The 72089-nt window shown below is 38.3% G+C and overlaps 2 protein-coding genes across 2 annotated transcripts in view; one reads left to right on the forward strand and one right to left on the reverse strand.

Moving 5' to 3' along the window:
- Window positions 1-8214, forward strand: part of ncapd3 (non-SMC condensin II complex subunit D3) — a 45424-nt gene extending 37210 nt beyond the window's left edge. The window contains exons 30-34 of the mRNA XM_002937980.5: window positions 702-865; window positions 952-1088; window positions 2488-2556; window positions 4481-4619; window positions 5538-8214. Of these exons, the coding sequence (XP_002938026.3) occupies window positions 702-865; window positions 952-1088; window positions 2488-2556; window positions 4481-4619; window positions 5538-5637 (609 nt within the window). The 3' untranslated portion in view covers window positions 5638-8214. The remainder of the gene's footprint in view (window positions 1-701; window positions 866-951; window positions 1089-2487; window positions 2557-4480; window positions 4620-5537) is intronic.
- Window positions 8215-9989: 1775 nt separating this feature from the next.
- Window positions 9990-48543, reverse strand: jam3 (junctional adhesion molecule 3). The gene is made up of 9 exons (XM_004916011.4): window positions 48388-48543; window positions 19489-19554; window positions 18135-18248; window positions 17673-17825; window positions 15876-16078; window positions 13546-13645; window positions 13224-13356; window positions 13062-13116; window positions 9990-12481 (listed from the first exon to the last, which is right to left on the reverse strand). The coding sequence occupies exons 1-9, from the start codon at window positions 48428-48430 to the stop codon at window positions 12446-12448; spliced, it is 903 nt and encodes a 300-aa protein (XP_004916068.1). The 5' UTR covers window positions 48431-48543; the 3' UTR covers window positions 9990-12445.
- Between the last annotated feature and the right edge of the window lie 23546 nt (window positions 48544-72089).

The raw sequence follows: 72089 nt of genomic DNA on the forward strand, positions 1-72089 counted from the left end.
ACAGGTATAGGACCAAAATACTTGGATACTTCTGAATAAGGGATCTTTCTTCTGTAATTTTGATTTCTATACATTGTCTACTAACAAATCATTTAAACATTAAATGAACCCAATAGATTTGTTTTGCCTCCAATAAGGATTATTTTATATCATGGTTAGGTTCAAGTGCAAGGTACTGTTTTATTAGAAAAAGGGAATAATTTTTAAAAATTATAATTATTTGCATATAATGGTGTCTGTAGGAGCCTTCCTGTAATTCAGAGCTTTCTGGATAACAGGTTTCCAGATAACTGATCCCATACCTGTACCAGGAGTTTAGTCACTAACTTTTGTCTGGAAGGACAAAAACTTGCGTGGTATCAGCCAAATAAAGACATTTATTACCATTCAATTTTATATTAAATGTGCATAAACTTCTGTGTCCCAATTTGAGTCTTTATGGAATGTGTTGGAAGCTATGTACCTTTTTCTAGGGCCTATTGCTTTACAATTAGAGACAGATGGTACTATTCTCTTTGCTGCTAATTTGACTGTTTACCTCCTACTGTTTTGGTGTGAGAATTTAAATAGTAATCTCCTGACTTGTTGTTGCAAGATTCCGTTTTTATGGGATGCAAAAAAAGAGCAATTAGCTTGATGATGTTGAGTAAAATGAATGTATTCATTTATCACTAAGGTAAACTTATTTCCAATGCTTTTAGGGTTCTCCTAGAGCTGTCAATGCCATTTCATCTCCCAGGAGTCCTACGGCACCAAAATCTCCCCTTCCTACTAATGCACAAACATCGACTGGAGCTGCACCTTGTACCCCTACAACAACCCCGCCTAGGGTCAGCATACTGAAAGATCAGGGGCCCAGGCCAAGGTAAGGGAACTTAATTATGTAACACTGTTGTTACATAATTACTTAAGTGAAGTGTGTAATTTACACTGCTTTTTAACTGATTCCAGGCAAATGTCGCTCAGTACCCTGGCAATACTTAATTCAGCAAGAAAAGCTGCAGAGGGAAACAAGAAACATCGAAGCAAGAGCATTGGAGCACAACCATCAACTCCTTCGCCAGCAAGCACAACTATCAACAAACAAGGTACAGATAGAAGTAGAAAGAGTAAAAAGCCAATCATATTGATAATAAAAATAAATACAAAGCTAATATTTACATAAATACTCCTGGTTAAAGTGCCACTGACCCTTATTATATTGTTTGTCTCCCTGTGTCATTTCCATATGGAAATTTAAAAAGCCCCTTAGCCTGCAGCATATTGATCCTTAGCCATACATAAAACCAAACACCTGTCAAGGCAGCAGTAATGTCCTGCTATCATAGCCTGCCCAAAGAGATTCCCTGTGTGGAAAATTAGGCAAAAAGAAACATTTGTATTAATCTATCTGCTGTACAAAAGCTGTTAAAATTGTGCTTTTATACATCCATTTACCTACAGTATGCCTTAACATTACTATTCACACTAATAGATAAACATGTGACACTGTTCCTTTGCACTGCATATAACATGATATACTTTATTCTCACATTCATAAGAGTGATATATTTATGAAACTGTATGTATACTGTAGCTATTCATTATATAGTACAGGTACCTGTTATCTAGAATGCTCTGGACCTTGGGTTTTCTGGAAAAGGGATCTTTTTGTAATTTGGATCTCCATAAATTGTATTTTAATTGGGATCAAGTACACGTATTGTTTTATTATTGCAGGGAAGAAGAAAATCATTTTTAATTTTTTGATTAAAATGGGAGATGGCCTTTCGTAATTCTGAGCTTTTTGGATAACTAACTGGTTTCCAGATAACTGATTCAATACCTGTAGTAGGATTGTTAAGAACAAGATGGAATCTAGCCACTGGTGGTTTTCAAAAATAATTCCTATGATTAAATTATTATCAGTATTTGTGACAATGACGTTACACAGAGATTGTATATGCTATACATTATTCCCTGCCCCAGTATTACAAACTAATTTCTTACCTTGAAACAGAGACACTAGTCACTTATGCATGTGCATTTATATGTATGAGTATATGTATATGTATTTATATGTATGCGGTAGTCAATCTGACAGAAAAATTAAGCTGGCACGATAACAGTCAAGGGGCCATCGGAGGGCCCCATACATGGGCAGATAAGGTGCCATATTGGTCTGAAGGATAACAGGTCCTATACCTGAATTAAACACATGTGGTTGTGTTATAGGAGCATGATGCATACTGTTTTTTGCTGTCTTTACTGCCTGACAAACGCTAACCTTCTCCCAGTGAATTAAAAGAATAAAACCTCTACTACCATAGAGCTGACTTCAGGCTTGTGTGGCAGCCCTGTGACATAGCACCATTTTGTTCATGCAAACAAGGACAGATGCTGAAAATGAAAATTAACCTAAAGAACCCGCTTCTGTATTTTTAATTTGCCAACACTTTAGAGAACCCTTTTGTTAATTGTTCTGTAACCAGTTGTCTGTTTCTGTAGTGACGTTCCGTAGTCCAGATCAGCAGTCAAATAGTTCTCTGGTTGGAAGAATGATCAGCACCCCTGATGGTAAGTTTTAGGCTTTTTGCCTGTCAGCAGTTCTAGTATCTATAGTCACCTAGAATTCATGTATAGTCATTATTGCTAATATGCGATAACAGATGCAGCCAAATTCTTCATCCAAGTCTTATTTTTTCTGTTCTAAGTCATGAATCGGACACAATCTGGTCTTTTTCCACTTGTGGAGTTTATTTGTGGCGAGCCTTGCTAAGCAGATTCATCCAGTGGAGAGATCATTGTTACCCTTTGCTCCACAATAAAGGTTTTTAGAGGGGCTCCAATGGGGATCATTTAGTGCTCAGGGCATGTGGGAGGAAACGAGAGAAAAGCCACTATCCGTATATGTACAGAAAAAGCCATCTGACAACCCCACTCAAATAATGATAGTAGTAATCAAAGATAAAAGGTAAATGTCTGCATGGGTTTTCTCCTGGTACTCCTGTTCTTACGACACACCAAAAGTATACTGGCTACTAATGAAAGTGACGAGGACTGAGGTGAGCGACATGGTGTGGTTTCTGCAAAGTTCCTTGCATACATGCTAGCACTATATAAATAAAGGATAATAAATACATTAAAGGTAAAGTAACACTAAAATTTTTTAAGTAAAAAATCTATTCTACCCTGCTCCAATAATTGCCCTATCCTGCAAACCATTTATTATTTTGAATGTTTTATTAGATAATACCTGCTAAAACTTGCCTTCCGGTCATTTGAAATAAGGCGATATGGCGAAGGAAGGAGCGGCATCCACTATGCAACGATCGCTTGATCAAGCCTAGCCTTCCTTCTGAATAGGAAGGAGTATTTTCTAATAAAGCATTCAAAATAATAAATGGTTTGCAGGATAGGGCAATTATTGGAGCAGGGTAGAATAGATTTTAATGTTAGTTTTCCTTTAAAAAGGTGAATGTTATTTAGTTGCCCAGTCAATCGATATCAGTCTAACGGAGAATCTAGAGCACTTTGGAGGTACAAAAGCATTATATGAAAGTACAGTATGGAGTCACTAAAAGATGTGGTTCACCTTAAAATTACTTTGTCTATAATAAACAAACATGATTAATTACCATTTGATTTTTCCTTTTGCTTTGAGTATTTTGCACTTTGTCGTTGCAGCTATCAGACTTGATATTATAACTGATGTCTTGTTTCTAGGACTTAATGACCTAGCAAAAAGGTTTTTTTCAGAATTGAAAATGAACAATAGAGAAAATGAACACAAACATGGACAACATGAGCATAATAAAACTAAGGGGCTACATTCATCAAAGTACGAGTTCGAATCCCAAAATGGGAAAAATTTTGATTAGATACGATAATTTCTGATGATCACAAATATCACGAAAATGCTTACGAAAAAATCGGAATAGTCACAAATTTTTTGCATCGATCGTAAACAGCGGGAAAACCTTTCTGACTTCTGTGCATGATTTTGGAAGCCTCCCATAGGACTTAATGGCACTCTGCAGCTCCAACCTGGCCCAAGGACAGTCACGATACCGAAGCTTGAATGAATCCGAAACTTTCGTACTCGGCGCAACAATACGATTTTGTTGCACAAATTTTGTTGCAAAGTCTGAAAAAGTTGCAGAAAATAGGCACAGTATGACCAAATACAATTTTTTTGTATTTCGTACCTGTCGTACTTTGATAAATGTGCCCCTAAGTGTTTTTAGCGTCTGAGCTTAGTTCACGAGAACCAGATAGCATTTTCCGTTACAGGCTTGAAAGGCAAAATAGGAAGGCTAACAATTTAAAAAGAAAAAAAGATGAATTTGCTTAACATAGGTTCATCTGCATCATACTAAATGGTTGTGTAAATTGAGCCTCCCATGTTACCACTATATAACATTTTTCATTATATTTGTTTTATAAGTAGATATGTATCTACCTGTAAACATTGTGTATCTACCTGCTGTGTTTTTTGCAGTGACCATTGAAAATGTAACATTTGGGGCTGGGGTCAGCTACATTAGTGCAAGCCAAACACCACTTTCTGGGAGCAGGGGAAGCATTGGATCCCAAGACAAGGACAAGGATGTACTGTGCATTATGTCTCCAGACAAACAGTAAGTCATGTTTTTCTTTTCGTTTTTGTAAAAGCACAATTTATAGTATGCAGTAGTGGCAAGAATTTAAAGGCCATGTATAGTCTATTTCACTGGGGGGGGGGGGGGGGGGTGGCATTCTGCGTGTGTTTACTCAGTAAACGTTTGAACAGAGATTGTCGCAAGGGACGCCTTGGACACCACTTGGAAGGTAAGTTAAATGCTGGTGCAGTTTTCTCCCAACAGGACTACAGACCTGGCACCCTCCAGTGAAATAGTGTCCTTCATGGCACTTCTGGGTTTATCACTTTTTGAATCCGATTAAAAAAAAAAACCTGGTCTCCTCAGTTTAGACATGTGCATTCCTTTACGTAGGGGTTTTATTAGCTCAAGTTTGTACTGTCGTTTCGTCATACAAAACATTTCATATAGCAGACCCTTTGTCTACATGAGCAGACTATTAACAACAGGATTCAGGCTCAACCTTCTTTGGGATGAATAGAATGAGGAATTCTTTATTAATACCAAAACAGAAGTGGAATGTAACACTACCTACAGTGAGGAGAACTAGAACTCACACTTTACTAATCACAGGAATTAGCCATTATAAATTATTATAAAAAAAAATAATATTTCTGTTTTAGTTTTAGGATGCTTATTAACTTCTTCAGGTTCTATGTTTATTTCAGAAAGATCAATCTCAGGTAAAGGAGTCCTCCAGTAATTAAATGAATTGAATTCTTTGAAGTCATCATCACTCTGGCATTTGTACTCTTATTATAAAATTATTATAAAACATAGGGCTAAGCTAAGTAGGGACGACAGTGAAGCTTTGTAAGCACTAAATAAGGCAAGGGTTATGCATTGTGTTCTTCTTGCACTACTTCACTTTTCATTCTTGTTTTTATATTGTATTTTTTTGTACTTTTCATTCCACAGGGCCCCCCAGCCCCGAAAATGGAATGTGGAATCTCCAGTCCAGAGAAGAAGCATTCGCCGGCACATTTCTGGAAAAGCACCACTAAAGCCATCTAATTAGATATATTCATGTAAAGCTGTGCCTCTAACTGACAGTGTCAGAAAAATCTGGTCCAAAGTGAAAGCGTTAAGTGTGTGTATATATTTATGTGTGCTATGCTGCTAACGTACCTTTTGCAGCCCTATAATCATCTTGCCTTTCATTTGCTTTGATTTGAAACATTAGCTAATTTTGGAATGGAAAGACTCAGAGCATAGGCCACCAGCTGGCTCTTTCGTATTGTAATCATCTTGTTAAAGCTTTGACATACTAAAAGCCATAAATCTCCAGCGAGCTGCAAATCATCGCCCAGAGCATGGAGGTGACAGGAAGTGAGCTGCAGCATTGGCCCAGGGTCAGAGCAAATGGAGATTTATACATGGCTCGTTGGCTTGCCCATCTTTGCTGACAGATTATGCAAGGTGCAACATGCAGACCTATATTTAAAAAGGTTACAGGAAAATCTTTAACCCTGCTTTTATCCTGTAAGTCATTCTATGGTAATCATACAAACTACATTCTCTTTCTTTAACAAATAAGCTGAAATCAGTAAAGGAGAAGGAAAGCTGAAATCGGAAAAAGAAGGAAATCACTGGGAAGTGTCAAAGGCAACCCCAAGTGACTTTAATTACCTGAAACCCCCGGCCGGTGCTCCTGTGAGTAGAAAACAGCACTGGCAGGGGTTTATGCAAGCTAGAGTTAGACTTTAACAAAAAAAGTTGGCTTTTTCACTCGGCTGCGCATGTGACGGCCCCGGATTGTAATCGAATACCTGGTGCAGTTTACAGGAGCACCAGCCAGGGGTGTGGGGGTAAGCTATTACAATTATTGGGGGGCACCTTTCCTTCTCCTTAAATAATTTAAATTATTTGTAAATGGAATTGCTACAGAAGACTCCACAGAATTCCTTGCATGTTCTGTGAATAATGCAAGGCATTGTGGGAATTGGCAGTCTTGGTTGTACTAGGGCTGACTTTTGCTAAACTGTCTGAGGCAGGACAAGAAATAGCCATTAAAATAGCCAGACCATTGCTGTTTTCTGTAGCAATAACATTAACATAATTGAAGTGGTTTAATTCATGTTATACTGAATTGTTGCTTAGAATTGCAGTTTTATTTATGGTACAGTATTTCATATTTTCTTTCTGGAGCCCCCAGCCAGTGATTCTAATCGCTTCACCTCTGGGGACTAGTATTGTAATTGCTTACCTGATACCCCAGGTGGGGCTCCTGTTTGCTGAAAACTGCACAGCCCTGGGCTACTGCTGCAGGAGTGCCATGTCTTCTTTTTGGATCCTCTCTAGGGCCTGGTCTGGGTATGCAGTACACTTTATTAAAAAATAAAAAGCTAATCTTGGAAGCAAGAAGCCCGCTTTTCAGTCTACTGTGTATGCACACCCAGTCCAAGCTGGTGCAAATAATCTAATTATATGGTTCCTTCTCCTTTTAACACATTCCTTTGTTTTCTAACGATGATAAGTCTCTGATCTTCATATTGATGTGTCCAAAAGAGAACTAAACCCTAAAAATAAATATGGCTTAAAGGCCATATTTTATATACTGAACTTACTGCACCAGCCTAAAGTTTCAGCATCTCAATAGTAATAATCCAGGTCTTTACAGTTGTCACAGGAGTATCTCATCTTGGATTCTGTTAGAAGTCTTAGTGGCACTCATAAATTTAGTGTGTTCTGAGCAGCTGTTGAGAAGATAATTTGTGACAACCCCTAAGCTTAGCAAGTAGAAAGAGATTTGCCTGAAATATAAACTGATTCTACAGGGCTGATTATTGTATGGCATGTATATTGTATGGCCTCTTGTGACAGTTATATTCTATATATCCAGTATTACCTAAGCTCAGGTAAGTAACAGAAGATGGTGGGCTACTGGGGGCATCTTTGGAGGCACAGATCTACAACATTTCTAGTCTACTTGTTTGGTTAGGCTTTAGTTCTCCTTTAAAAATACAGGCGAATACTTAACCCATGTGAATATATGTTTATGTACATACAGAGCAACACTTACTGGTGTTTGTTTTTTATTGTCAAAGGTAATTCAAACATTTTAATATCAATATAACAGCAGTAATATGTACAGAATAAGCATAAAAACATGTTTACATATATATATTCTGTGTTGCTCAGTGGGATAACTGGTTATGACACTTGGCAGTACTGTTCTTAGGAGGCTAGTTGGTAATTGTGAAACAGTAACTCTTGAAATATACTGTGCAAATGGCCGTGTCCCCTTGATCTGCCTCCTGTTTGAAACACAAGCCAAAGATGATATTTTACTGATTTAATGTATATTTGTCAAGGGAATGTATCTGGGAGGTAGGTAATGTATTTATCACTACTGCTACCAAACAAATGTGTAAGTAGTGCTATGCAATCCAGCACTGTTATGAGAGAAATGTTATTGAACGCTTTGGTCAGGAATAGCAGAGTCATTGTTACATTATGGCTAGTGCCCGGCCAGACCTGAAACAGCTGTTAAACAATGTTAATAAAACATAGTAGTCAAAGTTTTAAAAGTGTATTTTTTGCCTTCTGCATTTGTATCTTGCACAGTACCTACCTTTTATATGTCATTAAAACTGAGATGGGCAAACTTAGTGATTTTGACTTTTCTTTCATAGCAGCAGTTTGCTTTTCAAGCACTTGAAGGAAAATGGCCAAGAGATGGAGAGAGATGTTTAGGAATGGATTTCTAATACTTGGAGTGGTGTTATATAATACAGAAGAGCCACAAATAGCCTGTACATTATATCCTTATAAATGGCACTTATATATGTCATCAATTATCTGTGCTTAGTGATTTGTGTCACATGACTTACCGAAACATGAGTATTATAATAAATAATGTACCTCCTGTATAAAAGCACTTTGCCTTTACCTTGTGCCTTTATATGGTCAATTAACTCCTCTGTGACTTATAATAATCTTATATTTTACAACGGAGTACATTATTCACTATATGTATTTATGGAGCATGATTAGTTTCAAGCAGCAGCTCTTAACTTGCAGCAAATGCCATAGAAGTTCTGCTAGTACCAGTTCTAGATAGTTGGTGGAATTCTCAGCTTTATCCTCCCACTGGGCATTCCTCCTCTAGATGAAGCTTTTGCTAGATGATACATTATTTGCTGGCGTTTTTCTACTAATACTGGGAAATGCTGACGTATCAGTTGCAACTGTTTAATCATTGATAAGGTTTACAGAAGCACTGCTGGTTCTAGGTGCTGTAAAGGTAATGATTTTTAAAACCAACTGAAAAAATGCATTGTTTTAGTATTATTTGAAACCCAAAAATATACCAAAATGTTACATTTTGCATTGATTGCAGAGGGAAGGTCCTGTGAAAGCAGCAAGTTGTCACGGTTTGTGGACTCTGCCTCTCTATGAGAGGAGAAAAGCATGCGTATCTAGCAGTGACAACAGTTTCATCACTCTACTGCTGCCCTGAAGCTGCTTTATGATTGGTCCCAATCTGTAAACCCAGTTAGTGCAATAATAACTTCATAACTGCAACATTTTTCTTTCTATACCCATAATAAAATGATTAGAACTGATTTAGCCACAGTTGTAGTCTGGGCTAAGCCATAACTTTACAATTGCAGCTTTGAACATTTCATTAACTGGTGCTAATTTGACCAATAGATCCCTTTGTGTTAAATGTGTGCTTCAACTAAAGGAAGATATAAACTACTGGCAGCAAGTGTTTCTATTTGCTCCTTCTCTGTCTGAAAGTATAACAGAACTCATGTTGCAGCCCTTATTTGCTTACAAAGTAAGTATTATAAACAGTGAAATTCAAAATGAATTAAAAAAAACAAAAAACACATAAATCCTTCTGGCACATTTCATGTTTTTTGGTTTTTTTTTTGTGGTAGCAATCTCTTTATAGTGATGTTGGCATGCTTTTATAAAACCCTTTGGAATTACCATTTCTGTCCACATGTACCTGCATTTCACAAGAGTAAACATGCAGCAGATACATCACTATTTCCTTCTGTCATACTGGCCTGGGACATTATGAAGGCAGCTGTACTACAGGCTACCGGAGGCTCATCATGCCATCCAGCCCAGTGGGACTGGCACAACTGTCTATTCAAACCAAAGAGTTTTCATCCATTTAACTTTTGGACAGAAAGAAGTTCATGTTTTCCTACTAATACTGACCCATTCCTATGGAATTTTTAAGAGGAGCATGTCCGTATCAATTTAAATATGTACCACCTTCCTTTTGCATCTTGCTGATAATGTGTTTTGGGAAAAAGGTTATAAAATGAGAGAAAAAGGGAAACACTTGCAGTTAAATTATTAATTCTAAATAATTATTATAATCTAACCATTACATTGGAACAATGGCTCTTTTTTTTTTTTTTTCCTCCACTGGGTGTAGTTTTGTTTATTTACCCCTCTCTGTCATGAGTTTGTAGAGTGGTCACTACTGAGTACTGATTTTAAATCAGCGTTTTTGGCAACAGTCTATTTTAGGTTTATTGCAAAAAATGAAAACAGAAAATTGCAGCTTGGCCCTACCAGGGAAGAATCCTATGCCATTTACTAAGATTCACATCCAATACATTAAAATGAAAAAACAATATAAGTGGCCCACTTGTCACAAATAAAATATTATTTCTAATAGTGCTTGAAGCAACCATTACACTTTAAACTTCAGTGTAATTTAAGGATAAATAAATGCAGGCTATTTGAAGCAATGACATCCGTACTGTATGCTGCAGCTAAACAAGTACCGGTACATAGAATGATCTAGAATGGAGACTTGGCAGATACAAATCTCCCAAGGTAATGTGTTAAAGCAGTTGTGCTCAGGAGATATGCCTTCGCCTACAGGTATTTGCAAACATGAAGCTGGCATAGATTGACCCCTAGTTGCTGGAGTAATGTCCAGGAAAGGTTACAATGGCTGCATTTAGCTTGGACTTGGGGGAAGAACAAAAGTCTGATGGGCTAAAGAGAGGGCTGAAATTGGTTCTGTGTGTTATAAAGGGCTAGGGGAAGAAAAGGATGTGCTTTTTGTCCTTTAAACCATTTTACTTGTTTAAATTATATCCAAATTATCTGTGGAAAAAATAACTTGTGGCCTATTAAGTTATGTAACATGACTGCAATACAAAAACATTGTAAAAAGCAGTGTAAAATAGCTGGTGTACTTATAAAGCTGTATCTTTCTCCTTAGCTGTGATTTTATACCTTGCACCTTGACTCACAAGATAAACCATTAAAAAGAACTAGTTTCATTTATGATACACAGCATAATCCATTTAAGCAATAGGGATTCAGGCACGAAAATGGCCGATTGCTGTTGGCAGGAATTATACACAGCATCAAGTGGCTGCTGCTTTTAACAGCTGAATTTACATATTTTTTTACACACAGCTTAATATAATGAGCTATTTGAGTGCTACTTTCTACCTCCTTATAAATGTACTTTCAAAATGAAGAAATGAACCTTAAATAAGAGCCAGTGCTCTGCAAACAGGCTACAAAATGAGCCTATGATTAAGTACAAACTGTATGAAACCCTTTAGATGGTGACCTCTTGCAGTTCCAGAGTTTGTTGGCAGATTATGCAATGAGGCTTTATATTACATACAAACACTTCAAGCCACTATGCATAGTTTCTCTCATTCGTTCTCATGCCCCATGTGATGCAGGGAGAGCAATCTGAAACAGTACAGATTGGTGTACTGAGGAGAAGTTAGATAACCACATTCATATTATCTTATAGAACAATAGAATAAAACCATGATACAATGTAATATTGTGTGAAGCGGGCATCAGTGGCAAATACAGCCATTGTAAGGCTTTGTTTAAAATAATTATAGCATTAAATCATGGGACTTTCATTACAAATGTAGCTCTTCAATGGCCAGTAGAACAATTGGTTTGTTCTATATTTACACTTACATGAAAACCGTGTAAGGAAAAAACTTTACAAAAAATCCTGAAAATATCATGACAAAATTGCATTTGTGTCCTTATACTACCTACTTGAGTACACAATAAACAGGGCCAGCCTTTTACCACAATGTACAATTCCTTCAATGCGTAGTAGCCAAAACATCCTTTCACTTGCTGGTTTAAAAGTTGCTCATTTCCTAGTTTATATTGTGATCCCAAAATCCTTTGCTGCTGTTCTTTTGTGCAGAAGAACAAATCCAGATTGGGCAATTTTTGCATAACCAAAACTCGTAACCCACTGAAGCATTAGCAAAGAAAAATATGATAAACGCCAAACTGGATCCACACAAAAAAAAATCTGAAAATAAAATGCCTTGAAAAGGAAATTTCACTGCAGCAAAACACGCGTTCAAGTCCTCAGGTATAACACTGGGGGGGAGGAGTTAAGTCGTGGCAGAGCTGAGCCATATGTGCTTTGGTGTCAGTGTAAAGGAATGGATGTTGAAGAAATGCCAGTTCCAGAAGCCTCTGTGCCATGTGACCAAGGCATAAAGTTCCTATTGCAGTATCTGCTTTCTGAAGGTTCACCGGCATTTCCATTTTGGCAGTGATCTTATTAATACTGTTGATGGAAGATTACAAAGCCAGTACTTAACCATGAAGGCAATAGCTCATTTGTTCAACAGTCATTGTCATCTCTCTCCATAAACCTTAGCAGAGCCAAACGTTCCCAAGTCTGTGTGCACCACATGGCAAGAGCTGTTCTGAGGATGGACTGGTTATATACTTTGGCAATATCTTTAGTTCATATCCTTTTGTACTGTCCTTCAACCTTTGGAGTGCAATTGTTTGGGGGTGGGGGGGAAACGCTCCAGAGTTTCTTGTTATATCACGGCATTTCATATGACAAATGAAGATTTGTGTCTGAAATCACCCTGGGTGAGATTAAAGGCAAACGGTTAGAATGGAAAATAGGAAACTAACACAGGACTTATTTAAATAAATTAAAGGGTAACTGAAGGGAAAACTATTCATGTTTTTTTTGCTATTACAACATGTGTCGGTTGTACCAAATATAAATGTACAATATCTGTCGGTAAATCTCACTGAAACTTCTGCTCCTCAAACAGTGTAGTAGGTTCTCAACTTCTTCTTTAAGTTAATATATAGAAATCAAGGATTCACTGAAAAGCCAAACAGTATAAAGCAGCTTTAACTTTAAACTTTATATTGCTAAGGACTCTGTTACAAGTAGTATAGCAGGACCCTTTAGTGACTTTTAAAGAAGAACTAAACCCTAAAATGGCTAAAATTGCCACATTTAATATACTAAACTTACTGCACCAGCCTAAATACATACACACACACCGTATATTGTGTGTCAGTCCCTAAGCTGCCTGTTTACACACACAATAAAAAGCCAGTTCTACTTGGTATACTGCACATATATGTTGATAGCATCTATGGAAAGGGCTGTAGAAGATATCAGTTCTAAAAAATAATATAAAACCCCACCTCATCATTTGTCCTCATGTAATTGACACCTTCTGGTTTTGCTGGGTTCTTGTAGCTATGAAAAAGAAATGAGCAGATATAAGAATGCAAAGGATTTTTACTAAGCAATACCATAATGTACCATGAAGCCTGTGTACTTTACATATTTAGACTCTCACTTACCTCTGCCCACTGGATCTACTGCTGCTTGTACAGTAGCCTTTACGATATGCACAGCAAATACCTCCTGTGATCAGTGCCAGTACAAGAAGTACAACAAGAATACCTCCTATGATGCCACCAATATTCAAGTCATCTGTGATCAAATAAATAATACATTTAAAATAACGATGTAATACTGGTGAATACAGTCAACCATGCAAACATATAACAAACAAACCCTCCAGTAGCAAAGCATGTGGTATTGAATTTCACTTTTGGTCACTTTGTAAAGCCTTCAAATCTACAGTAATTAGCTAACTAAATCAGATGTTGGATAACTTACAGACTTCCAGCTCTTGTTCCTCACACTTGGCCGAGCCAGCATCATTACTTGCAATGCAATAATAACGTCCCATGTCACCTTTGTTGACTGCAGTAAATGTCTAATAAAACATCAAACATTAGTGGTAAAAAGGCTAATAGGGTGTCCTCTATCAACAGTATTCACTTGCACCACATCAGAATTAAAGTATTTAACCCCTATAAATATCACATAATCATCAAAAGTTTAAAGGCAATATTTATTTCCAAATCTTCCAGTGCCATTAAAATACATCTTAGTATTAAAATCCCATAGTTGTGTTGGGTTGAAAAACCCAACATACTGTTCTTCGACTTCAGCTTATTCTTCCGCTTCTTCTTAGTGCCCCCCATTTTCTAAACGCTACTCCTCCTACAGTTTTAGGGGTACAACACCCAAACTCTCCACACTTCTTCGCCCTATAGCGGAGCAGGTTGCTTGTGCTTTTCTAAGCGATCCCGCCCCCCAAACACCCCAATTTTCCCATTGACTTTGACAGGGAAGACTTTCAAACTGCTGCCACACTTACAGCTTTGAAGATTCACTCCCTAAACTTGAATAACATAATCATGGGGTCACCCCGAATGAAACAGCGACTTTGTTGGATGACCCCAAAGTGGGAAGGGCCAACAACAGCCAATAAAATTTCATCCATTGACTTTCATGGGGAAATTGAAACTGTTGCCAATCTTACAGCTTTAAGGCTACACTCCCCAAACTTGAATCACATAGTCATGGGGTCAGCCTGAATGAAAATATGATGATTGTTGGATGCCCAAAAGTGGGCAGAGCTGTGAACAGCCAATCAGATTTTACCTATTGACTTGGAGGAAATCCAACCTGCTGCCATTCTCACAGTAATAACACCGGGGTCCCCAAACTTTGCAGAGTTAGGCACCAGGTAACTGCGGTTAAAGGTTAGAAAAAGTGGGCGGAGCCACAAACAGTGAATCAAATTTGACCTATTGACTTTTAATGGGGATTAATCAGATTTTAACTATTGATTTTCAAAGAGGAAATTCAACTTGCTGACATTCTCACAGTATTAACACCAGGTCACTAGGGGACTGCATTTTTAGGTTTAAAAAAGTGGGTGGAGCCAACAGCCAATCAGACTAGACCTATTGGTTTTTTTTTTTGGTTAAATTTAAAATGCTGCCTTTCTCACACTATTTATGTCAGGGTTCCCAAATGTTACACAATCAGTGACAGGCTGACTACATATTCAGGGTTAAAACAAGTGGGCAGAGCCAATCCATTTCCACCCATTAAATTTCATTGGTTTATATTTAAACTTTAAACTGATGCCATTATTTAAGTATTAATTCCAGGGTTGTTAAACTTTTCAGAGTTAGTCACTGGGTATTTGCCATTCAAAGTTAGAAAAAAGTGGGCGGAGCCACCAACAGCCAATCGCATTTCACCTATTTACTTTCAATGGTGAAGTGTAAAATGCTGTCAGTCTCACAATTTTTATGCAGTGTTTTTTGCAAAGCTGGTCACTGGGGGACCAGGAAAAGTGGGTTGGGCCACTAACAGCCAATCAGATTTCATCCTTTTATTGGTTTAAATTTAAAATGCTGTCATTCTCACACTATTTATGCCAGGGTGCCCACTGTTTGTCACAGGGTGACTTCAACTCAAGGTTACAAAAAGTGGGCACACCCACCAACCACAATTTACCTATTGACTTTTACTGGTTTAAATTTAAACTGCCGCCGTTCTTTAACTATTAATCCTAGGGTCCCTAAACTTTGCAGCTACCAACCACAAATCAGATTTCACTTGTTGACTTTCAGTGGGGAAATTTAAATTGCTGCCATTCAGACACTATTAAAACCAGGGTCCCCAAACTTTTCACAGTGGTTCTTACTATGTAACTGTGGCCCAAGGTTAGAAAAAGTGGGCGGAGTCAACAAACAATCAGATTTCATTCAGTGACTTCACATTTTTCAACCCAACATGAAGTTTGTTCTCAAACTTCCCTTTCTAGTTTTATTTGAATTTATTTGTGTGTATATATATATATATTATATTTATATATAAAGGCCGCACACACAGGGACTTTGCAATAAGTGAAAAAGTGGTTTGTCCCGGAGGAAGAGCACTGTTAGTTGTTAAATTTTTCACTTATTGCAAACTCCCTGTGTTTGATTTTATGGGATAGGTATTTTAATGAATAAATACTGACTATTTAGATTTTTTGATGATTATGTGATTGGATATTTATAGGGGTTAAGTCCTTTAATTTTAGTGTGGTTCTAATAAAAAAAAAAAAGATCTGACAATTACAAACTATACTAGATACTTACCAGAGTACCTGATTTAGGGTCAAGTGTAAAGGATGAGTTCTGGAATTTCAAAGTTGATTTTGAGTCATCAGGTAGAGCTTCACTGTTGCGGTACCAGCGATACACAGAACTTGGGTAACCCTCATTCTCTTGACAATGAAGTACAGCAGATTTGCCCACTGGGACAGCTTTAGGCACTCTACATTGCGGAATTACTGGCTTCACTGAAATGTAAAAGGCCATGGCGTTTATTAAGAAAAAAACTTGAAACTAAAAATTGGCAGATTAATATATCATATTATTACACTGATAGAGGAAATCCCATGGCATCTTATAAACAGTAAACTAAGGAAAACTATGAAAGGCTGAAAAGAATGGAGCACAGTGCAACATTATCATGAGAAGCAAGGGTGACATAACATATACAGCCAAGCTTCAAATCAGAATGTTTTTGGAAGACTTAAATGTAGCTCAGTCCAATGCTTTCAGTAGATGAGCCATTTACATACTATGCACAAGGTTCACCATCTATGACACATCCAACTTCTATTAGGTTTAAAATAGGGGCCGATTTACTAAAGTGCGATAACGCTTATCGCATGCTTTTTTGCGTTAAAAAGCATGTGATAAATAAGTACTGATTCATCAAAGTCATTTAGCATGCGCTAAGACGCATATCGCATGCACAAAAAAACGCACTAAATTAGCGCAATGCGTTATTTACCTCGCATTGCGTTAATTCTAGAATAGATATAATACTAACGCATTATTCACAAACACATATGAAGCTTAAATACGCTAAATATCGCATTAGTCTGTGCGAAAATTAACACCTACTTGGGGCAGGCAGTACTTAAAGAATTGTGGTTCGTGAGCTTTTGGCAACACAACATGGACTTTGCAGTGGGATTTTTTCAGGTATGTGTTGGCCCTAGAGTGATGCATCCTCCAGTTTTCAGGCAAATGGTAATTTTCAGAAAAGCAATTTTCCAAAAGTAATGGTTACATGCATAAAATCATACGCTAATATCGCACGCGGCAAAATATATCGCACACAGTGGGAAATAATGCACGAGGCAGAAAATAACGCAAGAAAACTCATCGCGAGTTAAATAATGCAAAGAACATCGCGTCTTAATTATGACGCCTGTCCTTTTAGTGAATCGTGTATTAAGTCGCAAAAAATAAGACGCGATAAAATTTTTAACGCATGTTATAAATAGCACTCGTTTTATCGACCTTTAGTGAATCGGCCCCATAGTATCTTATGTATATACTTTGGGTGTGATGATACTACACAGTGCAAAAGAGCCTTGATCCACTTACTAATCAAAGCACTAGAACTTTTCCGATTCTGTGCAATTCAAACTTACACAAAGTAAAAGTACCTGCTAATGCCAATCATAAAGAGAGAGTGCACCATTTAACAGGCCTTCCCAGTGCATTGTTTTTTAATTCCAGGTGCAATATCCCTTTAATGTCCAGAATGTCTTTAAGATCATGTCAATAGGCTCAAATGTAAGGGAATGAATGTGTTTTTCTTGAAAAAAAATGAATGCATCTTTTTGCAAATAATTCCCTGTTTTCGACTCTCCCTGTAAAAAGGTGAACTGACCCCCTGTCACAGTTTTGAATAGTATTGAATAGTCAGCAGCCAACATGTTTTCTTTGCATCATTGGTTAATGTTGTATCCATTTCTAGAATTTTAAAAATGGAAAAGGGGTATTTTCCTAGTTCTGTTAATTCTACAATGTATTCTACAAATAGGTTTACAGCTATAGTCCAGATGAAAGGAGTAAGGTCATGATGCTCTTCACCTTGTACAGTCAAGAAGATGTAAATTTCTGCTATCTTTTTGTCATCACCAAGAGCAGCCACTTCACATCTGTACTTTCCGTTGTCTGTTCGGCTGGTATTTTGAATAAAGAGAGAGCTTTTTGACTGTATGCGAGCTCTGCCTTTTAGGTCACCTGTAACAGGAAAAGGAACAAAATAAATGACTTCTTACTACTACTTATTGTACAGTGCTACGGACTATGCTGGCGCTTTATAAATAAATGTTAATAATAATAAAGGATCAGTACATTAATGTGTTTTGGATAGCGAGTGTTTCAACACCTGGTTTCTATTATAATGGTTCAAGGGTCCAAACCCATAGTGAAGAAAATAATAGGGGACAGACAAATACTGCCTTTAATGTTCCATGTCATTTATTTTAAATTAAAAATGTTTCATGCATAGATCGGGGTAGTATGCAAAAAAATATATACAAAATATACCTTGGATGTGATTTTCAAAGTATACATAATCTGCATCATCATTCTTGATTTTCTTCCATTCAATTCTGGGATCATTTGTTTTAGTGCTGGTAATAATACAGGACAGCTCAACACCTGAGAAGTAGACCAGATAAACACAATTTCATCATCCAACCATGTTTGCTTTCAGAGAATGAGAGTACCAGTTGCTCTTCTTATATTTTGTGTACTTCTAAACAAACTGTATGTGATCTGCCCCTGAGGAAGCGTGGAGGTTACTACACAAAACGCGTAGGACTATTGAGATTTTCTGATCTTTATACGCACTGTGTCAAGTGGATTTTTGTGAGTAGCTTGTATGCGGTATTTCTTATATCTTTTAATAAATTTATTATGCTATATGCGATTTCGTTATTTTTTTATATGATGGTTTTGGCATCCTGCTGATGAATTGGATTCTGCCCTTGCCTTATAGAAATGATTGATTTGGTTTTAATACCTCTTTTAGTTTGGTGAGCAGGTTGGCTCACTGTACGGCGGGTGAAGGTGGATCACTACTGAATCTCACAAGTCACTATTTTAATCACGGTCACTTCAAAGCCTCATGTGCACATTTAGGGGGGTATATACTTAAGGTTGTGGGGTTTTTTATGATTCATTATTTTTTTGCGCAAAAAGAGGATTTTGTGACACTTACTGTTAACTCCTTTTCTCTTGGGACGTCTGTGAGTCCATGGGGTATATTAGCTATGGTCCCTGTGTCCCTTGTGTTGCTCACTAAATTAACAAATTCCTGACTCTCACCCTACTGAGCATTAGTTAAAAAAAATAAATAAAGTCCACTCTCTGGTCGGTCCCTGTATTTATAGTAGCACAAAAGTATGCAGCCCTTTATAGGAATGGAAATTTGTAAACTCGTTAAATGCAAGTAAAGAGACAAATCTGAAAATGTAATATTTAATTTCATAAATAACCCCTGCCATTCCAATGGCATACTAATGTTTTAATGCTTGTACACTATGTTTAGATGGTCCAGTAGGTGGAGTATCAGTAGGAATGGGCAAACCACTGTCCAGTGTACACTCATCCCATCTAGAAACACGGACAAACACAGATGGCTCTATGCAAATGGTGCATGGCACAGAGAGAAACCCTATATCTACTTGAGTTAATGAGAAAGAAGCATTTGTTGGGTAACAGAAAATCATGTTGTGCGTGGATAGGGCTGAACACAACACAACAAATGATAATGCTGCAATAACATAACAATTATTCTGATCATGATATTAGTAACAATATTCATGTATTCGATTAGTGCACACTTTATATCATACGACTCCCACAGAAAATTGCTTCATTAACACTTATTACTCACTCTGATGTTCTTGCACCACAGGATTTTGGTTGCTGGTGCTCAGTTCTACAGCCAGAATACTGCAACCTGCAGAGAAAAACAGATACCATTGAGTGCTTTGCTGTTCTTCTTCATTTTCATTTACAGAGAGACAAATTGCTTTACACTCACCCTGCCCCTAGGTGCCACTCTTTGTGCATAATTACATTACATTTTCCAGCCTGGGATTTGGAGCAGCTCCACAGCAACACCCAAGCTCCCTGTAGCCATGCCAATTATACATACAACTAAATACTTTTTAATTTACATGTGCAAAAGATACATCAAATGTGCCACAGAGATTAACAAAAAAAATAATCTTAAGCAATAAAGCTACCATTCTTTGTGTCAGAGGTACATTATAAGTATGTGCCCTTAAGGTTAAAGTATTTAAACATAACTTACTATAATTTCTCAAGCAAATTCTGATTACTTATTTATTTGTCTTGGAAATACAGTATGCCTCAGTCTTTCTATTCATAAGAATCTGTGAAATACAGATTTATTTATTGGCTCCTATAATGAGAGACACTGCATTGTGCATGTAAAACATGTATTTTTATACTTCCTAGATTTGATTAGAATGGTGCTTATATAGGCACGAAAGCATGTTTGATTATACTTAGCCTTGTGATCCCTCGAGACAGATTATGCTTATTAGGTAAGGCTTTTCTTTAAATGGAAACAGATTGTTAATAGTCTGGCTACAGGCCTCATCAGTATTAAAATGCTTGACTTTGGGACTGTGTGTGAGGTAATGTTCTGTGATACATCATTTGCCACAGTTCCCTTATACAGCAGTACAACAGGTATGATGCAACATTCCTATCAATCACATCCTGGGCTATGTTATGCATCACCTAATAAGAAACTGGACAAGCATGCTACTTTTGTAGTTTGTACATTTTATATTAAGCAGCGTGCACATAAGGGTATAGAATCTATTAGCCACAATTTTGGGACCTGGGGCTTCCAGTTCTGTCATTTAAATATGTCTGCTAAAATCATTAAATAAACCCAATAGGATTGTTTTCTCACCAATATGGATTTATGCAGCTTTGTTACTATTAACTACAAGCTACAGTTTACTGTATATACTCGAGTATAAGCCTAGTTTTTCAGCACCAAAAATGTGCTGAAAAAGTCACCCTGGGCTTATACTTGAGTCGGGTGCCATGGGTCCCTCCAAACTAGCACCCTCTGTCCTTTGTGTGCAAATTAGGCCACCCGCAACCAGACCCTCCAGTGCCCTGGCCCGCTCCCAAATTTTTCTTCATCTACCATCCTCACCTGTCCCATTCTGCACTAGGCATGGCACTTTATATTCTATATAAACAATATAAGGGGGTAGTACTCTTAAGTTATCATTGTTGATACCATATTGTTTTTGTTGACCCTCTTCTCCACTTACAGAGCTAACTTACTGTTTTTCTTTTAAATAAATATTTAAAAACATATACCCCCCACTGATGCCTCAATTAATGTAATTTTATTGGTATTTATTTTGATTATTGAAACTTAGCAGTAGCTGCTGCATTTCCCACCCTAGGCTTATACTCGAGTCAATACGTTTTTCCAGTTTTCTTAGGTAAAATTAGGTACCTCGGCTTATATTCAGATCGGCTTATACTCGAGTATATACAGTAAATATTACAGAAAAAATGATATCATGGGTGATGGGCATTGCATAATTTGGAGCTTTCTGGATAAGAGATCTTATACACTTTTAGTGGTAACTAGCAAAAGTGGGGCTACATAACCAACAGGCCTGCTTAGTATTGGGTTGGCTAATGAACATATAAAACAACCTGGAAGGGGTCACTGACCAACATGTTTTTCAGTGTTGTGAAATCACTGAAACAAATACAATTTGGAGGGAACTCATTTTATGTTATGTTGGTGAACCCAAACTCCTGTTCTCAGAAGGATTACAGTAGAGAATTCAGTCACTCACATGTGAGAGAAACCATGGGCTGGGAATGGATTTGACACTTCCTATCCCATACATGTGACTATTTAGTAAAAGAATACACAGATTTTAAACTATGAAAGGAAGAGAATGTCAAAATGATAAAATGTGTTTTAGTTTGTATTACAGTTACAATTTCAACACTAATATTAACCTTTACTAATTATACAATCAAGCCTTTTCAGCATTTTGCTCTTTGTTTGGACTCAGCCCCTGTGCTTCTTATGTTTATTCGGCAGGATGAGCCAGATTGGTTAATTATGGGGAGAATTTTGTATTATTTACATGCAATCTGTTACATGCAATATGTAGCAGAGGTGTACAATGACTGGTGTTATACACAAGAGCCAAGATTATAAACCCAAAAATGCAGAAAGCCAAAGTACATTTTAATTATCACAACACATTTGTATTTCCAGTTTTATATGGGTAGATGCACAAATGTGCTTTAATGAATCCAGATAAATTTGTTGTTTGGCAAATGGCACACGAGTCATTTCTTTTGCTGGAGTATATATGCCACCGGAGAAAAGCTGATAGACGCCTTCTGCCTCCTGTGAATGCATTTGTTCTGCTAGGTCTGTGAGCGCACACTTAGGGGCATATTTATTATGCTGTGTAAAAACCGTCGAGAACATCGCCAGGCTTCGCTGTGTAAAAATGTGTAATTGTTTTACGCGTTTTTTCTTCCACCGGAACTTATGGAAAATAACGGCGTAATATCCGACGTTCAGATGGCGATCTTTTCCATTTATTTTACACAGCTTTTTACTCCGTTTTTTCGGCGAATTAGTTTTACACAGCATAATAAATACGCCCCTTAGAGCGAATTTCGGCGAGAAAACATATACATTAGCGTTTCCACACCAAAATCCACACTGTGCATATTGAAAACGAGCAATGTGCCGCTAGTCTTTGTAGTTGTGTATACATTTTTTGTTCTTTTAAGTTGTAGATATGAAGGCATAGCTTATAGTGTGTACAGAAAATTAATTCTCCAAATATAAGCACTGATAAAACAGGACTAAGGGAAGATGCTTGTCACAGATAAGACCAATGAACAAAACCCATAGTGGTCATAAATAAAATACATTTTCCCATTGTTGGCTTGTAAATTACATGAACTACAAATTATCATCTGTTTCAAAATGATCACTAAATGCAACAGCAATAACAACCATTTTTGAAACAATGTAGTAACCTCATTTCTGGCCAAGACTCCATTTCCCACAATGCTTTCAACACTTCTTCACAGGTCTGTTAATTAACTGTGTTCAGCTACATTCTTTTAGTATTCAGAAGCAGCATGGCAAAGAATGCCATAAGATAGATAATAGATAGATAGATAGATAGATAGATAGATAGATACTGCCTTTAATAGCAATTGCATATAGAATAACTTTAAAAACCACTGGAAATGTAAAATGAAACATATATTCATAATTAGATTACACTGTTCTTTTACTATAGCAATAGGTATAACTAATGTAAACACTGTGGCTTTTAATGCAGTTAGAAAGAGAATAAACCAAAGTAAGCAATGTTGATAGTAACACCATTATAAAGAACATCCAAACGCAACCAACTCCCTCTGCTCCTTCTAACAGACATGTCATCCTTGACCTATTTGCAGTTTAAAGGGTTAAGCATTAGAGCAAAGGCCAGCGAGCTTTACTTGATTTTTACTGGTTCACATGAGACTAAAGGCTTGATCTGTGGGAAGTAGATGAGCTGAATGGATTAAACCAAGTAAAGAAAATCCTTCCTGTGTATAAGTGATATATACGTTGAGTTTGCTGATCCAAGATTTACAAGGTCTGCTAAGAGAATTAAATGTGATATTTTGTCATTTACTTCTTGAGTCCCTGCAGATTAGAACTGCTGTATTTTTCTGCATATTCCCTCTATTCAACTATTTCTCTAAGACACAGAGGGATAAGACTTAGCTCCGTGCAGTTTCTATAGTGCGTCAAATTTTAGATTATTTGCACACACGTTTGGCATATACTTTCTGCTGCATAGTTAAGTATTTAATGTACACTTCTGTTATTCCCCATCTTTGTCAGTTCTCTTAATCACAGAACATGCCAAGCATTGTGGGTACTGAATTCATGGTTTGAGGAAAGCCGACTACCAATATATTGTGGAACTGATGGCAACTGAACCAAATGTTGTTTGTTTTCATTGTTCTACTTGCAACTGGCTGAAAAAAACCTAATCACTGATTGGTTGCCATGGGTCACTGCCCAAGAGCCCAGTGTTAATAAATGATCACCTTACCAATAGTAAGCATATACGCAGTGTACTCTTAATAGTAATTACATCTAAACAATTGTAATGTAATTGAAAAATCTTAATACAGGTTTTTGTTTGTATTAAATTTAATCATGTAGTATGAGAAATAATTGGCCCACTACATGCAAAAAGTTGAGCAGTACTGCATTAGATATGGCTTTTTATTTATTTAAAGAAATAGAATACATTTTTTGCATTTAGTTGTCCAGAGCTCTAAAGTCACATGACTTCCACATGATACTTGACCAATTAGAAACCCGGGATTCAGCCAAACCCCAAAATAAATTCTAGGTTTGGTACATCCCTAATATTGCCCCATTAAAACTAGTAAGAGTAACATAACTGTGTGTGGCTCTGGGTTGATGACCTTAGTAGATCCATCTATGTAGATTTAAAAAATTAAAATATTGGCCAAACAAAGTGCCTATAATCATTGAAAGTGTAGTAATGACTTTCCCCAGCATCACTCCACTAATCACTAATCAGTGTTTTCAGGGACAAATCAAATACAGAAAACATAAACATATTATATCCCTTCCCCTTGGATGTAATCAGTTTGTTTTTGTGTATACACCCTTCTAATGTACAGTGCTGAAGAATATGCTTCTAAAAATAATTTCAAGTATTAGATTTTCATGAAAGAATCATGACAACACATTTCACAGAATAGACCGTGTTCAGTTTGGTTATGTTAAACACTGGGACTAAGGCATGACAGTTCTAAGGTAGTAAATTCAGTGTGGGAAAGATACATGTCTAAAAGTATCTCGTAACCTCTTCTGCTGTTCATGCCCTGACTGTAAGCAGGCAGACTAAGGAAAAAGTGGGCATTGTTGGAGCACGGGGGCGGAAGGAGGAATTCCATTCTAACTGAAGTCTTCACCCCAGCTGTCCTTGCTAAGAACGTAAGTCACACCAGGAGAGAAAATCCCTCATCTGTTGTAGCCATGGACTCAGTTGACCATTTTAAAATGTTTATTTGGAGAGTTACAATGTATGGGGGAGTGGAAGGTTAACAGACCAAAGATAACATTGACAGAAGAAATACTCAGGCTGTAAATTGGCAGAATATAGAACTCAAGCTTTGATGAATTGCCTGTTCCAAATTTAGGGTTATCCTTGACTTAGAAAGGACAAGATACAGTATAAGCAATACCTGAAGCACAAACTACATGCCGCTCTATAAATTTCCTTATATTGAAATAAACTTTTATAGGCATTAAGTGCAAGCGCTGAAAGGAAAATGGTTCCAAATACAGATGGAGTACTGAGTACTGCAAACAATCTGCATAATATCAAAAAGTGGCACCATTAAAAATACACTGTGCCCCATAGACTTTGTAAGCACAAGCTTTTACTTTTACAAGAATATGTTATGATATTCTGTATTTAGCCTTTGCCTTTCACTATATCATTCAAATGTCTTAACATCTGCATAAAAAATTCCTTATTATTTATTTATAGTCAATTTAGAACAGTAATTTATAATACAGGAACACTGAGCAGAGCAGACAAATAACACAACAAACAAAATCACCAGTTTTGGAAGCAAGAGGACCATCCCTATGAAGCCCACTGAACCTTATAAGGGATAAAGTTTATGAGGCAATCTAGCAGTGCAATTAAAGGGGAACTCCGGCTTCCGAACCAAAATTTGTTAAATGGGTTGTTCAGCGTCAATGTCCAAATCAAAAGTGGCTGCTCAATTTCATCTGCTCCAAAATAAATATCCCACAAATGTAATTTCATTATGACGTAAATAACCTAGATTTGTATAGGGAAAATACACTGGTGACCTTTCACAGAATTTACACAGAAAAGGCTACCACATTACTCTCACAACCATATTCTTACAAAGTTTAGTTAATATGAGATGTCTTGTGAAAATGCACAATTTAAGTTAGAAAAGATTCACACTTTAGTAAATATGCCCCCTAGTGATATGTTTATGCTTTGAAGAATTCTGTTTACAGCCCTATAGTACTGACCATTTGGCTTTCAGGGACTCAAGTTTAAGCATTTATAATGAAATAGCTCCAACAAGTCTTAATTTGAAGAATTAATTAGAAATCCCTACTCAGACCATGAACATGTTTTTGTCGGGTGCTCAGCAAATTAAATCCTCTAATCAGTGGTGATAAAACCAGCCAGATAAGGTTAAGAAACTGATGAATATGATGATTAAGCAGGCAGAGGTCTTAATCACATTCATGGTACTTACTGGCACACAGTTCCTGGCAAACAAAATATATTAGAGATCAAGGCAGAGAAAAACATCACGATAAGCAAGAGTGCAGCCATCTGGCCTATCCTACACACAAACAAGTACACAACCACACATCTTTAGTCACAGAACACTGGCACAGTGCAAGAAATTATATTTTACACAAAAAGGGGCCAATGATTCAAAATCTGAAAGTCTAAATAAGTATCGGTAAACTTTCGTAAGAACAAGACTCCCAACAAAGCAAAGGTTTCTTATTACCAAGGTATCACACAAGAACCATTTCATGATGGGTAAAAGCAAAGAGCTCTCTCAAGACCTTTGAAACCATATTGTTGCAAATCATATTAATACAGACATAATTCTAAGCTTCTGAATGTTCCAGTGAGCACTGCTGGGACCATAATCTAAAAGTGGAAAGAACATCATTTCACCCTAAACCAGCCACTATAAGGTGATCCCAAACACACAGCCAAGGGATTGTATGATTGTATTAAATACATTTCAGTAAGCATGTTCATTACTTATTCCTGTGTCATTCCACTTCACAAAACTGAATTTATGGACTTATTTGTTTTGATTTCTTTTTATATTTGGATTACTTGGGGTTGTTACCAACATCTGGTGTAAATGCCATGTCATTTCTGTAATTAGAAATATATTTAGTGAGAAAAATGTTCAACGCTTATTTTCCCCACTGTATTATAAATAATATATTACACAATGCAAAAATGGTCATCCTAAAGGCTAATGTCACTGTCCCATATACTGTATTTCCTCTGTTTCAGAGCTCTATGTAAACTATAGCTAAAAAATGCAAAGCAAAAAAATGCAGGGACCGGATAAAAGTAACAGACCAGCAATCTTGTAAATCCTATATAATTTCCTATTCCTGATGAATAGGCTCACCGGCAGAGAGGGGCATGCTGAGGTATGCAGAACACTCCATAACATAACAGAGACAGGAAATAGTGAGCAAAGGGGGGAAAAAAACGAAATCATTCACTGTAAACTTTCTCATAATTCTAATACTTGCCATGAATTGGTCTACCTGAATTTTTTAAATTACAAACTTATGATGTAGCCATCACGTAACTGTCTGTCCACCTAAATCTATTTTAGTTAAAAAAACCTTGTCAGACCAGGTATTTTGTCATTTGAGCAAAGCTGCCTTCTGCAAGGGCAACTGCATGCTCAAAAAACACCTTTAGGGTGCACAACATGGGTAGTCCCCTTCTCTAAACCCTTTTATGTACATCATTTGTGACTGTGGTAAATGCAGCTTCACGTGCGACTGAATTCTGGGGGGAAAACGTTGCATTCTACAGTCATAAATAGGACATCAATAATTGTTCAGTAAACTATATATATAATGCAATACCCATAGCATTGAAGAACTGCAATGTTTGTATATCGAAAGATTGATCATTGTTTGGCTGCTATTATTAATGGGGGGGGGTTGCAACAGACTTCAAGGCAGCATGCATCTAGTGGAATTTAGTGAGCTAAATTCTGTTAACAGCAGATTTTATTGTAAATTGTGCAATACACTTTTAGCTAAAAAAAATTATTTCATGGTACATAATTCTCATGTGGCTGGAGACAGCACCATTAAACATTGGTTGCACTTTCTTTGCAAAGTGCTTGATAAATTTGATAGTGCTGCAGTTGTCCTGACAGTCTGGAAGACCAGAACCAGAGATGCCTATTTTGTATTCTTCTATCTGCTACTGAACACAAATCCCAGTATTCTGTGGCAGCCTTTGGCTGGTGGGTATATGGAGACTAATATTTGTATACTGATGCTTATTTATGGAGCGTCAATGCTCATGGCATCATTAATGTGAAATTCACTCGGCGCCGCATGTAATGGAGCAAACCCTATGTGGAAACTCTGGAATAACCACCATATGTGGTGATAGCATTTTTATGTCTTTGTGTAAAAAAAAAAACATTTTACTTTATTTCTGGAAATGTATATAATGTTTGTGCTCCTTTTTTACACTTTGTTTTAAAACTAAATAAGTCTATGGTAAAAGCATGAGTGTTTTCTGCAGCAAAAAATACATAAATCATTAAAAATATATTTAAAAAAAATAAAATAATTAAGGAAAAAATACTAAGCAAACCAAACATAATCCTATAGCATGGCTACAGTGGTTGTTTGGTTTGCATGCACTGCATTCTCTTTCTTTCTTGTCTGCTTGTGTCCCCTGGCAAAAGATCACTGATGGCAATAAGAAGTCTATTCTATTAAATCCTGTAGGCAGAGTGGCAAGTGAAAATTATACACCCCACTAAACACTGAAAGTTAAATAGGATATGGAGTGCATAATCAACCAAAAGGAACATAAGTCATAACAATGAAACAGGAAATATTAGTCAAATTTTCTAAACACTGAAAGCCTACTGACAATGTGGAAATAAAGAATTCCAGAACTATGTTGCAGGTCATTATTATCGTTTATTTATATAGTTCAGACACCTTGTGTAGCTCTTTTCAGAGACTTAGGTATAAGCTGTGTAAAATGAAATTTACCGAAAAAACTGTAAATAAATGGAGAAATTCACCATCCAAACACAGGATTTTACACCGTTTTTTATGCGGCAAAGCCTGACAGTGTGTGCCAAATTTTGTTGCTGTTTTTAACACTGCATAATAAATCTTATGTCAGTGGAGAGCACATTTTAAATTCTACATCCCCTTCAAATGCACTAGTGTCAGTTTAACAAAACTTTTGTTTGTAAAACATTTTTTTTATAGGCATTTAATTTATGCTGCTCCCCTGAACCACCACCACCTTCCTTCACTCTAGTGATGCCCAAAACACTGAAAAATCTAACTGGCAACACTTTTAACTACAAGACAAAGCCATCATAAAAGTGACCTGAATTTACAATCTCTGCTGCCTAACTATACCTGTACCCATTAGGAACAGGAGTAATGCTTAAAGTGGGCTTGTTCAGGACTTGACTAGCTGTGAATGCCTGGAAGAGTCTGTTAGAAGCCTATAGCATGAGTGATTTCTTACAGTATTGTATACTTTACATCCACACACATTTATTATTATTATAATTATCAACATGTATTTAATAAGTGCCAACATATCTCAAGGTACTGTACAATAAATGGGTTTATACATTAAACAGAATATATATATATAACCTCCTTGATAATGTATTAACCCAAAAATACTTCACAACTGTTTTAGATGTTAAGGGGCACATTCATTAAAACGCGAGTTCGAATCTCGAATGGGATAAATTCGGATTGGATATGATAACTTCTTAAGATCGCAAATATCACAAATATGCGTATAAAAAAATCGTATTAGTCACGATAATATCGTATTGGCGATCCGAAAGTCACAAAATTTTCGTATCCGAACGATTGTAAAATGCAGGAAAACCTTTCCGACTTTGATCCTTCTGTGCATGATTTTGGAAGCCTCCCATAGGAATCAATGGCACTGTGCAGCTCCAACCTGGCCCAAGGAAAGTCACGATACTGAAGCTTGAATGAATCAGACACTTTCGTACTCGGCTCATCAATACGATTTTGTCGCACAAATTTTGTCGCAAAGCACGAAAAAATCGCAGAAAATACGAAAAAAATTGCACAGGTACAAAAAAAGTTGCAGAAAATATGCCGAACGATTGGATCGTTCGTGGATTAGTCAATTTCCCCCTTAGCGTATGTCGCCTATTTTTAACTAAATTCACAATTGCTGTATGGTAAATAGAAATTGTTAGAATTTCCTGAGTTTACAAAGTACAATTCTAACTGCTTCCTATACAGACAAGAGGAAATACATTAGCTATGCAAAAATAATCATTAATACACACTTGCTATATTGACTACAAACTACTATATTTGAAAGGAACAAATGCTTGTGATTCATTTTGCAATTATGGTTATCGGACCCCTTATCCAGAACCCCATTATCCAGAAAGTTCTGAATTACGGAAAGCCCATCTCCCATAGACTCCATTATAAGTAAATAATTCCAATTTTAAAAATGATTTCCTCTCTAATAATAAAACAGTACCTCATACTTGATCCCAACTAAGATATAATTAATTCTTATTGGAGGCAGGGACATGTGCCATTGCGAATTGTCGAATTTACAATTGTCGCAGTATTGTCACATAGTAAATCTCTGAAAAGTTACAACTTTTTTTTTTGGCGACTTTTAGTGCTAAAAAATACCGACCATTAGTAAAAGGCCCCCATAGAGTGTACTTTAAGCAAATAATTCTTTTTTTTAAATTAAATTTAAAATTCTCTCTGTAATAAGGAAATCCTAAGTTGATCCTAACTAAGATGCATGAATCCATCCAAGTCTATTGGGTTTATTTAATGTTTACATGATTTTTGGTAGGCTAAAGGTACAGTGGCCCAACTTATGAAACAATCCTTAGCTAGAAATCCACAGGTTACAAGCATTTGGGATAATACAACTGAGTAAACACTTAAACTATTCTGATGAAGAATGCCCCTATTCCACTTACCAAATGGATTATTAAATTTACATTCACACACGTATATACAAAAAATGTTAAAAAATTGTCTACACATGAACTTTCTTACTTTATTTTAACATTTCTGCCTTATTATTCCATAAAAATTGTTATGGATTGACTTGTGGACTTTGTGGACTTGACCAATTATTTATTTAACTTTAGTGATTTGTCTCCTATAGTTGGATTTTTAAATCTTGACTTGCATTCTCCTTTAAAGGAGACATATACAATAATTTTTCACTTTATCTTAAAAAGCAGCTAACACAGTAAAATTGAATACAATAAAGTTTATTTTCTACCTACTCTTCAAGAAGGCTGTTAAATCCTTGCTGAAACGCTGAAGCCCCTCCCACAGGGCTTCCGGCCAGAAGAAAGTCTCTGTCTTCAGCTAGGGCCGCCGGCCCTAGCTTCTTTCCCATTGAAACGCTGCAGCCACTGAGAGAGGAGTGGGCGTGAGACGTGGGCGGGGACGTAATTTCCCCGCCCACGTCAGTCACGCTGGGGTCCTGCTCTCTTGTGCTGCTCCCGGCCCGCCCAGCCCTCCTGACTAGAGCCGTTCAGTTAGCTGTGACTGTGACTCATCCTGCTAAGTAAGCATCTTCACTCTCTTTATTGAAAAATAATATTTTGCCAAATAAAAAAAACGTTTTTCATACTAAAGGAGTCAAATCTGTTTATTCTATAGACTGTACCTAATGATAAGAAATGTGTTTTTTTTTTTTACATGCAACTCCCTGCAACTTGTACTTTGATACCTAAACTGGCTTTTTTTTTTTGCATTTTCTCCTGTAACAACTCCCTGCAACTTGTACTTTGATACCTAAGCTGGGTTTTTTTGGTATTTTCTCCTGCAACAACTCCCTGCAACTTGTACTTTGATACCTAAGCTGGCTTTTTTTTTGCATTTTCTCCTGCAACAACTCCCTGCAACTTGTACTTTGATACCTAAACTGGCTTTTTTTTTTGTATTTTCTCCTGCAACAACTCCCTGCAACTTGTAAAGATCAGGCAGCAGCACAGGACAGCTATGTGCAGACTGGTAACAGATACACAGGCAGGGGGGTGGGAGGGGTTTCCCTGCTACAGCAGAGTTCAGCCTGTCAGTCAGTGCTGTGACCATTTCCTGTGGGAGAATGAAGAGACACTCCCATCTCTCATTTCAGTTTAGCTTCAGAGGAGTGAAGATCTCTCTGCAGCTCTGATTTTAGCAGGTAAAATGCATTCAAATCGTTTTTTTTCTGCAAGATTACATTGATTGAAGAAAGATGAATCATATAACTGAATATGAAGGTGATATGAAATGTCTCCTTTAAAGAAAATGATATTTACTACATTTATAACCACCCCAGGGCAGCGCTATTTGGGAAATGAGAAGCACCAGATGCCCTTCCGTTGGTCACACTGGACTGAGGGTAGGGCTATTGTGCCACAGGCTGGAGTACATACAAAAATAGAACTCTAACCTATTGAAGGATCCCACTGCTTCCAGGCCAGCAAGTGTGACGTGGCCAGCTCTAACTGGGGAAAATCAAGCAGTTGAAGTAAGTGGTTCTAACTGTAGGCTGGGGACAATTTGGGGGAACTTTAAAAAAATAAATCAATAAAATCATGCCTAATCTTTTTTTAGTAATACTAGCATGTTCCTATGACTTTTCATAAGAATATGTCAGTATCTTTTCATTTAAAAAAATTTTATTTGCAAATATAAAAAATATAAATAAAGCGTCCAGACTGTTTTGTTGATACAGTGGCTTGCAAAAGTATTCGGCCCCTTGAACTTTTCCACATTTTGTCACATTCCAGCCACAAACATGAATCAGTTTTATTGGAATTCCACGTGAAAGACCAATACAAAGTGGTGTACACGTGAGAAGTGGAACGAAAATCATACATGATTCCAAACATTTTTTACAAATAAATAACTGCAAAGTGGGGTGTGCGTAATTATTCAGCCCCCTTTGGTCTGAGTGCAGTTAGTTGCCCATAGACATTGCCTGATGAGTGCTAATGACTAAATAGAGTGCACCTGTGTGTAATCTAATGTCAGTACAAAAACAGCTGCTCTGTGACGGCCTCAGAGGTTGTCTAAGAGAATATTGGGAGCAACAACACCATGAGGTCCAAAGAACACACCAGACAGGTCAGGGATAAAGTTATTGAGAAATTTAAAGCAGGCTTAGGCTACAAAAAGATTTCCAAAGCCTTGAACATCCCACGGAGCACTGTTCCACCGATCATTCAGAAATGGAAGGAGTATGGCACAACTGTAACCCTACCAAGACAAGGCCGTCCACCTAAACTCACAGGCCGAACAAGGAGTGCGCTGATCAGAAATGCAGCCAAGAGGCCCATGGTGACTCTGGACGAGCTGCAGAGATCTACAGCTCAGGTGGGGGAATCTGTCCATAGGACAACTATTAGTCGTGCACTGCACAAAGTTGGCCTTTATGGAAGAGTGGCAAGAAGAAAGCCATTGTTAACAGAAAACCATAAGAAGTCCCGTTTGCAGTTTGCCACAAACCAAGTGGGTGACATAGCAAACATGTGGAAGAAGGTGCTCTGGTCAAATGAGACCAAAATGGAACTTTTTGGCTAAAATGCAAAATGCTATGTGTGGCGGAAAACTAACACTGCACATCACTCTGAACACACCATCCCCGCTGTCAAATATGGTGGTGGCAGCATCATGCTCTGGGGGTGCTTCTCTTCAGCAGGGACAGGGAAGCTGGTCAGAGTTGATGGGAAGATGGATGGAGCCAAATACAGGGCAATCTTGGAAGAAAACCTCTTGGAGTCTGCAAAAGACTTGAGACTGGGGCGGAGGTTTACCTTCCAGCAGGACAACGACCCTAAACATAAAGCCAGGGCAACAATGGAATGGTTTAAAACAAAACATATCCATGTGTTAGAATGGCCCAGTCAAAGTCCAGATCTAAATCCAAACGCTGTCCATCTAATCTGACTGAGCTGGAGCTGTTTTGCAAAGAAGAATGGGCAAGGATTTCAGTCTCTAGATGTGCAAAGCTGGTAGAGACATACCCTAATAGCCTGGCAGCTGTAATTGCAGCAAAAGGTGGTTCTACAAAGTATTGACTCAGGGGGCTGAATAATTACGCACACCCCACTTTGCAGTTATTTATTTGTAAAAAATGTTTGGAATCATGTATGATTTCCGTTCCACTTCTCATGTGTACACCACTTTGTATTGGTCTTTCACGTGGAATTCCAATAAAATTGATTCATGTTTGTGGCTGTAATGTGACAAAATGTGGAAAAGTTCAAGGGGGCCGAATACTTTTGCAAGCCACTGTATATACAGGGTTTAACACCTATTATTACAGTGCAAGATATATATCACATTAATCAAGCAGGTAAGTAATTTAAGATTACGAAAGTACATGTTAGAGTACTGACAATTCAGGGCTAATGTAACTAAAAGAATTGTACAATCTGGAAGAGGTAGAAAAAAGTACAGAAAAAGTGTAATATTTTGGAACTAAAAGGACAAGACTTGAGAACACCCTGCCAACCTCATTTGGACTAAACCGCTGTTGTTGATAGCCAGCTTGAACTTTACTACCTTGAAAGTGATTATGACAAGGGTGGTCTGTACCATATATATATGTGAGCCATGGTTGCCAGACTTGGAGAAACATTACATGGGTGTCTAAGAGGATACTAGTCATTTTTTCCCGAGTCATGATCCAGTCAATTATGTTCTTAACAGGCTCAATCTGAATTTGATTTGTGTCAGTATCTTTTTAAATTAGAAATAAACATAGTGGCATGAGGTCATCTTCAGTGATTCCACTAAATAAAAACCTAAAATTTAAAGCACATGATATTTTTGACAATTCTGTGTTTCTTTGGGTAAGGCTCTTTCCACTTTGAGAATAATAATAATAGAAATCATTTTCCGAGATAGAAGTGGAACCTGTCTGACCTGCACAAAGTCCTGACCCTCAGCCCAACTGAAAACCTGGGGGATGAATTCAAACTCAGACTGCAAACCAGACCTGATCTCCAACACCAGTGCCTACCCTTACTAGTGCTCGTGAGGCTTAAAGGACAAATTCCACCAACAATGTTCCATCTAGTGGAAATTAAGCATGCAGCTGCATTAAAGATGGTGCCTGTCAACACCACTGTGTATTTTTATTGCAGGTACACACAAAACGGTGCTGGGAGTTGGGTTTGGGGAGGGATCCTCTCTCAAGCAGAGAGGATCATTTAGCTGCTTAAAAATACTGGGGCTTATTCATAAACAATGGGAAAATTTCCACCCGGGCAGTAGTCCATAGCAGCCAATCAGTGGTTTGATTTTTACAGCCAGCTGCAGGTCAAACACTTAAAGAAATCATCTGGTTGGTTGCCATGAGTTACTGCCCAGGTGCAAATTTGCCCAGTGTTTATAAATTACCCACAAAGTGCCTTATTAACAACAAGAATACCCCTGGGGTTACGGTTTCAAAATGGGTGTACAATGTTTTGGGGTTGTGCAGCTTTACATCACAAACCCCTTTAAATAACCACTTAGTGGAACTGACCAGTTCAAATTCTTAAGCCTCAAAGTGTTTAGCAACAGTATTGGTATTGAAATATTAAGCCTATTATACAGAAGTCCATAGAGCTTCTTCAGAAATAGTGGCTTAGAATCGCAGATCTTGTTATTGGTTTTATGCTTCTAATCACTCTCTTATACGGTCAACATATAGTTTCCTTAGCAACAACCTGTAGCACTTTCTCAGAAAATCTGATCTGTTCTATTTTTGGATAAATGTTTTTCTTGCAAATGATTTTTTTTTTTTTGCTTTACTGTTTGATCTTTAGCTGGAATTTGCAATCAACTCTTGTAAATCACAGTCTTACATACTCTCCAATAGTAAATTTGTCTGAATACATTTTATGAACATAACAGAAAATCTGCCCAATAACTCTTAACTGTCTATGATGATTATTTAGGCCACAGATCCACCTAAATTATGTCAAATTATCCCCAATCATATCCACAACTGACCTCGCCAAACATTCTGCTTTACAGTAGGCCCATCCCTATATTTTAATTATTAAATTACATTCCTAACAGGATTAATGTAAATCACATATGCACTACATATGTACCACAAAGTTTTACATAATTCTCGGAAAGAGATTAACCACAGGTGATAAAGCATCCCACCTGCCACAGCCCTAACAGAAAAACCGCTACAATAAGATCAATCTCTTTCCAGAGTAGGCCTCTTCAAATAACTAGCAACATTTTTTTAAAACATGTTTCCTTTATCATGGAAATTACCCACCCTAATTACTGGTGTCATGCCAGGCAACATTACCCTGGTATTGTTAAGAGGTAAACCTGGCATGGCAAATTGTTAAACCTGGCAACATTTTGCTTTGTGTCCACCAGACGCCCTTAATTAACCCAATACGCACTATCCACATCTGGTCTCAGGCTCCTGCAGAGACCCTTAATTAAATATGCAACCAGGGACTGCAGGAAGGTGACCAATTCAGCAGAGGGAGCAGACAATGCAAAGCCACCAATTTGGAGGGTGGGAAACCTGGAGCTATTGCTTTCTTTGATCTGCTGATCAAAGAGGGTCAGTTGTGGACCTAGAACTGTAGGGGGGGAACAGCATACAGAAAATATGGATCATAGAAAGGGATCCATATCTCCAGGTATTCTTTATCTCATTCTGGAGGTCTCAACTTATGTTGGGGGATGGGCTCAGGGTTTCCAAACTCTTGCCTCAGGAGGACACAAAAGATAACTCGGTAACGTACTTAGGGTTTCTCTGTGTTTTTATTCCCTTTTATTTTATTTACTGTTTGGTATGTATATGTCTCTTTTTGTAAAACCTTTTAAAATGCATTGTTTACCCTTGTAATATTAAATATAACATTTAATAAGTTCTGCCCTTTGGCTCTATAAAAATCCCCACGTACCTTGTATAACTGCTCAGGCCTAAATGTATTAACTCCTTGACTGTGTGTGTATTGAGTGGGGGGGGGGGGGTGAGTTCTGTGGAAAGGCTAATTAACCAGTGGATTGCTAGCAGGATGGTAGGTTTGGTGGTGTGTTTGGGGGTGCTTGATGTTAGTCTAACCTGTGTGAAAGGTGACTGAGTGTAACCCCTTGGTTCCCCATCCCGGTGTCAGGCGCGTCTGAGAGTGGCGTGTTCTTGACAACTGGATACAGTGATAAATTGCATATGAAAAATACAGAGTGTTGGGTACTCAATGGTCTAGCTCTTGGCCTAAAGATGGACGATTCTAGGTTTTATCCAGTGAGTCAGCTATAGCTATATGCATTGCCAAAGCGTCAATGAGCAGAACAAACAGGTCCCAAAGGAAGCTTTGCTTATGTGTCATCCAAGCAACAAAGAAATCCTGAAATGAATTTTAACATTACATTATAGCACTGAATAAGATCCAAAACTGTTTCTGAAGCAATAACTTATTTGTTCATAATATGTTATTATATGGCCACCATTACATTATTAATCGGTTATGTAAGATGGAGGAGAAAAAGAAGTGGAGAAGACTGTGTGATCTGGAAAGAAATGGTAGGTTATCAGGAGTCACAGAAAAAAGAAATCAAGCAGCAATTACTTGAAAGCAAGTACCAGCACCATCAAGTATATGAAATTAGAAAAACAAAAATTGGTGGCGCAAATGGCTAAGTGATGTAAGTACATGTAGGTTTATAATATATTTGTACAAGCATTGTTGAAATGCATGTTTGCATGTTTTTGTAAAATATAAACATTTTAGATATCAGAAAATGCCCCATGTGACATTATATTCTATGTAATTTGGGGCATATTATCCTCAACTCAAACTACAAAAGCAATTGCAGATCCCGATTCATGTTTACACTAGTTAATTTCCTGCTAGGAGAGATCTAGCTTCCTTTCCTGTTTGGATGACGTCTAATTTTTATGCATTTGAAAAAAATATATGATTCTTCAGCACAGAGACCCACTACTGAACAAAAACAACTTACTCACTGAGAGTAATGACTTAGTCACTGAGAAAGTGATGAGGAGACACAGCTCATTCCTATTGCAGTTCCAGTTATTCGGGCTGTCTGACCAAAGGATTGGAACCATAAAATGGCAGCCATGCTGTGTATAGCCTCTCAATGCTATCTGTCCATTAGTGTGCACAGACCAATCGGTAAGATAGCACACACAGGGCCTTCAGGTGTATGGCCGCCTTAGACACACCTATCCAGATAACCACACAAAACCTCACATTAGATGCTGGACTCAGTTTGCATGGTCACCTTAAGCTCAAAGTATAGCAAATGAAAGACATCAAAATACCGTACCTGTCAGTTTTTACTTACAGTGTTTGTATTCTTATTGCCAGCAGTTGGTGACAACTAGTGATGAGCGAATCTTTCCTGTTTCACTTAACTGACAAGTTCACGTAACGTGGAAAATGACGCACGGCAAAACAAATTGTCGCTCGTGGCAAAAACTTTTGAAATAATGCAATACACCAATAGGGAAACATGGACATTCTACGCAAATCCATGCCTGGCAAAAAATTTTGCTGATCACTAGTCACAACTATAAAAGTTCCTTTACACTACATATAAATAAAATAGAAGTTTAATCATTTTCAAAAAAGTTGTGACTGTGTAAAATGTGAATAAGGAGAGAATGGGATGATTTGCAGATCATCTGAATGCTATATTGAATTGCAAACATTAGAAAAACAACATCTAAAATGTTGAAACTAAAACTCTTGTTTTCAGAAAAATGTATGCTCATTTTGAATTTCATGCCAGGATTAAGTTACAAAAAAGGTATGACGGGCAACTAAAGACTGGAAATATTTTATAATGATAAAAAGTGCATCCCAGAGAGGCTGAATCTCTCGGAAGTAAAATGGGGAGGGGCAGACCATTCTTTGAAACACTGCACAGGGGTCAAATATTGCAATAATTTAAGAATAACTTCCCACAATGTAAAACTGACAACAATTTGGGGATTTCATCTACAGTACATAATGTCATTAAAAGATTTAAAGAATCCAGGCAAATCTCTATACACAAGGAACAATGCAAAATGCCAATATTGGATAGCCGTGACCTTTGGGCCCTGAGAAAACACTGCACTAAAAACAGACAATTCTGTAGTGGAAATCACTGCATGGGCTCAGGAATACTTCCCAAAAGCAATGTCTATTAACACAGTTTGTTGCTGCTTCTACAAAAAGTTAAAACCCTACCACGCAAAGAAGACATCATATGTAAACATGATGCAGAAACACTACAGCCTTCTCACTGCAGCCATCATTTAAGATGGAAAACTGTCCTGTGGTCTGACAAGTCAAGATTTTAAATTCTTTTTGGAAATCATGGATGTCACGGCCTCCGGGCAGTTCTAGAAGAACTATCTGAATGCTGAATGATATATACAACATATACAGGTTTTGGAGTGACATGTGTTGCCATCCAGGCAATGTTTTTCAGGGAAGTCCTTGCTTATTAACACAGCATGGTTCCGTGGTAAAAGAGCACAGGTGCTAAACTGGCCTGTCTCTAGACCTGTCACCCATTCAAAACATTTGGCACCTTATGAAACAGGAAATACGACAAAGGAGACCCTGAACTGTTGAGCAGCTGAGATCCTAAATTAGGCAAGAATGGGATAATATTTCACTTTCAAAACTACAGCTATCAGTCTCCTCAGTTCCCAACTGGTTACAGAGTGTTGTTAAAAGAAGAGGTGAAGCAACACCGTGGGAAACACAACCCTGACTTAATTTTTTTGAAACGTGTTGCCAGCATCAAATTTAAAACGGCATTTACAGGAATGCTCAGGACCTCAGGGGGTTTTCTGGATAAGGGGTCTTTCTATAATTTGGATCTTTAAGTCTACTTAAAGAATGATTAAAACCCTAATTAACCCAATAGGATTATTTTGCATTCAATAAGGTACATTATATCCTAGGTGGGATAAAGTACAAGGTTGTGCTCTATTATTACAGAGAAGAAATCTTGAAAAAATATTTTTATAATTAAAATGGAACTTTCTAGATAATGGGTTTCGGGATAACAGATGTTATACTTGTACATTTTATTAAACAATAATGGTTCAACTTCATAAAGGTTTAATAAGTGCCGGCAGAATTTCACATTTCAGTTACTTGATATGCCACACGGTTTTTGAACATTTTGCGCTCTCTCATTTTAGGGGCATTTCCTGGGAAGGGGGTTAGTTTACGTAGAAAAACTATATATAATTTTTTTTAAGGAGAACCTGAGCTTTCTAAATCTGCTTGAGTTTTTTTTGTGTATTTCCACTTCTGGAACACGATTTAGAGCTCTAAATTAAAAAAAAAGAAAATGCAATTTTTCATGATAAAGGGATTTATACTAAAAATTCAACTGACTCAGAAAACCTCATGCCTCTTGAACATGCCAATACCAGATATATATATATATAGTTTTATGGATATTTCTGACTTCTATAGATCAAAAACTACCAGCAGTAAATTACCAAGTTTTCAAAGCATTACAGCACAATATGGCATACTTTAGATTCCAAAGTCAAAAATACTGGAACATTAGGTTTACCACAGGAAACCATATATTTTTGAAAAGTACACATTCTGCCGAATCCGAAATGGGTAGCCATGTCTTTATACCCCTATTTACCAATCAGCAATGCTTTTCTGAATACAGTAGTTTCTATAAAAATGTATGGAAATTCTAAAAAAATCACTTCAAAGCTTCCACTTGCCAATCATCTTACCTCCCACATATCATTAGGTACCAAGAAAAAACATCCTAAATATGAAATCCAAGGGTCCACTGAACAGTGTTGATGCCCATTGTGCATAGGATTTTCGAACTAGAGACCCCAAAAGAAAGCAAGTTCATACATATTTAATGGCATATATTTCTACTACCAAAAAGTACACTGCCTAATTTATGTGTGGCAAATAAAGTTGGCCTCAGAAAACACGATTAAGTAATTTCTGAAAATTTTCTCAAAACTTGCAATTTACCCAATTATATGTCCCACCATTTCGTAATGTTCCAACATAAAACATCCTAAATATGAACGCCACAGGCCTACTAAATAGTTTGATGCCTGGTATGTATAGATTTATCAAACTATATGGCGTACAGAGGCACCCAAATGAAAATAGTGCATAAAAATTCTCTGGCTGCTGCAAAATAAGCACACAGTATTTGTATTATGTACCACAAGACCTCCTCTAACAGTACGGAGACTAAGGTGCTTGGATTAGTACCATTTTTTTAAATAAAGCTAACAATGTGAAGGCATTCTCAAAGAAAATTAGCTAAAATCAGGGAGACAAAAAATTTTATGTTGCAGAGTTGGCCATTTGGACTTCTAGTGCATTCTCAAATAAAATCAAGCACCAGACTGTCAGTCGACCACTAAGAAAAAGTCTGATTGCCAAGCATTCTTAGCATTCACTGCATCATATAGCGAGGGAAGGAGATGTTATTATATGATGATGCGCTGCCATGACAGCTTAGTACTCTCTGCTCCTATCGTTTGTTATAGTGAACTACAGCTATAGCAACTCCAGGATTACCTTCAACTGTGCATGCACCAGCAAGCTCTGTGTTGCAAAAGGCAAACGTCCCCTTTAAAGAAGAACTAAACCCACCTCACCTCTCCCTTCTCGCATAGCTTATTACTTTGAAATGTGGGGGCGGGGCGGTTAGTTCTTTAAAGGAAAAGAAAAAGCTAGTAAAGAGTGCCCTTAAGTCTCCCCATATTTCACCTGTTCAGAAGATCAGAAGCCAAACAGGAAGGAAAAAACGCTGAGCTGTGTAAAGAAAGTTCCCATAATGCCTCACTCCTGCACAGACACCCAGACCATGTGAACATGCTCAGTTATTAAGACTATGGGACACATTTACTTATCCATGAATGCTCCAAGCGTTCGTTCAATCGGTCCAATCTTATTTTCCAAATGTGGCAAATCTGCCCCCAGCAGGAATTAATCAAATGTATGCTTTCATTGTCCTACCTGTAGCAGGCTGACTAAAGTTAATCAGTGATCAGTTTCTATGGATTACTGCCCAGGTGCACAGTGTTGGTATATCAATCAGTATATATATTCTCTTTCATCCCCACACACATTTTTTACTTCATGGCAATACCCAGTAAATGTTTCTGCAGGCAACTACAACTTTTGTAGCCTTAACCCAAAGTCCTCCTATAGCTGACTTCCAGGAAAGTAAATGTACTTTCATTCACAGCTGCTTCTACACTCATGAAGGCAAGCAAGTTCCCTGGAGCTCAAAGAACCAGTCAACTTTGAATCACTGACATATTCCAAAGTCTACTCTGATCTTGGATAGCAAAAGGATTTTCTAAACACAAGAGGCAAGAGCCACCCATGGGCAGCTGGTGTGAGGAAACGGTCAGCTGCCCTACAGAACATACACAATCTGTTGGGCAACAGGTGTGTGCCAGCTGAGCCACCCAAGGCTTGGCCATGAAAAAGGCATCTGTTACATAATTGTTCTTGTTGAGGAGCCTAGCTAAAAAATTAATAATCAAAACCCTTGAATAAAGATTAATACATATCCATTAGTTTTAATTTTATACACTCTATAACGTATTAACTAAACTGGATACTCTGGTAATTATGAATACACCAACCTTCCTCACAATTACAATCTATAAAAAAAACATTTATAGACTTTAATATACAATCTGCGTTAAGGAGCAATGAAAGACTAGGATATTTGCAACCTTAGAAAAGAAAATCACCTAACATTTAAAATGATAATGCAACATAAGGTAAATTTTAAATTAAAATTCAACATATGGTAACTACACAAAAAAACACCAGTGGGTCTACTGATAGAAAGGCTTTGGGATGAGAAACATAAAGCAAACAATACAATAAAAGATGAAAAACTGACAAATTTCCAATATGTCATGGGATGGAGTCTATCAGGTAATTCATGAGCACACCCTGACCTCTATTTAGCAATACTGCCTGGGATCCAATCAGTCAGATTGTGGCATACATGGAGGGACAACTTGCAGTGCCTTAATCAATAATTTCTTTTTTCAAGTCAGAGAGGGACGATACTATTTCCTCACATGTAATAAAAGGCACTACATATGCCTAGGTACAGTAACCCTTAGCAACCACTAAGATCCTGGCTTTAAAACTGGTGGCCAGTATATGCTACCAGATGATTAGTTGCTATGGGTTACTGCACCTGGGTAAACAGTGCCTTTTATTACATATAGATCTATTAGTAAAAGAAAACATAATTCCAAGCAATTTTCCAATGTGAATTTACTGAAAACGTTTTGGCTTTAAAGGTTATTTGTAAATGTGATTTCTATTGATAGCAGCATTTGCTGAACTGGTTTTTAATTTTTATACAATGTTGCGAAGGTCAGTCTCCTCCAGCAAGTCAGGTCTGTCAATCTTCTGGATTGTTTCAAATGCCAGAGCTACGAGGGGAGAGAATAGAAAGTACTGGCAAACACCACTTCTAATAGCAATTATATATACAAATAAGTACAAAACCATTGCAAATTTGTAATGAATGTATATTGCAAAGTTGCTTAGGATTATGTTTTCTTTTATTAGGCAAAAAATTATATTTTGGGTTGACTTGTCCTTTGATGTAGCTAAAAGCTACCATCATTTAGCCTCATTTTAAGCAGTGTGTTTAAGCTAAAGGTGCCTCTGTCCAGGTCCAGATTTGTGGCGAGGCCCCGAAGGCAGTGGCCTAGAGCGGCATAAATTTAGGGGCGGCATGCCGTCCAGTCGCAAGTAAAATATGCTTGCATACGGAGCACTGGGGAGGGGACACCAAAATAACTTCAGTGCGTCTTGTCCCCAGTGCTCCATATGTGAGTGAAAAGCATGTGCATGATCGGTGAGGGGGGGGGGAGCGAGAATGGGGCAGCCTTTGGGCGCCCCAAACTGAAATCTGGCACTAGGATTCTCATTAGTAGATTAGTTTATTTCTTAAACATTGTGTGTTATATATAGTCATAAAAATGAAAAAATTCTTTAGGAAAGAAAAACTTAGAATTGGACAGTGTTCTTTTAGTGTAAATTTTCTAGGTTTTGTAAAAATCTTCTATTAAATTTGGCACTACCCCATTTTGAGAACGCAGTTCAGCACCTTTGACCTATCCTATTGTGTCCTCATCAGTTCACTTCCTCTATTATTTGAATGTCTGTTTATTTTTAAAATCCCTGTTTTTCCCATCATCAGCCCAGTGGAAGATGCATCCTGCCCCTGCCCGCCCCCCGCCTTGCTACAACATCCCTCATACAAATGAATGAACAAACATTTTCGCAATTAAAGACTACAATGCTAGCAGGAAGACATAAGGCTATTGTTCAGTCCTAACGAGGACTATGGCTGCATTTTAACACTGCCAGCACATTCCTGGCACCCTTTTGCCTGGCTATAGCATACAGATCAATTTTTAACTCTGTCCCGTCTGACCTTAAATGGATTCTGTCATGATTTTTATGGTGTACTTTTTATTTCTAAATTACACTGTTTACATAGCAAATCTTTCACTCTATAATTTAAAAAGTTATTCTTGAACCAACAAATGCACTTTTTTGTTGTAATATTGGAATATAGGCAGCCATCTCAGTGCACTGTGCCTGATTCTGAGCTTTCAGAAAGAGTCACTCCTACAAATCAAAACTGCTTTCAGATAACCTATTGTTTTTCCTGCTCCATGTACCTGGTGGAGTCCCAAGCCAGACTTGGATTTGTTACTATTGAGTGCTATTCTGATATCTACCACATTTAGCAATACAGGTGTTAGGGAGCTGTTATCTTGCTACCTTCCTATTTTTTTGCTGATCAGCTGCTGGGGGGGGTAAAGGGAAGCGGAGTTATATCACTTCAGCGCAGCAGTAAACAGTGACTAAAGTTTATCAGAGCACAAGACACATGTCTGTGGTACCCTCAGAAATTAAGAACATGGCTAGCTCCATGTGAAACTTCAAAATTACATATTCAAAAATCTGTTTGCTCTTTGGAAAAATTGATTTCAATGCAGGATTCTGCTGGAGAAGCTCCATTAACTGATATTTTCACATGCCAGTATTACTTTAAGCAACAGTTTTCAATTAAATACTATAAAAGTCCAAAATTATGTAGGGTTATAGGAAAGCTTTGCTTATAAATGAACAAAATTCATTTAGCAGCAACTGAGCTACAATAAATAAGGAAAGCATATGAATAACACAATGTATCAGGCTAAATATGCAAAAACCCCTTAATTAAATCCAGATCAGAAGAGGTACATCCTGTATACAGGCCGATAGCTGTAGATAACCAACCGACCTGACAGATACAGTGTAAGAGGCCATACACAGCTAGGCTGCCTTTCTGTTACTCGGTCATTTGGGCAGGAAGCCTGAACAACCGGAACAGCAGGAAAAGAAAAGCCCCTACTGCTCCTTTTCATTTCTTGACCTGCTAATGCATCATGCACTGGCAGATATGGTAAATCAGCAGATTACACTTTCAAACACCGCTGATTCACAAGCTGACTGATATCTATAGTACATTATTATTGGTTGACATCAGTGGCTCAACATATACACACAGAATTTATGCAATATATAATTTTATGACAAAGTAAAGAAGTGTGAAAAAATTGTTTCAGAGTTTCAAAATGCATATCTGCAGGCAGCAATTGCTTTATTAAAGTAGCTAACATCTAATAATGCTTTTTATAATATTGTAAGCTCTTTTGGGCAGGGCTCTCTTCACCTCTTGTATCGGTTATTAATTGCTTTATATGTTACTTTGTATGTCCAACGTATGAAACCCACTTATTGTACAGCACTGTGGGATATGTTGACGCTTTATAAATAAATGTTAATAATAATATAATAGAGACGCTAATAAAACCAGTAAATACTTTCATGTCTCTGTCAACTCTTTAACTAGTATTAACTCATAAATAAGTACAACCATAGATGGGCCGTAGTAGAATGAGCCTTTACACAGTTTAATAAATCACTCCCAATATATCCCACAGCTTCTGTAAAAATGAAACTTCAGAAACTTTATTCACACACAAATTGTATTTGTCTGATTACAAAGACAAGTTTCATCATTCTGAATGGAAAAGAATGATAAAAGCAGTGCGGCATTGATTACAAGATGGGATATGGCAGTCATTTCTCCAGCTGCACTGGACTACTGCCATAGCATGGATTGGGAAAACAAGCACATGTAATAGTATGTTTGCAGTGATAGTGGCATTATCAGAAAATTTAATACAATATACAAATACAAAATAGAAGATATCACTATGTTATTAATGCAATTATTCAGAGTTATAGAGACCTTCTGCCTTAAACCCACAATATACATTTCATTTTACATTTTAAACAGCTATTGACTGTACAAATAATTTCTTAATTGCTTGTTATTATTTCAAATTGCTTTTATAGTGTAATCCACAAAGATTCCAACATTTTGAGCTTATAATACAAGTATTGTGTAACACTTTAGCAAGATGGCACAAGACCCAAAAACAACTGAACACAAAAATGTGTTTTTCCATGGCTGCTAAATCAGACAGAAGCTATCCAATTTCACAGCTTCCACAATTCTGACAAGGCTCAGAGAAACCAATGAAATGTGTGTAACTGAGAAGAGATGATATTGCACATTTGTGCAAAAGCTGCACAAGCTTTATTTTAGTGGAGATGTCATCTTCTACAAACATTACTTATTAAAAAAAGAACAGAATAGAAAGATCCATTCATTATACCACTTTTTAGCATAATGAAATGACTGTTTTTAATATTAAAATACATACACATGCTCTTATATGGAGAAAAAAAAACAGTACCTGGAGAAATATATAGACACTACAAGAATATAAATTACAATCTATCACAACTCATATAGGAATATGTCAACTGGTGAGCAGCTGGAGTTACCATAAGTCAGTCTTTTGTCCTGCCTATAGTAAAGGAAGTTATTTATAATGTCCAGTAAGTGCATGATACATAAATGTTCAAAAATATTTGTGGTCTGAACTAGACCATACACTGGAGGAAAAAAAAGAGGGGGGGGAAGGCATTAACCTAAGATACATCTTGTAATTACTTTATTGTGGCTAGGGGTGATTTATACAGCGCATATCTGCTTAAGCAATTAATTTGAAGTTTCCCCACATTCAAAGCTACTATTCTTTCGTGTATGTTCATTTTAGTACTGCAAGGAAACAGAAGTTAAGAATGTATGAATGTCTATTCCCATAGGATGTAACAGTTTTTTATGCGAACAACTGCTCACACAGAAAAAGAAAAAAAAATCAGATTCAACTGCACCAAGAAATCTTATCCAATGACTACTGAAGGCAGATACAGTTTCAGAGAATGTGACTCTGCTTCCACTTCCACAACATGCAATAAGTGGGTGTCCCTCCAAGATTATTTTGACTAAACTTCCACAGACAACCAACAAGTCTACAAGTCTAGGGCCTTATGCCCAAAGGATATATTTATTTTGCTTGACTACTTTAAACATATGAAATTGATGTATTTAATACGTATTTTAAAGGGGGTAACGCCTTCAAGTACTAGAATAAAAACTCCAAGCATAAGACGTGCTTTCTCTATTTGGCTGATGTGCTTACCCTGCCAATATAAATATATCGTTATGACACTTCCTTTTCCAATGTATTAAGACATCATATGATTAATGTTGGGGCGTTTCATTCTTATCGTACTCTGAAATATAGGGCTGAAGTCAAGATTTCCACTTGCAATACTTTATCCAAAAAAACCTTTTTAAAATAATTATCAGCAATATCTGTTGTTGTTCCTCATTTATATCGGCCCAGCTTTTGAACTATGTTCCCTCTCACTTTTACAGACTAGAGTCATTTCAATAGCAGCCAAGTAACCTGCTTGTATGTTTTTGTATGGAAGTAGAGCAACACTAAATGCCTTACAGACTGTGCCCTTATCAAATCGAACTCAGGCCCTCAGGGCTACAACACTTTTAAACTTCCTCCTCCAAGTGTGTCTATTTAAAGTAAAGAAAGGCCTACAGCTATACACACACACATATTTGTAATTCATTTATTCAAAGCTAGTACTATGTACCACAGAAAAATGCTGCCTCAACAGTAGTAACTTATATTAAAGTCCTTCCAATGGAATGGGCCAAGAACATATTACACTACATCTTTTGGACCTGGATATAAACTAAATGATCTTGTAAAAAAAAAGGTCAAACACGCCCTGGGGCAGGATGGGGCCAGTCCAGCCCTTCTCATTTTTATTTTAAACCTAAAAACCAAACTAAAAATAAGTTTATTAGTCAAGAAAAAGTGTGAGTATTTCTGAGGTGACTAGGAGTTGAAGCCACAGGTTGAAGACACAAAGACTTCCAAGTACTTGTGGCCTCCCCGCTTGCTGTCAGTTCCCTCTGTGACTAATAATGCCACGAGTGGGTAGCAGCACCAGTCCCGTTATCTATCTAGCTAGCTAGCTATCTGGCTTAAGCACAGCCCGCCGTACCGTTACTTGGGATGCCCGGCTAATTGGTACTGCTACCCTGTTGCACAATGGTCACAGTCTGCCCTATTCATATAATAGGAGCGACGGATCTGCACAAAGGAAATCAGCTTTGTGGCATAGTCTGTCCCATGCTCCGAGCATCCCCATTGTTAGCGGTTTTTAATAGGATGTACCTCTAAGACACTGATTACACCCCGCAACCTGTCAACCTCATTCCAATTTCCCCACAGTCATGTCGCTCTACATAAAACACGCTTAGCTACATTTCGCACCAAGTTCAATGGGAGTAGGTGCCCTCAGTCCCGTTACTCACCCTGGATGAGTAATAACATTAGTTGTACACTCCGTTCCGCCATCTTGCCCGATGAGCTTTCCAGCAGATGGGAAAAAGAGGCAGCAACGTTTCTTCTGGCTAGCGGCTTCCCATAAGGTTCATAAGCCGACTGTGGATGAAAGCCACGCCCCTTGATGTGATTGGTCCCTTGGTTAGACAATTCTAAAGAAATGTGATTTCTGGACGACGCCCCTCCTGCTGCTAAAGTCACAGTAGGGTTATGAGGCAGTGCATGCCTTCCAGCATGAGTACGTGTACACGTTCTCTGTGACAAATGGTACGAATGCGTGCTGCACTTTGCAACAGGTTTTGTGAAGCCAAATGGCGCAGAAATAATAATGGCTATTCAGCGGGACTGCAGGGCAATCTTACTGCAATTTAGAGATAGAAACCCGTTAGCCCTAAAAAGTAGGGAGGAGTGGGATGTGACAGCCTACAAACCAACAAAAATCTCCTTTGGAAGGTGGTCATAGAAAACGCATTACAAGTAAAGTTACTAACCATATGTTAGTTTGTTAGACAGTTCTGATTTCCCAACATCTCAGAAAAGCAGACGCAATGGGGCGAGTTTTAAAAAACATTTCTACACGCTTTTAGTCATAGGCTGCTCTGATTCCCTTCTATTGCCCTGAGATAATACATCTAAAAAAATTATCTCCTTCATTGTCACAGATAATAGTAGAAAAAAAAGATTTAAAAATTACAAAAGACTAGCCTATAAAATGTTTAAAATAGTGTGGAAAGTGAATAAAAACTATAGTAGGTGAATGGCTAATTCAGCATGATGGGGTGGGGGAGATTAACATTTGACCCCAAAAAACCTATGGGATAGCTCCCTAACCGGTTAAATTACAAATCTGTGTTTAATAAATAATAAATATAACAATATGTCCTTCCTTCTTTTCTAAAAGTCACCAACACATTTTCATTACCACTATTGTGTTGGATAGGTATTCCATGACTTGACTGCCTTTTCAGTACTTATTCATTATGGGGCACATTTATCAAAGTACGAGTTTTCGTACTGTGCGTATTTTTTGCAACTTTTTCATTAATTTGCACGACTTTTTCGTACTTTGTGACAATTTGTGCGACACAATCGTATTTCCCGACATTTACGATCGATCAGATACGAAAATGTTGTGACTTTTGGATTGCCAATACGATACTATCGTGACTATTACGATTTTTTTCGTAAGCATTTCCGTGACATTTCAGATCATCAGAAATTATCGTATCTAATCTGAATTTTACCCATTTCGGGATTCAAACTCTTTGATGAATCTGCCCTAATGTGTAGAATTAGAGAAAATATTCTATTGTTTGTGTATTTTTGCACATGATGATCACATCCCTCTTTCTAAATCAAATTGGATGTGAAAAGCCATATTGCAACAGGAGCTATGCTGTGCACACCCTGCCTCAGCAGGGACCCTTTTAATTAAGGGCTGCAGCAGTGTTTTACATAGTAACATACACAGTAACATACATAGTAAGTTGGGTTGAAAAAAGACATACGTCCATCAAGTTCAACCATAATGCCTATATATAACCTGCCTAACTACTAGTTGATCCAGAGGAAGGCAAAAAACCCCATCTGAAGCCTCTCTAATTTGCTGCAGAGGGGAAAAAATTCCTTCCTGACCAGTCCCTGGATCAACTTGTACCAAGAGCTATCTCCCATAACCCTGTATTCCCTCACTTGCTAAGAATCCATCCAGCCCCTTCTTAAAGTTATATAATGTATCAGCAAGTACGACTGATTCGGGGAGGGAATTCCAGAACTTCACAGCTCTCACAGTAAAAAATGCTTTCCGAATATTTAAATGGGACCTCCCTTCTTCTAAACGGAGTGGGTGGCCTCGTGTCCGTTGGAAGGACCTACTGGTAAATAAAACATTAGAAAGGTTATTATATGATCCTTTTATATATTTATACATAGTTATCATGTCACCTCTTAAGCGCCTCTTCTCCAGTGTAAACAGACCCAACTTGGCCAGCCTTTCTTCATAACTGAGACTTTCCATACCCTTTACCAGCTTAGTTGCCCTTCTCTGGACCCTCTCTAACTCAATAATGTCCCGTTTGAGCACTGGAGATCAAAACTGAACAGCATATTCTAGATGGGGCTTTACCAGTGCTCTGTAAAGGGGAAGAATAACCCCCTCCTCCCGTGAATCTATACCCCTTTTAATACAGCTCAAAACCTTGTTTGCCCTTGCAGCTGCTGCCTGGCATTGCTTGCTACAGCCAAGTTTATTATCTACAAGGACTCCAAGGTCCTTCTCCATTATGGATTTGCCTAGTGCAGTCCCATTAAGGGTATACGGGGCTTGCATATTTTTACATCTCAGGTGCATGACCTTACATTTATCCACATTAAATCTCATCTGCCACTTAGCTGCCCAGATTGCCAGTTGGTCAAGATCCTGCTGCAGGGATGTCACATCCTGGATAGAATTGACTGGTCTGCAGAGTTTTGTGTCATCTGCAAACACTGATACATTACTCATAATACCCTCCCCTAAGTAGTTTATGAACAAATTAAACAAAAATGGACCCAGTACAGAACCCTGAGGGACCCCACTGAGAACCTTATTCCAAGTAGAGGATGTGCCATTAACAACCACCCTCTGTACCCGATACTGTAGCCAGTTTTCTATCCATGTGCAAACGACTTCACTAAGACCAATATACCTTAGCTTAGAAAGCAGTCGTTTGTGGGGAACGGTATCAAATGCTTTGGCAAAATCCAAATAGATTATATCTACTGCATCCCCACTGTCCAGCTTCTTACTTACCTCATCATAAAAAGCAATTAAATTGGTCTGACATGACCTGTCCTTCATAAAGCCATGCTGATTACTGCTCATAATGGCATTCTCCAGTACATAATTTTGAATGTGATCCCTTAACAAGCCTTCAAATAACTTGCCCACCACGGATGTCAAACTTACAGGCCTATAATTGCCAGGCTGAGATCTTACTCCCTTTTTAAATATGGGAATGACATTCGCCTTCTTCCAATCCCTAGGTACCATACCTGATGAAAGCGAGTCTGAGAATATCAGAAACAAGGGCCACTGCAATTCTGCCCCTAGCTCTCTCAGTACCCGAGGGTGTATTCCATCTGGCCCAGGTGCCTTGTTTACATTTATCGTGTGTAACTCTTTAAGCACCATATCCTGTGCCAACCACTGCGTAGTTGGAGCTGAGGCAACAGTGAAGCTATTGGGTGGGACTTGGCCCTCTGGCTCCTCTACTGTATACACAGAAGAAAAGAACTGGTTAAGCACATCTGCCTTTTCTGTATCCGCTGTAACCATATTGTTAATATACTTAAAAAACTTTTTGGGGTTAGTCTTGGCCTCGGCTGCGATGTGCTCCTCATTTTCTATCTTTGCCTTCCGGATTGCTGTTTTACAACACTTGTTATAGTGTTTATATTCATTAAACGCAGCTACTGTCCCCTCTGACTTATATTTCTTAAAAGCTTTTCCCTTTTTTATTAATGGAATGAATTGAGAACAGTAATGATTTAATATCATTTTAAATGACAACCATTTCTGCTCTGTGTTTTTATCAGAAAACATAATGCCCCAATCTATGCCCTGAAGCGCTGCCCTTAAGGAGCTAAAATTTGCCTTCCTAAAATTCAGTGTCTTTGTTGCCCCCGTGTAAATTTGTTTCCTGCACCAAACACCAAATGAAATAACATTATGGTCACTATTACCCAGGGGTTCAACCACTTTGCTATACTTTCTGGGTCATTAGAGATCACTAGATCTAGTATAGCATGGTTCCTGGTTGGCTCCTCAACAACTTGTGACATAAAGTTGTCATGCAGCAAGTTTATAAACTTGTTCCCATTTACTGTCCCGGCAGTACTCTTGCCCCAGTCAATATCAGGGTAATTAAAATCCCCCATTATTATCACTTGCCCCAAACTAGCTGCCTTTTCTATTTGCAACAGGAGCTGGGCCTCCTCCTCTTCGCTTACATTAGGGGGTCTATAGCATACCCCTACAATTAGTTTGGTAGATTCTTTACTATCTGTGAGAAGCTCAACCCATAAGGATTCAGTTCCCTCTGTTACCCCCATCACTTCCTCCTTAATATTTGCTTTTAATTCCTGCTTAATGAACAGACACACTCCTCCTCCTTTTCTTTTGCCCCTGTCCCTCCAAAACAATGTATACCCCCCAATATTAACAGCCCAGTCATGAGACTCATTCAACCAAGTTTCAGCAACACCAATCACATCATATTTCCGCTCCAACGCCAGTACCTCCAGCTCTCCCATTTTACCAGTCAGACTCCTTGCATTGGTAAACATACATTTAATACTGGTTCCGGCGTGAGAATGACGTGTAAACAACTTATGGGCCTCCCTGTCATTATCAGTATCCCAAAGCAAGTCTCCTCCCCAATTTTCACTTACTATGCCCACTACCTCATCTATCCTGTCTACCAGAGAATTTCCCGCTGCACCCTCCCCCCCCACTCCTAGTTTAAAATCTCCTCCAACCCTCTAGCCATCTTTTCCCCCAAAGCAGCTGCCCCATCATCATTGAGGTGCAGCCCATACACTTATTAAACTAAATAGCTGCATATACTGAATATCAGTACCATAATAATGTAATTTTGCTGTTAGATGTCTTGTTTTTCCATGAGTATAAGCACAGGAATAACACAATAAAAGGAATGGCAGCAATTAATAGAAATACTAGGCATAATATGCCATAAACATCTAAGGCGTAATTTACAACTGCAAGCACAGTCCCATAAGTTTCCCAACATTCAATTATGCGTAAAACCCCATTCATTAAACATGAGCATGCACTCCCTTTACTTTGGTAATATTTGCTATGGGTGCAGCTGCTTTCTTCCTGCTTTGCCTAATGATGCAAGAGAATTCAAGAGCAACTGCAATCCCCAATACCAAATTCTGGTGGTACCCCACCAATCCAGCAACATGGGAAACACCTACTAAAAAGCTGAAATGGCAATATCTGTTCAATGTTCATCCAGAAATTAATCAGGCTGACTGTAAAATCCTATAGGGGAGTGCCACGTGTCTGTGGCTGTTGTCCCATGTGATGCTTCATATGCCTAGGCCAAATAATCAGGGCAGCCCAAATTGACTTGCCACCTGGGTGGCCAAATTCGTCAAAGATGCACTTGAGATTTTACCAAGAAAGCATGTATTCTAGTGACTAGCTTAAATGTTATTGCAGATGGCTCTTTGTCAGTAGTGCACAGGAGAAACACTTAAAAATTTCCTGCATTCACAGATAGTTGTTCGGGGGTGGTGATACTTGTACTTGCACCCTATCCATTCCTTATCATACATTATCAGACTACCATTTGCACTGCCATTATTTATTTTATGTTCATCTTGAAAAAATATTTTATTTATACTAACTTGTTTCTTTAATTATAAATCTATAAAATTCACTTAATGAAGACATAAGCAACTATGCCAATTTCTGCACAACACAAATGTTTGCTTTTGTTTTCTAACTGGTGGCAGACTGATAAAAACAAAATGCTCCTTTGTTGTTATGGCAACTGATCATGGTGCTCACTTGCATTTTGCTGCAAATGAGTCTTTAAATATTTTTTAAGCAACAGAGATGTCACAAATGTGACAAAGAAAATGCACCTTGGGTGCTCAAAAATTGCCAAAAAGTATTAGAGTATAATTCGTATAACAAGAAACATTTTTCGAGGCAACGATAATTAACTGTAACCATGCACACAACAGACAATTAAGTCTGCAACTGGAAACTATTTTGGGATTTGGCCGAATCTTTCATGAAGGAATTAGCTGAACCCTGAACCGAATCCAAACACTAATTTGCATATGCCTAACATATGAAAGAGGGACAATCCAGTGACAGTGTTAGAGATAAGGGGCAGATTTACTAAAACTCTAACATTTCCTGCAGTCTGTGCAGAAATTGCAGAAACTGCAGCCAAAAAAAAATCCAACAGTTAGTAAATAGCCCCCTATGTGTAGGTGGTCTAGAACAGTGCTGTCCAACTGGCGGCCCGCGGGCCGCAGACCCCCCTCTGTGTGGCCCCCCACCTGTCTGGCTGCTTTGATGGTTTACTCTTTTGTAAGCTTTAAATGGTATCAGTACTGTAGTTAACTGCCCCCCCTGCATGGTTCTCACCTCAGATTCAGGCTGTAATCCCCCTGTATTGTTTAAAAATGTAATCCCCTCTGTTGTTCACACCTTTTAATCTCTGCATTGTTCACCCCCTGCAGTGTTCACACCTCAGGCTCAGGCTGTAATCACCCCCATTGTTCCCCTGTTCACACCTCAGACCCACAAATAATCCCTGCACACTACAAAAAGTTTTTTAATATATAGTTATTGTGCAGACTGTAGGAGCAGCACCAGCATTGTGTCACTGTATGCTGCCTGTGGGTGCCATACACATAGGGCAAGCAGAGTATGGCACACACAGGCAGCACAGGGCAGGCAGAGTATGGCACACACAGGCAGGGTAGGGCTGGCAGAGTATGGTACACACAGGCAGGGTAGGGCAGGCAGAGTATGGCACACACAGGCCAAGTATGGCACAAACCAGCCAAGAATGGCACACACAGTCAAAGTATGGCACACACAGGCAGGGTAGGGAAGGCAGAGTATGGCACACACAGGCAGGATAGGGAAGGCAGAGTATGGCACACACAGGCAGGGTAGGGAAGGCAGAGTATGGCACACACAGGCAGGGTAGGGAAGGCAGAGTATGGCACACACACAGGCAGGGTAGGGAAGGCAGAGTATGGCACACACAGGCAGGGTAGGGAAGGCAGAGTATGGCACACACAGGCAGGGTAGGGAAGGCAGAGTATGGCACACACAGGCAGGGTAGGGAAGGCAGAGTATGGCACACACACAGGCAGGGTAGGGCAGGTTTTTGCTGTACTACAACCATTAATATGGGTGTGGTCATGTGATAACATGGGTGTGGTTTCAAGTGGGTGCAGTTTCAAAAAGGGGAGTGGTCAAAACTGGCTTCCATTATCGGCCCTCCACCAGGTAGGTCGGAAAAATTCCAGCCCTCGGTACCACAGAAGTTGGACAGCACTGGTCTAGAACAATGATCGACAAAATGCAAGATATCAGGGGCCTTACATGTGACACTAACTACACAAAAGTATCATATATTACGTATTATTTATTTTTTGTAAAGGCAGAAATAGGTACTATTTATTTTTATGTGCATGCATACAAACATATTTGATAATTCCATAAAATATTTTAAGTTAGGAAAGTTCAATTTCAAGCACAATTGCCAATTTGTTTTTCCCATTAACCAAATTTTCCAAATTTAATTGCCTTTATATAGGGTATTAGATGTAAGAGCGATGTATGTGTCAAATTCTATGGATGCAAGTGCTCTGTGTCTATTGACACAGGTGCAGCACTTTATTCAGAACAAGAAGCAAGAGAAAGACAGCAGATGCAAGCACAACCAAGGCAGCGGCTGCAAGCATGTAAATGACCACATAGGATTTCATAGCATGGGAGATGCTGCTGAGAACAGGGGGGCAGCGTGTTCCTGGGCATCACTAGAAAGAGAGACTGTTTATTGAGTTGCCTATACATTAGTTCCACAAAGGAGTGTGAACAGGGTAAGTGCCCTTTGGATATTCATCAACTTAGAGATCCAAGTGTAATGGAGATCACTGGTAGTATTCTTGAGTAGTGCCCTATAATCACCGTGTTTTGAACTGTGCGAGAGCTCATATAACAGTGACAGTGTGAATAACGTGATGCCATAAAACTTTTGGTTTTTCTATGCCACCTGAATGATTCTATTAAGCCACCTGTCTACCCCATGTTGCCCTCCAACCTCTCACTACCCTTCTCCACTGCCAGATTTATGCAGGAGTGTCTGGCAGTGACTGGGTTTTTTGTTATTTTTGTTTTAAAAAAATTTAGTGATTATATAGGCACCACACAGCCTCCCCCCCAAAAGGCTGCCGCCCTAGGCACAGGCCCTCGAGTGCCTATATATAAATACGACCCTGTACATAGTGAGCAAGTGCCCCAGCTCACTTATGCACATATGTGTGATGTAAGATTAGGAGAGCATCCACTGCTCCTACATCACAGATGTGAAGAATGAGTGAGCATGAGGTTTCTCTCATTCTGTTTCCCCCAACTGGAGTTTGGGATCTATTAGCCTACATCTCCAGTGGGGGAAACAATTTTTTTAACTTTAGGTGCCCTTTCCTTTGAGTAAGGAAAAACACTCAACCTTAGTCTAGAAAATGGTAAATATGTACACTCCCTGATTAACAGTACATACGAAAAGATACTTTATTTGGAAATACAAACTGCAAAGTTTATTATTTTCACAAACAGGCAGGATTTATAGAAGCTGAAATAAGCAGGATGGCAAAATCTATTTTTGAAACTGAAATAGGGTATGGTAGTAAAAACACAACACAGCACATATAATCACTGATTACATTTAAGATGTACAAAGACAAAATGGCAATCAAGCTGCATTTTTGGAGCTGCATTTGATCCAGTTCTGCCTTTTACTAGCTAAGCAATCTCATATGAATTACTGCTAGTATCATCAGTATCCCTGCTATAATAACAATATCTAGGACAGCAAATAAACATCTTCCGTAAATTGCGCCCTAACTTGGCCTCCAAAATTGACATTCAAGTTATATCTAAAACAATAAATATACATTCATTCCAGTATCCCACTGAGTTAACTTTATGCTGGGTCCCTATTTCCCCATATCTGAGCCCACTGAAAACCACAGCTTTAGTAATCTAGAGAGTAGAGTTCTATGTCAATGCCTTGGTTAAACAAATATATTGCACCTTAGAAACTAAACTTGGATTACAAGGTTAATGGAAGCAGGGTATAAATTCTTTACATAATGCTTTGAGTGAAGATCTGTGCCTCTGAAGATGCCCCCAGTGCTGCTGTCAGTAACCTGAGCTTAAGGACCAATGCACAATACAATATGGGGGTATTTATTAACAGATTTTTCACTTTTCACTAAAAGTTGCCAAAAAAATGTAAATTTTACAGTATGTAAAAACCAGCACAATTAGCATCATAATTGAATAATTAGCCCTGTAGCATCAGATTCTGTGACAGAAAAACCTCATTTTCTGTTTGATAATTTGGGATGAAACCTAAGCTGAGCTTCGAAACAGATGCTCAGAGCACACTGAGCATGTACAGTGTCACTAAAACTCCTAACAAAATCCAAGATGGTGGCCCCATTTCAAATTTGATGGTCTGGATTATTGCTGTTATAAAAATTCAGAAACTTGATGCTGGTGCAGTAAGTTCAGTTCAGTATATAAAATATAACATTTCTACCTATATACGTTTTTAAGGATTAGCTCCTTTAATCACAATACCTGATCACTAATCCTATAGTCTAGAACATACATAGTAATTTCTCCCCAAAATATTAGGCAATGTAAAGTATTAACAGCCCACAGTGTTGGTCGACTGCAAGTTGACCTGGACCCAACCCTAACCTGCCTGTAATGTTGTTCCATCCATCCCTGCATGAATGTTAACTGTTCATTTTAACATGCATTAGCAGCTTAGCACTGGGTGGAGTAATGAGAAAGGTTGTGACACTGGAAGTGAAGGGGAGGGACACACTGTGTGGAGAGAGCAGCCATGAATAAAGCTGAGTTCTACTCTGCTATCTACGATCTCCATGTGGGTTTTCTAGTTCTGCTACACCTGTGTACCAGGTTATCACAACTGGCAACGAGGATGGGATATCAGCTACAGGTATCACAGTAATACAACTCACAATCCACAGAACTGCCAGCAGTCCAGCACACAGCATGGCCAGTCTGCCTAACTTCCCCTGTTTTGATGTGCATCAGTCCCAAGCAAACCTAGGAACACTCTGGGATAAATGGCTTAAGCGCTTTGAAATATTTCTCCAAGCAATGAACATTACTGACAATGCCAGAAAGAAAGCCATGCTATTACATTATGCTGGGGAGCAGGTATATGATATCTTTATAACTCTGCCTGGCACAGGGGGTGACAGTGACTATAATGCATCCAAAACTGCCCTAACAAACTACTTTTCTCCACATAAAAATCCAGTTTTTGAGATTTTCAAGTCAAACCAGTTACCAGACACAGACGCATCCCTTTTCATGTTTGCAAGCTAGTGGAGAAGGAAATACAGCAACTGCAAATATTTGACATTATTGAACGGGTCGAAGGCCCAACTCCCTGGGTCTCACCAATTGTTGTCGCACCTAAACCAAAACAACCTGGTAAAATCAGATTATGCATAGACATGCGACATGCAAACCGGGCCATTCAAAGAGAAAGACATATTACACCTACTATTGATGACATCATCACGGATCTAAATGGTGCTAAATTATTTTCCAAGCTTGACCTTAACTCAGGATATCATCAACTGGAGCTGCATCCAGAATCCAGGTACATTACAACATTTAGCACACACATGGGACTTTGGAGATTTAAGAGACTAAATTTTGCCATTTCATCAGCAAGCAGTAGATGCTGATCCTCACCTCCAGTTAGTCATTGAAACTGTTAGGTCCAAAAACTGGAGCTCTTTCAATGCTGAGGGCCGTCTCCAATGGCCAGAAAAGACAGCATACCTACAAGCTTTCTTTAATGCCCGACACACCCTCTCCATATCTGACTCTAACTTACTTCTGCGTGACAATCGCATTGTCATCCCTACTCAACTTTTTCAGTAAAGCATGAGGCATTCTGCCTCCCATACCTTTATGTACTCTGTTGCAGTTCACTTTGTTGCTTTGAAAGGTGGAGAGGGATGTAATGTTGTTCTATCCATCCCTGCAGGAATGTTAACTGTTCGTTTTAACATGCATTAGCAGCTTAGCACTGGGTGGAGTGATGAGAAAGGTTGTGACCCAGGAAGTGAAAGTGAAGGGGAGGGACACACTGTGTGGAGAGAGCAGCCATAAATAAAGCTGAGTTCTACCCTGCTATCTAAAATCTCCATGTGGGTTTTCTAGTTCTGCTACACCAGTGTACCAGGTTATCACACTGCCCACTCCAAGCCCGAACCTTACCGACCCTGCAAATCCCCTCTATAGAACTGCACCTGACCCGCTCGTCTCTGATGTCACAAAAGGGGCAGGGTGGGGCAGGCGTGTGCCTATAAATTTAAGGAGTCAACAGATGTGGGGCAAATATTGTGCAGAAGTCGGTCCAAAGTCCTGTGGGTTTCAGGCTGGCCCACATTGAACTACAGCAGTGAATATTACATATTTGTTCAAATTATATTATTAAGCTGTCAGGGGCACAATTAATAATTAGTAAATAATTTAATCTGTTAGTGTTTTGACAAAGTAATATAATAAGTAAGTTTTAACAGAGGATGTGCTTGAGGTTTAAAAATAATTTTTTGGGGCATAGGTAAAATGTTAACTATGGATGTAAAAAACCTGGATTTGCCAAATTTAACAGGGTCTCAATAGAAACATTCAAATGTTGAACACACTGCCATAGAAACTAAACAGGGGGACAGCATTCTGTGTTGTCAGGACGACAAGATGAAGATACTTTGATGGGATTCTGGGTTGCCCTGGAAACTGTAGGGATAAATGTGAAGATAAAATTTGATATCTGAAGAATACAAAATACAATAGTGTGTGTAGAATGGAGAGCTGAATAATTTACACAAACTTAAAAGTAAATTTTACTGAGTTATTATACCTGTGAAGTTATACTTACTGTTGCAGGGAATCCTGAGGCTTCTATAATGTATTGTTACCGCTTGGTAAAATTTGCTGAATGTTGAGCAGCCCTATAGACTGAATTCCCAGATGTTGGTTATTGCTGATGCTTTCGCTCATGTAACTGTACTCATTCTAGAATTAATAGCTGCTGATAGCTGGACTGAGATTCGGAATATGTCCTGTCATTTTGAGTTCCCTGAGGCCCAAACAGCACCCCCCCCCATAGGTCCATATTTAAGCAGACCCTTTGACATTTGTTAAAATGTTCAGATTCCAAGTCTGGGCCTGACTACATTGATTTTTTGTAGTTATCAGACTATGGGGCCGATTCATTAAAACAAAAAAATTCTGATTGGATACGACAATTTCTGAAGATCGCAAATATGTCGAAAATGCTTACGAAAAAATCATATAAGTCGATCCGAAAGTCACAAAATTTTCGTACCAAACGATTGTAAACAGCGGCAGAACATTTCCGAATTTTTCTCGCAAGTGTACGCAAAAGTCGCACAAGCACGAAAAAATCAGCGAAAATACACTCGGAGCATTCGAATGAACGCTCCGAGTGTTTCTGTCTTAATAAATCTCCCCCTAAATGTATGATCTCTTTGGTCGACTGATGCTGACTTAATTTCTTGTAAGTGGTATCGAATTTGGTACAGGCATAAGACCCATTATCCAAGTCTACTAAAAAAAATTATTGAAACAGTAATTAAACCCAATAGGATTGTTTTGCCTCCAATAAGGGTTAATTATATCTTAGTTGGGATCAAGTACAAGGCACTGTTTTATTATTGAAGAGAAAAAGGAAACCATTTTTAAAAATGTGAATTATTTGATTACAATTAAGTCTAGGGGAGATGGCCTTTCCGTAATTCGGAACTTTCTGGATAATGGGTTTCTGGATAAGGGGTCCGACACCTGTACTGTTTAACTTTATATATGTCTGCAGCAGGCTATACGTATCACAGTTTGGTGCAACACTGCTCACCAGGCCACAGATATGGGGAAAGGGAAGAACATGTAGAATGGAGGAACAAGTGATTATTCTCCTTCCTGCAGCTGGTTGTATTCCAGCTATTTCAGTCCAGATGGACTGTTGGTAAACATCTTACATCTACTTGTTTCGCAAATGCATATGAACTGGGTGACCAAAGCACAAAGGGGCTTTTGTAACAAAAGCTAAATTCATAAAATTTGAGTAAATTCTTGAATTAAAAATGTATTTTAAAGCTACAATATGTCTAATATAAGCTTTAACCCTGGCATTTCTAACAACTCTAAGGGGCACATTTACTAAGCAATTTTGAGAAAAAGTATATATTTTTTTTACTTATAGATTTTTGAGATTTACAAATGGGTTTTTGTCAGTACACAATTTTTCAGTTTTTCAAAAAGAGCTCCCATAATTTGTGATTCATTAACATTTCATTAACTTTTTTTGGAAAAAAAAATTGGCAGGTTTGATCTGTTGAGTACCAGTCCTATGGAGGTTTAGAATAGTAGTGGAATAGAATAGTCAGTGACAGCCTGTCCTTGACACATTTTCAAGGGGAAGTTAATCTCATCATTGTTTTCTATTTTACCCAGTTTTAAAGGGAAATTAATCCCATCATTGTTTTCTGTTTCACACATTTTCAAGGGAGAGTTAATCCCATAATTGTTTTCTATTTCACACATTTTCAAGGGGAAGTTAATCCGAGTTTTAACAATACTTTCAGCTCAAAAAAATTGTGATTTTCTAACGTAAACTGGAAATGTTCCTAATGAGCAATAACAGCATTATTGTGACATTTTATAAATACTACAGCGATTAAGATAACAATGATTAAGATATTTACCTGCATATGTCATAAAAGTCATTAAGTTTGCCCAGGAGCAGTAATCCATAGCAAATAAGATGTCTGTTTTTAAACAGGTATCCTGTAAATGCTATCTGCTGATTGGTTGCTATGGGTTACTGCTCTTGGGAAAATGTAGTGCCTTTTATTACATAACCCCATAACCAACATTAAACTCTTGACAATGCTGGCACTCCTTGGTAAATTTGCACTTGGGCAGTAACCCATAGCAACTAATCAATTTAGTAATAAGCTTTTTTCAGCCAGGTGCAGATAGAGCCATAAAAGCAAATATTTTAACCCTTTCCCTGCCAACAACGTACGGCGTACGCTGTTGCAGGGAAAGAGCTTATCTGCCAACAACGTGCGCCGTACGTTGTTTGGCAGATAAGCATTCTCTCTGCAGAAGCGGCATGTGCCGCTTCGGCAGAGAGCTTTTAAGCATGACAGCCCCCTGGGCAACGAGCCAGGGGGGCTGTCAGGCCGGCCCTGCAATGCGATCGTCGCAGGGCCCCCCCCCCAAGCAGCAGACGCATCGCGTCTGCTGCTCTTACCTGCCGGCTCCCTTCTGCTTCCTGCTTCCTCTCACGCCCACGCGTGTTCACGCGAGATGGAGGACAGGACTGCAGCACCAGGACCAGGCAAGCTTCAGGACAGGTAAGGGTGATTATTCTTTGCATTTATACACATTTATACACACTTATACACACTTACATACATTTACACACACATACAGCATACAATTTTGCATTTATTTTTTTTTTTGTTTTTTTTTTTTGTTTTGCACACATATACACCTATATAGACTTTTATACACCTATACACACTAATATACACACTTACACACTGTCACACAACTTTTACACATGTACACACATGTATACACAAATATTTTTTATTTTTTTATTTATTTTTTTAATTTTTTTTTTACCACTTTGTTTTTAGTTTCTTTTTCTTAAAAACTGTTTATTATGACAGCGTGACTATTGGATCAGATTTTCTGACCACTAATTACACTGTTGTGTGACTTATTTTGTTGTTTCACTAATTTGCACAATTTTTGTGGTTTTATTGCATTTTTATCCCTGTATTAGTATTCCTGATCTGTTTTTAGCGTAGCTTTGCCAGGTGTAACTTTGGTGTTGAAAAATAACTTTACCTATTTTGAATTCCTCAGAATGTGTACTTTCCAAAAATATATGGTTTCCTGGGGGTCTCTGTATAGTTTGGGGGTTTTACGACACATAATGCGTTGACAGGGGGCTCTGTGTGCAAAAGCTGAGTTGGCAGGCGAGAAATGCATGTGCGCTATTTTCATTTTGGGGTCAGTGAATACCACAGACTTTGGTATATCTATGCATATTGGGCATCAAACTGTTCAGTAGACCATAGGTGTTGCTATTTGGGGTGACTTGCCTTTGTACGCAAAAAATTGTGTGAGATAAATGCGGCAAACTGCAACATTTTTAGGCGATTTTCTGAAATGTCATAAAAACCAATAAGTGTAGGAAAGCTTTGCAGATTGGTACTTTGGTGTAGAAAGGACTCTTTACCCTTGTTGGATATATCAGAATGTGTACTTTCCAAAACTATATGGTTTCCTGGGGGTCTCTGTATAGTTTGGGGGTGTTACAGCAGATAATATGCTGAGAGGGGGCTCTTATGCAAAAGCTGAGTTGGCAGGCAAGAAATCCATATGCGCTATTTTCATTTTGGGGTCAGTACACACCACAGACTTTGGTATATCTATGCATATTGGGCATCAAACTGTTCAGTAGACCTCTGGTGTTCCTATTGGGGGTGATTTGCCATTGTACTCAAGATATTGTGTGAGATAAATGTGGCAAACTGCAACATTTTTAGGCGATTTTCTGAAATGTCATAAAAACCACTAACTTTAGAAAAGCTTTGCGGCTTGGTACTTTGGTGTAGAAAGGACTCTTTACCCATGTTGGATTTGTCAGAATGTGTAATTTCCAAAAATATATGGTTTTCTGGGTTTTTCTGTATAGTTTGGGGGTGTTACTGCACATAATACACTGACAGGGGGCTCTGTGTGCAAAAGCTGAGCTGGCAGGTGAGAAATCCATATACTCTATTTTCATTTTGGGGTCAGTACATACCACAGACTTTGGTATATCTATGCATATTGGGCATCAAACTGTTCAGTAGACCTCTGGTGTTCCTATTGGGGGTGATTTGCCATTGTACGCAAGATATTGTGTGAGATAAATGCGGCAAACTGCAACATTTTTAGGCGATTTTCTGAAATATCATAAAAACCACTAACTTTAGAAAAGCTTTGCGGCTTGGTACTTTGGTGTAGAAAGGACTCTTTACCCATGTTGGATTTATCAGAATGTGTAATTTCCAAAAATATATGGTTTTCTGGGTTTTTCTGTATAGTTTGGGGGTGTTACTGCACATAATACACTGACAGGGGGCTCTGTGTGCAAAAGCTGAGCTGGCAGGCGAGAAATCCATATACTCTATTTTCATTTTGGGGTCAGTACATACCACAGACTTTGGTATATCTATGCATATTGGGCATCAAACTGTTCAGTAGACCTCTGGTGTTCCTATTGGGGGTGATTTGCCATTGTACGCAAGATATTGTGTGAGATAAATGCGGCAAACTGCAACACTTTTAGGCGATTTTCTGAAATATCACAAAAATCAGCAAACTTAGGAAACCTTTGCGGCTTGGTACTTTGGAGTAGAAAGACATGGGTACCCATTATAGATTCGAGGGAATGTGTACTTTACAAAAATATATGGCTTTCTGGGGTGAGTGTACTTTTTTGTAGCATTATCCCACATAAAGGATGTAAATGTGTTGATTTTCTGAAATGACGCATCATATGGGGGTATGTTCCCATTGGGGCCCCTACATGCCACATACTTAGGTAAACCTATACAAATTGGGCATCAAACTGTTCAGTGGACCACTGGCATTCAAAATCAGGGTGTTTTATCTTGGTACCTAATGCTATGTGGGAGATAAGATGCTGCAAAGTGGAAGCTTTGAGCGGATTTTTGGAAATGTCATCAAAATTGCTAATTTTAGAAATGCTTTGCGGCTTGGTACTTTGGTGTAGAAAGACATGGGTACCCATTTTAGATTCGGGGGAATGTGCACTTTCCAAAAATATATGGCTTTCTGGGGTGAGCGTACTTTTTTGTAGCATTATCCCACATAAAGGATGTAAATGTGTTGATTTTACAGGAGCAGAAATGATAGATCATTATGGGGTATGTTGACATTGGGGCCCCTACATGCCACATACTTAGGTAAACCTATACATATTGGTTATCAAACTGTTCAATGGACCACTGGCATTCAAATTCAGGGTGTTTTATCTTGGTACCTAATGCTATGTGGGAGATAAAATGCTGCAAAGTGGAAGCTTTGAGCGGATTTTTGGAAATGTCATCAAAATTGCTAACTTTAGAAATGCTTTGCGTTTTGGTACTTTGGAGTGGAAAGACACGGGTACCCATTTTAGATTCGGGGGAATGTGTACTTTCCAAAAATATATGGCTTTCTGGGGTGAGCGTACTTTTTTGTAGCATTATCCCACATAAAGTATGTAAATGTGTTGATTTTGCAGGAGCTGAAATGACAGAAATGATAGATCATTATGGGGTATGTTCACATTGGGGCCCCTACATGCCACATACTTAGGTAAACCTATACATATTGGTCATCAAACTGTTCAGTGGACCCCTGGCATTCAAATTCAGGGTGTTTTATCTTGGTACCTAATGCTATGTGGGAGATAAGATGCTGCAAAGTGGAAGCTTTGAGCAGATTTTTGGAAATGTCATCAAAATTGCTAACTTTAGAAATGCTTTGCGGCTTGGTACTTCAGAGTGGAAAGACATGGGTACCCATTTTAGATTCGGGGGAATGTGTACTTTCCAAAAACATATGGCTTTCTGGGGTGAGCGTACTTTTTTGTAGCATTATCCCACATAAAGTATGTAAATGTGTTGATTTTGCAGGAGCTGAAATGACAGAAATGATAGATCATTATGGGGTATGTTCACATTGGGGCCCCTACATGCCACATACTTAGGTAAACCTATACATATTGGGCATCAAACTGTTCAGTGGACCCCTGGAGTTCAAATTTAGGGTGTTTTATCTTGGTACCTAATGCTATGTGGGAGATAAGGTGCTGGAAACTGGAAGCTTTGAAGGGATTTTTGGAAATGTCATCAAAATTGCTAACTTTAGAAAAGCTGTGCGGCTTGGTACTTTGGAGTAGAAAGACACGGGTACTCATTTTAGATTCGGGGGAATGTGTACTTTCCAAAAATATATGACTTTCTGGGGTGAGCGTACTTTTTACTAGCTTCATCCCACATATAATGATGTAAATGTGTTGATTTTGCAGGAGCTGAAATGACAGAAATGATAGATCATATCTGGGTATGTTCCCATTGGGGCCCCTACATGCCACATACTTAGGTAAACCTATACATATTTGGCATCAAACTGTTCAGTGGACCCCTGGCATTCAAATTTAGGGTGTTTTATCTTGGTACCTAATGCTATGTGGGAGATAAGGTGCTGGAAACTGGAAGCTTTGAAGGGATTTTTGGAAATGTCATCAAAATTGCTAACTTTAGAAAAGCTGTGCGGCTTGGTACTTTGGAGTAGAAAGACACGGGTACTCATTTTAGATTCGGGGGAATGTGTACTTTCCAAAAATATATGACTTTCTGGGGTGAGCGTACTTTTTACTAGCTTCATCCCACATATAATGATGTAAATGTGTTGATTTTGCAGGAGCTGAAATGACAGAAATGATAGATCATATGGGGTATGTTCATATTGGGGCCCCTACATGCCACATACTTAGGTAAACCTATACATATTTGGCATCAAACTGTTCAGTGGACCCCTGGCATTCAAATTTAGGGTGTTTTATCTTGGTACCTAATGCTATGTGGGAGATAAGGTGCTGGAAACTGGAAGCTTTGAAGGGATTTTTGGAAATGTCATCAAAATTGCTAACTTTAGAAAAGCTGTGCGGCTTGGTACTTTGGAGTAGAAAGACACGGGTACCCATTTTAGATTCGGGGGAATGTGTACTTTCCAAAAATATATGACTTTCTGGGGTGAGCGTACTTTTTACTAGCTTCATCCCACATATAATGATGTAAATGTGTTGATTTTGCAGGAGCTGAAATGACAGAAATGATAGATCATATGGGGGTATGTTCACATTGGGGCCCCTACATGCCACATACTTATGTCAGCCTATACATATTTGGCATCAAACTGTTCAGTGGACCCCTGGCATTCAAATTTAGGGTGTTTTATCTTGGTACCTAATGCTATGTGGGAGATAAGGTGCTGGAAACTGGAAGCTTTGAAGGGATTTTTTGAAATTTCATCAAAATTGCAAACTTTAGAAATGCTTTGCGGCTTGGTACTTTGGAGTAGAAAGACACGGGTACCCATTTTAGATTCGGGGGAATGTGTACTTTCCAAAAATATATGACTTTCTGGGGTGAGCGTACTTTTTACTAGCTTCATCCCACATATAATGATGTAAATGTGTTGATTTTGCAGGAGCTGAAATGACAGAAATGATAGATCATATGGGGGTATGTTCACATTGGGGCCCCTACATGCCACATACTTATGTCAACCTATACATATTTGGCATCAAACTGTTCAGTGGACCCCTGGCATTCAAATTTAGGGTGTTTTATCTTGGTACCTAATGCTATGTGGGAGATAAGGTGCTGGAAACTGGAAGCTTTGAAGGGATTTTTTGAAATTTCATCAAAATTGCTAACTTTAGAAATGTTTTGCGGCTTGGTACTTTGGAGTAGAAAGACACGGGTACCCATTTTAGATTCGGGGGAATGTGTACTTTCCAAAAATATATGACTTTCTGGGGTGAGCGTACTTTTTACTAGCTTTATCCCACATATAATGATGTAAATGTGTTGATTTTGCAGGAGCTGAAATGACAGAAATGATAGATCATATGGGGGTATGTTCACATTGGGGCCCCTACATGCCACATACTTATGTCAACCTATACATATTGGGCATCAAACTGTTCAGTGGACCCCTGGTGTTCATATTTAGGGTGTTTTATTTGGTTACTTTATGACCTGTAGGAGATAAGATACTATAGACTCGAAGCTTTGAAGCGATTTTTTAAAAACTTCAAAAATTTTGATAAAAACCTATAAATTTAGGAAAGCATTGTGACTTGATAGTTTGGAGTAGACAGACAATTGTGCCTATTCTGGATTCCCCAGAATCTGTTCTTTCCAGAAATGTGTAATTTTCTGGGATAAACCTTCTGTGAGTGGAAGTTTTGGCCTTGAAATCTAAAGTATGCAGCTATGTGAAGCAGTGCTTTGGAAATTTGGTAGTGTACTGCTTTCTATACAAGGGAGAAATCTCCATAAAACTATATATATTTGGTATTGGCACGTTCAGGAGACATGGGACATTCCAAATCAGTTGTATTTTTGTGCATAAAATAATTTTTGTTTCTGGTATATGTGTTTATATTATGGAAAATATGATTTTTTTAAAAAATTTAGACATTTAGAAGCCTATATCTTGTTACAGAATTGGAATTACACCAAAATTCTACCATATTTTGAAAGCTTAGTTTGTCCTGAAAAAAACAATATATTGTTTTCCTGGGTAAACTAAAAGTACCCCAGAGGAAAGGCCCCTAAAGTGAAACAGTGCAAAATGTTCAAAAACTGTCTGGCAATACAAGTTCCGCTTTGACCAAAACGGCTGGCAGTGAAAGGGTTAAGAAGCACATATTCACACAGGGAGGGACAAACATCAGATCAGTTGCCATGGTTTACTGCTCAGGTGCAAACTTGACCCCTCCTCCACCCCCCCTTGTTCTTCTTACTTTGTGGTAGCTTTGGGAAAAGCCTTTTTCAGTTTCATCACTGTGAGTGGAGTAACCAACACTGAGGGACTAAAAATATAGCAAAAAACATTTTCATTTCTTAATACTTGTTTTCATAAGGGTGTTTAGTTATTCCTTCTACTGACCTAATCAGAATATATCATGCAGATATGTTGTTGCACCCTTTCTTTATCCACAGATGTTTCTAATTTTAGCCCTACCTTCAAACTTGCACAATCAACAATTGTACAATGAACAATAATAATTCCATTGAAAGTATGAAAAACACTAACTTTTTATCATTTACAGTATTTTATTAGACCAATAATTACACTATTTTCTGCTTGAGGACTTTTAAGTATGATATATTTTTCAATAACTTAATTTGGTTTCTGCAGGTTGGTGCTGAACTCTGTTAGCATTTGATGTTCAGTTATTGAATACATATGCCTGTATACATATGATTTAGAAAGGCTGTATGCATCACATATATATTCACAAAATACAGTTTGCTATAAATCTCTAGTTAACCTACCTTGTTATTTCTGTATGGAGAATTTAAGATGTGCTTTTGCTAATATACCATTGACCTTAATTTATCAAAGTGTCTGAGATCTACCAAGAGTAGGGGGGTGGAGAAGGCATATAGCAAAACACATAATAAATCATCAGCAGCTGTGAATGATTTAACTGAAGTTAGTTTAAAATTGACACCCCACACATTATTTTTCAAGATTTTCATGATAGCCCTATTTACAGCAAACAGAGCTAGACAATTAAGCATAACTGCGGATGCAGTTGTAACATTTTAACCTAAATATAAATGTATCCAAAGCTCTTTTGAATGTGCCCCCCCAGGTTGATTACATACTTATTTGTCATGTTCAGATGGTCAAAACATAATTTTGGTTCCTAGTTTGGATCTTATAAACATTATTTTCCTTAATATAATTTACACAGGTAGTGTAAATATATGGCAAATCAGCGATTTGTATGTGAGCTGATTTACATTTTTTTTTTAATTGTATTAGCAAATGTGCATATGTTTATTTTTATTTATATAGTGGTACATGTATATATAACAATGTGTGTTTGTACATTAAAATACAGATATCAAGTACAATATTGCAATACATAGATAATCAAATATATACAATCACATCAAAGATTAAGTGCACGGGAGAAGTAATTCCCTGTCCGTAAGGCTTAAAGTCTAATTTTTTCCCAGAATCCCAGCAACATTGCCTATGCAATTGTGCAGAAGTCTGTCTGGCGCCATTTCTGTTTTTTGGTGTGTGAGTGATGTCTGCACCCGATTCTTCAGGTTCAAGTGCTCTGTGCCTATAGATTCTAAATGTGAAGGGAATCCTGAAGCTACTACTTGACTCAAGTGTTCCCCTGCATCAATAGGTGCAACAGCACTCAATTAGGAACAGAAGGCTGGTAGGACAGTGCTGAGTGCAACTATACAGAAGTGAAAAAAGTGCATTTTGACTCAAGTAGCTTTAATCAATGAGGTTGAATTCACAACTCACAGCGGGGGAAAAGCATGAGAGTGCAACAATGCTTGCTGTTGTAAATGACTCCTATAGTCAGGTTAAGAGGGGCAAAGGGCTTTAAAAGTTGGGATATCATAAATTATTTGCTTTTTTTTTCTAATGCAGTAGCCAATTTTATCTTGGCCGAGAGCAGCAGAATTATAACAGCAAATTTAAAGTTAAAAGACTGAATGGTGGGAAGAGGGACGTGGGAGTCCAGTTAGTAGTAGCTTATAGTAATCTTGGTGGGATGAATGGTCATTTTATTTGTTGTTAGAGAAGAAAATAGATGGATCATGCCATAAGTAAGAATAGCAAGGCCTATAGGGTTCATGTATGTCTGAAAGTGTAGTCCCTGCACTTTCCTCAAACTCAGTTGCCTGTAAAACCACACAGCTGACTGTGGGGAATGTGTAGGGACTGCACTTGCGGACATACACTACATACTTTCATCAAAATGTACAGTACTCCGTAAAAAAAGTACTTGTAGGGACCCATAGGGTTAAGCTCCCATATGGTTTTAAACCCTACCTCTTCCTGATCGCACTGTTACTGGGTGAAGCCCTTTGTATCAGTTTACAGTTATACCATATACTTTATTGGTCTATGTGGTTGTTAACACCCCTTGCAGCCTCATATAGTGTCTAGCAAGGAGGTAGCCGCCTTCTGAATCTCAAGAAACAGCTCCACTGAGCCTGGGATCAGAAATAGGCCCCAGTAAAGCAAAGCCATTTGCCCCAGAGTTAACACCCACTCTGGTGAAGTCGGGGACAGGGCCCCATGAACGAGGACTAGAGAGAATAGCAGAATACTGTTATAGCACTCTCTAGGAGAGTGAGATAGTTAGATCTAGATAGTAAGGGCAGTTCAGGCCCCAACCAGAAGGACAGCTGAAAGTACCCTTCCATCCGGCAATGTTGCCTTAGTTTAGGGCCACGGATAAGAGACAGGATACAGGTTAGTGTAAAACCCTGATCCATGCCCGGCCGTAGGACCCATACAAGTTAGAGGTTATCAACCTGAGGATTGGAGTAACTATCCAGACTGATCCCTCAAGGTGGTGTCAAGCTGACAGGTGCTTTACCCTGGCCAGTCTCTCAAACAGAGGTGAGATAAACCGGTGGCATCCTCTCTTACTATCCTAAAAAGGTGTCTGCTATTTCTACTAATGCCTTTGTGAGTATTTACTTATCCCTGCATATTACATCTTGTCTTGGACGATAAAGAGTTACAGTTCGATTGTAAGAACTTCTGGCGTCCATCTATCCTTTAATCTGAGCTATTACACTACACAGTGGCAGTGGGAGGTGTAGTTCAACAACACCATCCAGCAATTTCCTTCCATATAGCGATGGCCCATTCCAGAGAAAGAGAGTCGCATGTACCCCATGTTCTACCAGCTGCTGGTGTTTAACTGCTTTTCAGCCAAAAAGGGGTCAAATACTCTTTTCACCTCAGTACAGTTGTGCTCAGTGCCACTCTGTCCTTCCTACATTCCATCCTGAATTGATCGATGCTGCTTGCATTGATGCAAGGGAACCCTGGAGCTACTGCCACCTCCAGACCATCGTCATCACTGTTATTCAGATCCCCTGAAAGAATAGGGCACACATGACACTC

This window comes from Xenopus tropicalis, chromosome 7 (genome assembly GCF_000004195.4).
Source record: "Xenopus tropicalis strain Nigerian chromosome 7, UCB_Xtro_10.0, whole genome shotgun sequence".
Classification (NCBI taxonomy): Eukaryota; Metazoa; Chordata; class Amphibia; order Anura; family Pipidae; genus Xenopus; species Xenopus tropicalis.

What these genes read in the sequence shown, in the direction of transcription:
- jam3 (XM_004916011.4), bottom strand. Translation starts at nt 48,430, where the DNA reads ATGGCGGAACGGAGTGTACAACTAATGTTATTACTCATCCAGG. An exon ending in TGTGGTGCAAGAACATCAGA is followed by an intron (nt 18,249 to 19,488) that starts GTGAGTAATAAG and finishes TCTACTTCTCAG; the next exon opens with GTGTTGAGCTGTCCTGTATT. An exon ending in GGAACAAGAGCTGGAAGTCT is followed by an intron (nt 13,357 to 13,545) that starts GTAAGTTATCCA and finishes ATTTGATCACAG; the next exon opens with ATGACTTGAATATTGGTGGC.